Below are 72,089 nucleotides of genomic sequence, written 5' to 3'. Positions count from 1 at the left end.
GGAGCTGAAGTGGCCCCTCCAATTTCGCGTCGTCGTCGACGAGTCGAGATAAGCAGGTGGCCCAACTGCCACCTACGTCGCGCACGTGACCGTGTGAATTCATCATTGCGAATTCATCAAACTACACCCCGCGGCATGCGGCAGTTAACGATTGGTCGTAAGTGGTTTCTCGGTCGAGAAGAGCAGCCTGGGTCTCCCAAGTCCCACCGGTGGCTGTATTTGAAACAGCCACCTGCCAGCCGGGGCAGTGACACTCCGTTTGACCGCTGCAACATTGATCCAGGAGTGGTATGGGGAGTCCCAGGCATCTATGAATGTGAGGTAGATTATTACCAACTTCGCATATATGGGCTTGTAGACAGAACCGAAAGGACAGGGATTTCTTTTGTAAAAATTCAGGCCCCAAAGCGACTCATGCGGTGAGGGACGCCGTAGTGAAAAGCTCCGGAAATTTCGACCACGGATTGCTAACGTGCACTGACATCACGCAGTACACCGACCTCTATAGAATTCCGCCTCCATCCGAATTCGACTAGAGCGGCTGGGATCGAACCCGCGTCTTTCGGGTCAGCACGAGAGGACAGAGTATACTTACGCGAGCGGGATCTCTAATCCTATCGCATTGTACTCTCAAGGGTGGTTTAAGCGTTACGCGATGGTGAAAGAAAGAAGAGCGTCATTGTCTGCGAAGTAATACGCAAAGAGAACACCAGGCCGCTGAATGGACCCATGAACGCTCTCGCGTCATACCCTTAAGAGCTTAAAGGGGCTCTGAAACACCTCCCGAGCATGCCTTGTAAACTATACTCCGTCTCACAAGATGTTTGCAGCACTACGAAAGGTACAGCTCTCTCGTCCAATTAGGATGGCGCGCACTACATTAGTGTGTTCCTACGCGCCTGTGGCTCGATCCACCTGATGTCCAGGTGGCTTCTTTCTACATCTATTTATAGTAGCACCGAGCCACTGGTGTTCCACCGCGCAGCGCCGCGCCTTTCCTCAAAATCCAACTTTCAATTTTCAGTTTTCTCTCGCTTCTTTCCCTCCTTTATCTCTTCCTTTACGATGCGGTTCGGGTGTCCACCGATATATTGTCTTTCTTCTTTCCGTCCCTCCTTTATCCCTTCCTTTACTGCGCGGTTCGGGTGTCCACCGATATATGTGAGACAACCAGGGTACTGTTCTCACCAGTTCCTCTGTTGTCGCGTCGCAGTAAATTTCAGTAATCGTGTCATGTGCATATAAATTTATTTACTCCAGCGTGCCGAGGCAGCCGAGTGTCGATGGTGGCGAAATGCAAAACAAGCCCATGTGCAGCGCGAGAGGCAACGCACGTTAAACGGGTTCGATCATCTCATCGTCCTCATAACAACTGAATTCAGCACTGCTGGTTGTGTCGTCCTCCAGGTTGACAACAATGGCCGGTCCCTGGTCAACAACATCGTCGATGATGTGGTCCAGTTTTCTCATCACATCTTCCTCACTGATAATATGCTGCACGTAATTCTTCCATTTCTCAACAGTCACTTGCGTGATGCCTTGCCAAACCAGAGGCTCGACGTCTTGGAGCTTAAACGTCTTGTTTTGGCTGGCCACGAAACCCTTGACGTCGCTCCAGACAAGCTCTATCGGGTTCAGTTGGCAGTGGTACGGTGGCAGGCGCACAACGAGATGGCCAGCAGCTTTAGCAATGCAGTCGACACGGTATTGCTCCCCACCTATGTTCACATTGCTGACAAGCTGCATGAGCTCGGCCTTCACCATGCCGCTGCTCCACGCGACACCTTTTCCGGACAGCCAAGCCTGTATGTCCTTTTTGAGGCTACTCATCCGCGGCACTTTATCCTGCTTCACAGAATGATATGGCGCGTTGTCCATCACTATAACGCTGCCGGGTGGTAGTAGTGGGAGAAGTCTCCTGGAGAACCAGTTTTCGTAGTGTTCCCCGTTCATTTCCTCGTGGTAATCGCCCGAGTTTTTCTTCGCTCGGAAAACTTCCGCTGCGCCTTCGACAAAACCTTGCTCACTACCGCAATGCGTCACAATAAGCCTGCCACCTTTGCCACTGGGGTTTTGTAGACCAGTCGACAGTACGGATCGATGCGCTTGGTGTGCAGATTGGATGGTGCAGTCAGTCCACACTCGACTTCGCGTGTGGCCGGCGTTAACCCACGTTTCGTCGGTGAAGAAAATAGGCCTACCCTGGCGTCGCAGCTCCGCTATCTGGCGCAGGTACCGGCGGCGACACTGCACAATGTGCGTCGCTTCGATTAACATCGCATTCCGAGAGCGCTTCTTATATCGGAAGCCAAGTTTCTTCAACATCCTCTGCATTGTCGCTGCGGACACGGTCGGTAGCGTTTCGTCCTCTTCGAAATGCGCAACCACCTTCGCGATAGTTGGAATTTCCCCTCTCTGGAAAAAGGTGTGTACCACCCTTCGCAACACGCTCAGGTCAAAATCGTCCAGCTTCTTCGTCCGCTCGCGGCCTCTTCCGCCAGCACGCTTCTTCGGTGACAACACTCGGCCCGCGTTCAACGTCTCCGTTGTCCACTTGTAAAGCGTTCGCTCGCTCACCTGCGTGAGTTTTGCCGTCCTCTTGATGAGCGCATTTGTACTCCAACTGCCCCCGCACTCGACGCGAAGCGCTTCAAGAACATTTAAAGCCACCTGCTTCGCCTGCTTGGGGAAACAGCGCACTGTCGGTGTAGAGCACACAGGAGACACAACAGACTCGTCCGACGCCATGTTGGAAAGTGGCGACGCATCACTACCTCGCAGCAGGCCTCCGCAGAGCTGTGTCCGTACGGGCTTTGTCTGGTAATTTCACCAGTGATTGAAACACTCCCTACCATTTAAATATACCTGTCCAAATCATGTTTTTAGTTGTAATGCTTATTGTTTTGATTAATAGTCATACACTCCTCAAATATTCGAGGGACTATTTTCTGCGTTTCTGCAGTCCTGATTGGACGAGAGAGCTCTACCTTCCGTAGTGCTGCAAACATCTTGTGAGACGAAGTATAGCTAACTTGCTAGATGTTGTTGCGATGAACATTCGAGAAATAACATACATCTACGCGCAGTAGAGAGCCAATAATTACATTCTAAAGTTGGCGGGCTCTTTGCTGCGACTTTTTCAGGCTCGCTCCTTCTTTTGTGCACCATATCTACGTAAATACGGTTTCGAATGGCTATTGAACAGTTGCTTCTAGACGTCACGGAGCCGCTACTGGACACTTATTTCGAATTACATGTAATATTATTAGCTTATAGTGATTACAGCTGAAAATTATGGATTTTCAGTGCGTGATAATGTTTTCTACAAGATTTTCGTTTTGCACTCCCGGTCTGGTGCGGGCGGTCCTCGCAGCCGTGGTTGTCGCAGTCCCAGCGCAAGCTGTGTATCATGTGTTTTTGTTTCTTGCGTTTCCCACACGACATGTGTTTCGAAGTTCGCTTGCCGGTCCACAGGATTAAGACTGGTGCCTCTGTAACCGTATGCCGACGTGTCGTACGTGCAGAAATTTTCGGTTTGCACCGTCGTCACTAACCAAGTCACGCCGACAACTTGCGCTGGTAAGTAATATATCCTCGAGGCTCGACACAGTGCCGGCTAAAATAAGGTTTCAAGTGTGTATTGTGTTTAATTCATATGCGAGCATACACCCCTGTTATGCATCATGAACGTACACGGTTTTTAAAATCTGCCCGCGTCTACCACTGGCTAGTTTGCGGTGAAACTGCGCACGGAGCTAGCATATTGCGGTAACTTTAGGCTGGTAGTAAGCTTGGCAACGGTACATATCTGGTCCGGGCGCGCATCGCAAATGAGCCGGCGGTTGAGGCGGGAAGATTTCTAAAAGTCGCTACAGTAAAGATGCATAGCACATGAAATCTAACGTGCAGCGACAGCGAAACTGAAGATTTAGGGCCTCTCTCTCAACTGCATGCGTCATGGTATTGCATATGCTCTTTTCCCCCTTGCAACGTTTCACATGATATGCAGTGATAACGAAACATCGAAGGAAAGAAAGAAGGAAAAGAACTTTATTTGAGGCCAGTACAAGGGCTTTTCTCTTCTCGGCGGCTGGCCGTGCTTCCAAAGTTCTGCATGAGCTATAGAAAATGTGTGTTGGCAAGAATAAAGCAAGGGATTCCAAGTGCAATAAATACTCCATTAGTTGGTGCATAATCTTGTGGTCTGCTTTATGCTGTTGTCTTGTCAGTGCAGAGTAATTGATGGGTAACAGCGTTCTTGTGAACAGAAAGACTCATTAGTCATGTGCAGAGTTTGCTCATTTTACTATCATAGTGGTGCTTGTATATGCAGTTTCCAGGAGGCACTGCTTTTTGCCAAAAGATGATTCATCCTATGGAGCAGCAGCATAGGTTTGTGGGAATATCTGCAGCCAATTTTTATCCACGGGCAACGTGTAATTCTATCCTTTGGCACTAAGAGCTGCAGGTAATAAAATACCTTACATGGCCGTAAATATTACCTGCAGGCAAGTGGTTACTTGTGTCTGTAGGAAGGCCATACTGACCTTTGAGTTGAGGCCAGCTGCACTTGTCACCAATGAAAACATACCATTCTGAACCATTGTTCACAATCGCACATCGCTCTGCCTTTTGCTATTTGTCCCTAACCTGCTTTAATCTCTCTCCCCCACAATGCTTTTTTTCCAACAAACTTTTTTCCTGACGTTAAGAAGCGCTGTCTAGAAATTAATCGGTTTTTAAACACAGATTCCAGGAACATTTAGGCCTCACCGACTTGGAATCTAAACATTTGCCACTGCCGTGCTTCCAACGCAGCGATCTCCGAGCCATCTTTTACTGCGTGTAAACCAGATGCGTTCACCTTACCTTCCACCTCAATGGCAGCAGCGACAGTGACGTCAATGGCAGAAAGAGAGAATAAACATTTATTTGTAAAAAGAAGACCGGAGCGGATTGGGGGTGGGCTCCTCAGCTCAAGACTCCAGTGGCTTCCACCGACGCTTGGGCGATGACGACTAGCGCCTCCTGGTCTCCCAGGGTGCCGCTGGCCAGCTTCACCTCCCACTGCTCCAGAGCCGCGTTGTGCGGCTTCAAGTGGTTCGGTTTAGCTGAGCAGATCCATGTAACGTCCGTGAACGGGGGAATATCGCCACACCAGGGACATGTATCTGCGCATAATGTTCGGTGAATGCGGTATAGGTGGTGGAGATTGGGGAAAGTAAGTGTTTCGATGCGGCTTAGGTGGTAGGAATCCTCAAGGGAGATTCTTATCTGGCGGGGCGTAGAGACGCCTATTTAGGAGGAGGGTCTCTAGGCAGGTTGAAAAATGGGCTGAGAGGGGGTAAAGAGTAGACTCAAGGTGCCCTGCTCGGTCGGTGTAATCTCGAGCTATACACGGTATCTGCCCTAATATTGACATCGAGACCTGCATGTCGCCAGGTGATGACGTGATCATACTGAAGAGTGCCGCCCAATATGCGGAGAGCCGTGCCCGGGACTGGTCCACTCGTTTAGGCTTTGCAGGCTGCTGGGATAAAAAAGTGAGTGCCGTGGTTTTGGGTGTCGCACATTTCGATGCAGATGGCTATTGCAATGGCTTCTGCGGCTGCAGCATCCTGTGCCGTGAAGGACGCTCCAAGAAAAGGGGTGTTGGCGTGATTGACAGCAGCGCAAGCATATCTGTGGGGCTGCGCATAGGAATTAACATCCACATATATAGCAGAGCTGTCTTCGCCGTATGGCCTGCAGAGGCTGCGAAGGCGGGCCTGACAGCGCGGGGCCTGTGACTCGTGCTTCATATGGCGACGGATAGGGTCTATGTAAAGGCGTGAGCGGACAGCATTTGGAAGAACTCCGGTCAGGGCCATGGGTCGCCTATCCTTGAAAGGATGGCCCTACCCGCCGAGGTGGTGAGGAGGCGAGTCTGTTGGGAGTTCAGAACAGCCTACTGGATTTCCGCAAACATGTTGTGAATCCAAAGTGCAACCAGTCTAGTGGTGGATGTACACATGGGAAGGCCCAGAGCTGTTTTAAAGAGGGCATAACGGATAAGGATATCGATCTTACTCTCGGCGGTGCGATCAATATTGTGGTATATGGGAGACCATACTGGATTCGACTCATGGCTAGGGTTGGATAGGGCATGGATAGGGCGGTTGTGAATTTGATTATGATTGGGCCAGGGGAACGATAGCGGGGACCATGAAGACGGATGATTTCCGATTTCTCCTGTGCACACTGCATACCGCTGCTCTGAACAAAATGCTCGACCACACTGATGGCTGTTTGTAAGGCTTGCTCTTTGGCGGCGAGGAATCCTCAGGTTGACCAGATGGTGTTTTCATCCGCATAGATGGTATATCCGATGTCTCAGAGAGTGTAGAGAGCTTGTGGGCGAGAGGGGCCATGCGTTTATTGAATAGCAGTGGTGATAGGACAGCTCCTTGTGGAGTGCCCTTCTCAGGTGCTTGGAAGGAAGACTATCTAGTAGATCCGATACCTATCGTGGCTGTGCGGGCAGTGAGGAAGGTGGCGATATATTGGAAGATGCGAGAGTCACAGTGTATATGATTAAGACCTTCCAGAATTGCAGAATTGGAAATGTCGAAGGCGCCCATAATTTCAAGTGTTAGAAGAAGGTGCTCTCCGCCAGGAGGTATCCCCGTGAGGACTTCGTGTTTGATAAGAAGAAATGCGTCGTGTGCAGAAAGACCTGATCGAAAGCCGAGCCTAAAAGGGGAAAAGAGATTATTATCTTCAATATAGCTGCGAAGACCTCTCCATAAGTGCTTGGCGAACGGCGTAGCAGTTTGAGGCTGCCTTTCTGCAATGCCATTGGCCACAGCCCTGGAAACACACAAACCACACTTGCCATATTCTTTGGAGATGAAGTTTCAGACTCGAAAACTCTCTTCATCAGTTGTGTTTGCATGAATCAAGCAGTCATTGCACTGTGATGATATAATGAAAAGGAGGCCTGATATGCGGGTGGAGTCAAATAGAAAGGCGCAGTGAACGGTCTCGATCAAGGTGGGAACCGGAACCACGCAGTCAGGAATAGAATGAAAAAGGCGGTGAAAGGAGGCAGAGAGAATTGCCATATTTGAGAACTGCAATAGGACGAAGGCACGCTTTGATGCTACGCACCACTATCTCCGTTCGGCAAGTTCGCTGTCGTATTTTTCACCGGATCACTATGTGCCGGCCGAAACGAGGTAGATGCGAACGCGGTCTGAAGGCAGCTTTTCAAATTCGTCAAGCTCGCGTGCTTGCACTCACCTCTGCGTCCTTGACATGAGTCAGTGTTCCGTGTTTGGGGCAGTCGCCGGGATGGTCGACACCGCAGTCATCGCAAACTGGAAGCAGATTACCCGCACCGTGGTTTAGGAAAAAAAAAAGGTGTGCGGATGCCGACATCAGAATGGGCACTGAATCTTCCTTGGACGTTCTGCAGACGCCCTGCAGACATCCTGAACGTCTACACGACGTCCAAGGGAGTTTCAACGCCCATTGGGATATTTTATATATGCACTGCTCGCCGATTGCAGCGGAAACAATTTGCGAGTGAAATATCCGTGTCTGGGTGTCCTAGGCTCATTCAGGCCATGATAAAAATGAATTCATCAGAACACTCCTTTTGTGCGACATACATTAACCGTATAACAAGCTGCCCAACTGGCCGCTCCAGAAAGTGAAGCATGTAAGTAGCTAAGAAGGTTTGTGCTAAGAGCTCTTGACGCTGTAGACAAGCCGCTCTGCATTTCATGTGTTCACCCCTTACGAGCTACACCAAAAGACTCTTTTACAATAAGGTGTGCATTTCCCATTCTCGTGTTGGAAGCCAGGAACCGGCTTTAGCAGACAACTCACATAGGTATTCTTCGTCCGAGTTCTCGCATTCCATGTAGTTGATGTCTTTTCGCTGGCGTCTCGGGTAGCGGGACCCGCTGGAAGACGTCTCGGGCGAGGCTGCATTTCACCCCACGATATTTGTAAGACTGGCTTGTAGAATCGTGCGCATCAAGCAGTTTTAACGGAATGCTCCTATTTTGCGCAGAAAAACAAACATGCTCCAGACCAATCAAGCGTCACTTACTACACTCTATTAGGAGAACAAAACCAAACAGCAGTCCCCAACCCAGTAAAACATCAAACCATATATAATCTCTAGTAATTGAGTGATGTTTCAAAACTGTTTCAAAGGAAAGTTTGTGAGAAAGGTCGGAGGATAGTTTGTGAGTTTCGATCGGAATTCGTGGCGTCTATGATTGACCATGACACATTTCTTGATAGCCTGAAGCGTTTCCTGATCCTGTGAATGGACTTGCAGCTGCCCAATTTTTATTGAAAAAGGTGTGTTTACTTGATGTACGAAATCTCTGAATGGCTGTTTGTTACTGTGTACGTTCTGTACGTTTCAGAGCCCCTTTGATTGTAAATTCTGCCACTAATTTATGCATCGTGTAGTTAAAACAGCTCTGTGCCGGGCGCATAATCATACCGAGAATCACCGAATTTGGTTACTAGAGCAGCGACTTCTACTGACGGAGAAGGAACCGTATCGCGTGCATTTAAACGAAACTTTTGCAAAAGAGTGCGCGCATTTTTCTCTGGAACAATTTCCTAGGAAGAGTAGTCCACCCGTACAAAGGAGCTCATTCAGTCAAGAGACCAATGAACGTATGGCATATGGTTTTCCCTTTCCGGTGGCTCTGTATTTGTAATTGTGTATGTGTGGTGGGTGCGCGCGAGGGTAACGGATGTGCGTGCGTGTGTGTGTGTGTGTGTGTGTGCGCACGTACGTGTGTGCCATTTATGAATGCCAAATTAAGTCGTCGTCTTGCGAAAACCACCGGGCTTCTCCGTAACGAAATTCAATGATTGGTCAAGAGGGGCGCGACGCCATCAGCACCATCAAATGTGTAAATCTGAGGAATTTTCTAGTACCTTCCACTGAATTATCATAGCGACACAATCTTCAACCTCAATCCACTCACTAATCCCCACCAATCCACCTATCCGAATTAATAGAGACCCATTAATCCGCACTAATCCACTTTAATACTTTTTATGGGATGGGCTTACTCGCAAAATTTGGGGGTCCTTTGGAATAACTTAGAAGGACTTTGGTGTAGGCCAGTTGGTATGACATCATAAAGAGCAAAACCGCAAAACAGGACGGGACTGAGGCAGGCGACAACACAGGCGACAACAATATTTTGGTGTGGGCGATATTCCAAATGCTATCTCGTTTTATTCTCTGAATGTGGTTAAGAAGGCCCGAGGTTTTTTTAGACTACCATTATTGTAGGTGAGGTGGGACCACCATACTCGGCATGTATATGGGCCGGCCGTGGGTTCGAATCCTATCGCAGCCGCGCGATTGTCTTTTCTACTATATTTTACCCACTGGGGGCCCTCAGTGAATGGTAATTGGTTGTTGAGCCCCAATAAAGGACGCGAGATGGAATCCCGACCGAAGTAGAAGCACATTTTGATGGAGGCAAAATGCATATACGCACACATGTTCTGTCGATATATCACCGCATGCACGTTAAATACCCTATAGCTAGGTAGGTGGTCTATATTATTCCAGAGCCCTCCACTACGGCGTCTCTCATACATAGGTAGCTGTGTAACATGATGCAGACTGTCGCTCAATTAAACGCGTGCCGTAGAATGCTTTTCTCAGCTAAACTGATGAGCTGTTCGAGCTCAAATTTCGGAGAGAAATGGTGGATATTCAACAAAGAATTCCACTAAATTCGGCAAAGAAATTCCGGCAAAGAATATTCGATATTCGAATATTCGGCAATGTAATTCCAATGAATTCCGTCTTTTTTTTTACAAAAGACTTGAAATTTAGTGGAATTTTGGCCAAATTAAGTTTTTGTCATCATTACCAAAGCAGTTGAAAAAAAAAAAAAACGTGTTCAAATCTCCCGCAAACCATCCCCACCCGCCTCCTTTGCCGAATCTCCACATCTGCCAAACGAGATGGCGCTACCAGTACATTTACTGAGATAACGGCTAGTTTCGTTTCCTCGTCGCCACAGACGATGCTAATATCCGACTTCTTTTTTTTTTACCGATTCAGGCAATTACATCACACAAATGTATCATGAAACAATTGTACCGAGCTGCTGCCGTTTATGTGCGGAATTTGAGCTCGAACAAGTCACCAGTTTAGCTGAGAAAAGCATTCTACGGCGCGCAATTAACTGCGTCGTACGCTGTATTTATTATCATTTGCCTATCGAAACGAGCAGCTCGCACTAACAACTTGTCACGACCGTCTAATCTGAAAAGGTGTTTTCTCAACTGCAACAAAATATTGGTTGAACATATTATCCAACATCTGTTCTAGGTCGAACAAAACTCATTCTAAGCGTATACAGGGTCACGGACCTCTGCGATATCGCTCCGAGATGCAACTGAGGCAGAGACGTGCATCTTTCCATCAGCATATGAAGCAAGAAAGTGGCCGTAAAAATAAAAGAAAGAATTATCTCAGCACCTGACACTGTGACAGCTCTTTGTATACTTACGGGAATTGGGCTTTGTTGCAGGTTTAGCAGGTTTAGCTGGGGCCGGCTTTGGTTTCATAAATTCAGGAAGCACTGGCTTCAGTCCTGTAAATATGCAGGTAAGAGTCATATCTTTTATGCGCAAGACTTTTTCTGTTTGTATCTCCTTTTATGCTAGCAATCATTGATGTCTGTCGTGGTGTGCGACTGAGCCGTCGATTCTGGCCCCACAAATTTTCTAATATGCACAGTTGCTGCGTTTTTTGAAAATTGCGTCATTCTGGTAGCCTTAAACAATATTAATCGCAGAGAACTTTTAAAGCAATTCGCACTTTCAAAGACACAGCTCCGAAGGAAGGCAGTACAAAAGAGTTCACTCACCCAGATTCAGCATCAGCTCGTACTTCTTTTTGAGGTTCGAGTCCGCCGTCTTCATGCATTCCGAAAGGCCCTTCCATTCTTCGTCCGTGAAATAGTGACGAAATTTTGCAAAGTCGTCTTCGCTCGCCATTCCAGTCAACGCACGAAAGTCTCAGCAAAGATCTCTCTCCACTTCTGCGCGTTAACCGCCACTCGGAAAGGCTGTCGTCTGCGTGAGCGCTTAGCGGTTCATGTAACAATAATACAGCTTAGACACGCATAATCAGTTTAAGTTGACTATCACGGAGTTAGTAGATCTTTTCATAACGTTTTGCGATGAATATTAGTTCACATTCGTCCAGTAATTACAAACAAGTGATTACAAATGATCACACAGACAGTGCAGAGTTTAGCAGGATCCGAACACTCATCTGGCCACATTGTAGTATTCTCTTTTTTTTTTTTTGACGGAAGTTTGTTGGTGGTCTGTATGGTCGCGTTGTTGTGTGGAAGTATGTTGAGTCTCCCCAAACGCGCGAATATAGTGCTGAGACTTCGCAGGTCTCGATCTAAATTGAAGGCCGTGAAACATAGCGCGAGCGCTATTCATAATTTGCTGCGACGAACCGCCCCGTAGCCGCTTGTTTGAAAAGCGCGCTCAATTTAATGCGCGTACTTTGCTTTCGAGTGGCGAAGCTGGCCTTCAATATCGACGCACATAATTTTGCGCTGATCGTTGCAACGCTGTCAGCCTAATGGATACAGTCCAATGTAGGCGTGAGATTTGTTTTTTTTCTCCTCAGGTCTGTGCCTCAGTGCCTGAGGCTTTGCACAGCGGCTACAACGTGTTGATTGAGCTGGTGGGGTTAGCGGTTCTGTACATGTGCATTTTTTTTCTCCACTGTTGATGAACTTGATGATGACCCCACTGTTGACGAACTTATCAGCTTACGGGCAATAGCGCCTAGGGCAGCTCTGAAAGGTAGAACAGCTGTAGTTTCATGTGTGCATGTGTGGTGTGCATGTGTGCATGTGTGGTGTGGTGTCAGGAAGGTGTCGCGAATTGCCAGGTCTCAGAAGGAAGCAGTTGTGAGCGGTCAGGTGGTAACAGGCCTGAATTCACTTGTGAATTTTGCAGATACACATTTCCGTGTTTTGACTGGAGCCCTACTATGAACAACTATGAAAAAAAAAAAATCACGTTTGGCCCAAACTACTAGGTGCACTTCTCCAATTAAGCTAATCATTGCGTGTGGCATTTATAGTGAAAGGAGGATGTTTGAAATTTCTCTACTGTTGACATATTCTTTAAATACGGTGTTACAACTTTCTCAACAGTGTGTACATAAATTCTCTCCCTGAATGCGATCCATAGAGATGTGTTGGCATGTAGTTAGGGATTTAGGCAGCTGCGAATCTTGCTATCAACTAATGCATTATTGTCTGTTCACTGCCTCTCGAGTTGCTTCTCCTGGTCCAGTTTCATGTAAATCTCTTTTCCCGTCTCCTACACTTTCTCTCTCACGGTGGAGAGGATGGGAGAGTAACCCATCAGTTGGCACAATGGTAGCACCAGAGTGCTGGCCCATCTTCTTGGCACAGTACAGAAGTATGTGTTTATGAACCTCATGTTGTTGAAGAAGCATTCACAATTGAGTTCTATATTACTGAAGATTGTAAAAGCTGCTGGATGCATAAAGATAAAGCAGGCCAGAAGACTAGAATGGCAACAGCAATGCAGTGTAGAAACACCAACACATTGCAAATTAAACAAAATCCAGTTTTTATTCAGCTTACTGATGCCATCATGCTTGCTTGCAAAGAACAGATTTTGTTTGAAGAGGCGCCACATAACGATTAGGACGGCCATAGCAGTCTCATGCTGAAAGTCTATCTTGGTGCGACTAGGGGTAGAGCATTCTGGCGGTTGGTCACAGGCATTATTTTGAATTCTCGCTTCCTATGCTACACAGCAAATTGGCAGAAAAAAAAAACTGTCTCATTAATTACTGTGCATTCGTCAATGTGGTTGGTTGCATTGAGGCATAATTCTGGAATAAATTCTCACCTTTTGGAAATGGACCAAAGACAAAAGAAACACACACTATGCAGATGACTGATTTGTCATTGCTGATCCTATCTTCACTCTTATTCTTTGTGCCCATTGTTTACTCCTTATTCTTAATTATTTATGTGTTATTTTTATTGATTGTTATTCTATGCTTAATCTTATTCTTTGCTCCAGGCCTGTGTCCTGAAGGTAGGGTGAATGCAATTCAAATATTAAACAGCCAGCTCACTAACTGTGATGATGGCACTGATGAACTGTGTGCATGTCATTTGTAATGTTACTGTAATGTCATAACTGGCCCAGCTATGCCTACTTCAGAACAAGGGCCTCTCCCAGATCCCTCCATTTAACCCTGTTCTGAGCCACCTGCAGCGACCTTAGCCCCGTAGACTCCCCAATATAGTCTGCTGCTTACCTGACTGTTGGTGCCCTCTTGTATGTCTGCATTCGCCTGTGTTACCCAAGGATCTCTTGGGTAATGTCACTGCATGACAGATTGTAATTAGAGCTTGCTCCTCTGTGAATTTTTTGGTGTGAATAACGCGCTACACACTAACAAAATGACAAATGGAAGAACAGGAGACACAGGACAAGCGCGCACTAACAACTGAAGTTTATTCTGGTACGAGGGTACAGAAATACATTCCGTCACATGCTGAAGCAATCAATTCATTGTCAACAGCTGTGTGTTCTTCCAGTTGTCGTTTTGTTAGTTTGTAGCGCGTTATTCGCACCAAATGTATAACCAACTAGCCCACATTGCTGTCTTGCCTCTGTGAATATTGAACATATCTGGCCGCTCATGCTTTGCTATGCCGTGCTGCGAGTGAGTTGGTACAGTGCAGTAAGTATGCCTTGCAAACATGGGTGCAAAATTATATTAACAGTGAAATATGCAATGGAACCATCTTTTCTAGGTTTTCGCTTTGGACCAAAGTCATCTTTTGTGTTCCTAAAATGGTTTTGCCTTTCTATCATTGACTCAAGGCTGATCTTACAAATTATATTCTGAATAAGGAATAAGTGGGCATCATTTGTAGTGTACGGTGATCGCTGTTTTTTGTTTGCCCTGTACATCGTGTGTTTTCAGAATTAGAATTCCATTACTCTTTCTGCTAATGTATGGCACCATTCAGTTCGAGCTGAAACTCTTCTCCTTCCTATATCACCGTGTATGTATTGTTCTTTTGTTTTCTGATTCCAACTTGAATTTACTCTTAGCAAGATGAAAAATGGACGCATTTTTAAGCCGGCTCTCTCTATCATCCATGGCTTTTTTCCTTCCTCCCTGTCTTTGCACTGCTTTTCCGTTTTTCAGTCATGCTGAACCAACTAGCCCAATGCTCAATGTTTGTGAGCAAGGCAAGGGATTTGCCACTGCTCCTGTAGTGTGCAGGTAGGTTGAGAGACCATGGTCCTGAGCACAAATGGGTTGCATCCACCCACCCATGCTCTAACCTGTGTATGGTATGCATTATGTGCCCTTCTTTGTCTCTTTCCGCTCTTCACCTCCGTCGTCCCTTCCTCCTCCTGGTGTAGTTCAGGCTTGTACACAGTGTGAAGCAATCTACATTGCCTTCACTCTCTCCATAGCTTTCTCCCCACTACAAAGAGGACTGTGTTTCATTAAAAATGTCTGCACTGAGCTGAGGGGTCTCCATCACTCTCATATTCCTAATTCCTGTTTATCTCCACATTCCTGATGTGATACCTGCGATCTTGTGATCAAGCCCAAAGCACTACAGCATTCTGGCAGATGGAACAGGCTAAGTTGTGAGATTTGCAGGTTGTGTTAGTGCCTGAAAGATGATGACTTCTTTGGCTTTCAGCTATGGGTTCTCCCTGTTGATTCAAATTCCTTGTCCTCTGTTTCTCTTGAATAGCTTCTTCACCTTCTGTTGTTCTGTGTGTGACATGCATGCTGCCTTCGAGACCATCAAATGGTGCCTGAAGTGGTTTCTGAAATATTTCCACAGTCATGGGGAGTTGAATAATAACAATAATAATTGGTTTTTTGGGAAAAGGAAATGGCGCAGTATCTGTCTCACATATCGTTGGACACCTGAACCTGTAAGGGAAGGGATAATGGAAGGAGTGAAAGAAGAAAGGAAGAAGAGGTGCCGTAGTGGAGGGCTCCGGAATAATTTGGACCACCTGGGGATCTTTAACGTGCACTGACATCGCACAGCACACGGGCGCCTTAGCGTTTTTCCTCCATAAAAATGCAGCCGCCGCGGTCGGGTATGCAGTCAGCTTACTTTGCTGCTCCAGGACACGACGCTATTATGGATCCATTCATCAGATTAAGTTTGGAGATGGCGTCCAGCACTAGTGGTGAGTGCTTCTCTCACCACAGTGTTTTGTTATGACTCATACTCTGAGCTGATAAGGCTTCTCTCTTATATCTTGTTTTGGTCATGTTCCTTCACCCGGCTCTCCGTGCACTTTCTAGAGCTTTTCCTTTATATCTTTCAGGTGCAGCTTGCTAATTTTGTTTCAGAATGATAATGTTTATTTATTTTATTAAGCTTTCAAGACAGTCGCAGATCTAGAGCAAGTAACATTTTTCTTCTTTGTGAAAAATCTTGAAACAGTCAAGCGTGTGAAGTTCACAGTGGCACCGGCTGCACTCCTGACAGCTTACGCTGTTTTAATGCTGTAGCATTGAAAGTCCCGTGCCGCAGAAAAGCTGGCATCAGTGTCATTGGCCATGGGCGATGGGCCACAGGAAAAATGCCTACCGTGGCAGCTGCAGATCAATTAATAATTGTTTGCAAGAGGCTGCTTGGGAAGAGCAACGTGGGCTCACCGCCTTGGGGTCGGTGAGCTGGGGTACCTTGTCAACTTGGCTGGTGCCGGAGATCGATTCCTTCTGGTCTTCCCGAGTAGCTACCACGAGCTGGGTGTTACCCGGTGCCTGGACATTGCCGGGCCTGCGGGTGGTGTCAGCTCGGGGCTGACGGTCCCCGAATTCTGTCGTGCTGCGGGAGTTATTTTTTTTGATGGTCCATTGGGTTCTTCGGAAGGGCGCAGACCCTTCCAAACGTTGTTGTTCGGCGGTGATGAAGGGAGATGTGCAGCTGAAGGTCAAAGAGGGAATATATTTACACGATGTACAAGGGAAAACTGCGTTACAAGTTGAGTCACACAGACAGTGAAGCTTCAACTTAGAAAGACAATTCTCACACAGAGAGACACTCGCTACAAGCCCTTACTCATCGACCCGAGGTTAGAGTCTAGGGTTGTCGAATTACGTGCCACTGCACGGAGCCTCTAGCTCAACTAGACAGGAGTGCTCTCCAATGATTTTACATGCAATTTTAAAGCTTTTGCAAACAAAGAAGTTAGGGCGGTCATATTTCGAGGCCCGCCCTAAGCTTCGATAACCAATGCAGGTAGCCATGGCCCCTGAAGGTTGGACCCAACTTCGAGCCCGGGGCGTGGCTAAAAAGGAAAAGGAACACATACCGAAAACATTCTGAAAACCCTCTCACCTGCGCGTCACCTCTTGAAGGATGAAAAGTTGTTTTTTTTTCAGCTAATTGGCGGGACCACTAATCTACTAGCTCGCCGCAGGAATGTCAGATGGCGGAGACCCGCGACGCTTCGGTGCCATCGAGAATGCCAAAAAAATGGGGGCCCATCACGGAATGCGACGCGGTTTGCATATTTCCGTAGACGCGCAGTATGGCGATCTGCCGCCGTGGGAGTGCTGCCTAAGACCAAGCGGCACCACGTGCTTGTTGTGTGCGCCTTGCATGCTTTCTTGGGGCGCTTAACAAAGCTAGGAGTCTTCGACCCTCACAGCGGTGCTGTCAAGCGGCAAATGATTCCTGTGCCTTTGCTGCTGTTTGCGGGAGAGGGGCACGCAGGTAGGGGGGAGCTCGGAGCTTCACTGAGAGCTCTCCACGCAGACCGGAGGCTCACAGTGACCGCAAGCTAAGGGGGAAAAAAAATGTATGCGTTGATGAAGCGCGGCGTTACAATAGCCTTAAGGTTTTGTAATATGCACGTGTTGGGTGCCAAGGTTTTTTTCGTGTTTGCTTTCTAGCTCTTTTTGTTTTTACACTTGAAGGCACGGATCTAGGGCTACTGTACATCTTGTTGCACATGGTTGACATTATGGTCTATTTTTATGCTCATGTCTCTTCCGAAAAATAAACAGTTGCTGGTAGCACTTCGTCGTGTGTGTGTGTGTTTCGTGCCAGTTAGCGCGTTCCAAAACCTTACGATGAAATATCAACCAGCCTCCCTAGTAGGTCTTCAAGTTGGGAGACAGCCACTTTCCCCTCTCTAGGCCTGTGTACTGTGCACAATTTTTATTCTATTTATTTCATTACCCTTAGGACTCAAGGGCATTACAGAAAGGAGTGGGTTACATACGAAAGTGAAACAAAAATACAGCAGTATATAAACATATAAATCAAAATAAATGAGTGTCACAAGAAATGAAGAAAGGTTACATCAAAACAGTAAATAAGAGAGACTAGACAAATAAGATAAGCATAGAAGGCATAACAACAACTTTTGTAAACATTAAAAAAAAATGGTACCACTCTAAAAAAGCATCAACATGCACATATACAGAACAAGAACAGGAACTGTTTTTTAAAAAAATTGGCTGGATCAGGAAATTAACTATAAGAAAGCAAAAATGGCAGTGCTGCAGTTTATTTATTTATTACAAATACCTCAAGGGCCCTTGGGTGAGGGCTTTACATGAGGGGTAAAGCTAAAGGTGCTCCTTTGAGGATGTAACATAGGGGGGGAAGGGTCACTGTAAAAAACTTGTATAAAGAGCATAATTAACAAGCAAAGGAGCAAAAAACAGGTAAGGTATAACATGAGAATATAATTAAGCACCAGAGAGTAAATAAAGAAACAGGCAATAGGAAACAATACAATACAAATTATAGGTTTAAAGAAAATGATAAGGCATAACAGAAATTAAGAATAATACAGTGTACGTATAAGGCACGAAAAGAACAGAAGTAATCGCAAAAGTACAGCAAATAGAAAACATGGAAACTGGAAACATTTCAAATGCCAACGTCTCTGCGGATGAGATCAAAAAATGCGGAGGCGTTAGATTCAATGGCTCTATGTGCTGGTAAATTGTTCCGCTCCATGATAGTGCGTGGCATGATTGACTTGGCAAATGCAGATGAACGACACTTGATGCGTTTAACTTTGTGAGGATGGTTGAGCCGCGGAAAGAAGGCTGATGGCGATTGGAAAGAATCGTGGTGAGGAGATGGATGGTGATGCAGTTAATAGAAAAGAGGTAGTCGTGATAGTTTATGGCAGTGAGACAAGCCTTCTAATTCACCGCGATTTTTTAAAGCAGTGACGCTGGTAGCATGTGAGTAGTGTGAAAAAACAAAACGCGCAGCATGGTTCTGCAAGGACTCAATGTTAGCTATGGGGTAGGCTTGGTCAGGATCCCAGATGGCTGATGCATATTCATCTTCGGACAAATGACTGTTATGAACTTAACTTTCTTCAGGTGCGAGGGAGCCAGTCTGAGGTTATGCTTTAGCGGGCCGAGTCAGAGGTTGGCGGACGCTAAATTCAGATTAATGTGGTTAAGCCATGTTAAGTCTGAATGCATGTGACTTCCGAGGTACTTGTAAATAGTTCCAAATTCGAAAGAATCGTTATTTAAGAAATAAGTTGTGGGAATGCAAGAACTGCAAGTGATAGACATAAGATTAGTTTTAGAAGTATTGAGCGGCATAAGCCAAGATGTGCACCATGAGGTTACTGCATCAAGGTCAGTTTGCAAACATTGTTGATCAGTGATAGAAACAATATTACGGTATATCACATAGTCATCAGCAAAGAGCTGAACTTGAGAAGACACAGAGTTAGGTAAATCATTAACATATATTAAAAAGAGGAGTGGACCAAGAACGCTCCCCTGTGGTACCCCAGAGCCGACTAGAGTAAGTGGAGTTGTAGCTGTTGATGGAGGTAAAATGAAGTCTAGCGTTCCTTGGGTTTATGACAGCAGCAGGTTAGAGTGAATGCAGACTTGGATGCAGAAATATCAGAAATTTCGACGATAGATCCGGGGGCATCATCATCAGCCTGACTACACCCACTGCAGGGCAAAGGCCTCTCGTATGTGTCTCCTATTAACCCTGTCCTTTGCGAGCTGCGCCCACCCTATTCCTGCAGACTTCTTAATCTCATCTGCCCACCTAACCTTCTCCGCCCCCGCTACGCTTGCCTTCTCTTGGAATCCACTCTGTCACCCTTAACGACCAGCGGTTATCTTGCCTTTGCATTATATGCCCTGCCCAAGCCCATTTCTTCCTCTTGATTTCAACTAGGATGTCATTAACACACGCTTGTTCCCTTATCCACTCTGCCCGCTTAGAGTCTCTTAACGTTACACCTATAATTTTTCTTTACCTGGCTTGCCGTGTTGTCCTTAACTTAAGCTGAACCCTTCTCGTTAGATCCGGGGGCAATTCCAAATAATGTCCGGACCCCGTAGAGTATCTGTTACGGGTTCAGTTGGACTTATTTTTGGAAATGTGGCGGAGAGTTTGAAGGATCCTTCACTCCCGCCATCGGTTGGCCTGGTATTGCACTACCTCAGGGATCGGCCTCGTCTTTAGCGCCTCTTTACTATCCTGTCTTTCTATCCCATCTTTCAACTCTCCTACTATCTGCATGTGGTAGCGATTGTGGCTCGGCTAGAGCCAGTGAGCAGGCCTGTGCACTTTCCTTTTCTTCCTTCCTGGCAACAACAGACAGACCGACGCACTTGGGATGAATGAATTGTTTCATCAACTTCTTTCTTCCTGTACTGCAGTTTTACACCACGCTTGCATATGTGCAGTACCTGAAAATGATGCATTCTAAATCCACTTCTGACGAGTTACTGTATCCTACAAGTTACTACACTACAGTGGCTATTTTAGCACGGCGCAAATTGTAGTGCACTATTTTTATGCACCGTGCAAAGGCAATAAGTGTTATTATTCTTTGTAAACCAGCGCAATGGCACGAAGCCAAAAAGGAGAAGAGGGGACAAGACACAGTACTGATGTGTTCCCTCACAGCTGAGACCCGCAGGACAGTGGCGTAGCCAGAAATTTTGTTAAGGGGAGGGGGGCTCATGTTGCAGCACGGCCTTCTCATAGAATTTGTGGAAGGCTCAAACGCAACAATAATAACTGCATTTCCATTGCAATGCCATTGTGTATTAGATAACGCTACATACTGTCTAGACAAGTGAAATATGTATTTTTTAAAATAAAAGAATGTATTCGTATGTCTTAAAATCATGGCAGACATGATTACAAAACATAAGACTGAGCAGGGGACAAGACAGCAGGGAAGGAAACAGGACGAGCTCGTCCTGTTTGCTTCTCTTCTGTGTCTTGTCCCCTGCTCAGTTTTATTTCTTGTAAGCAAGTCATACCAACTATATATCCCCTTATTGTTCACTCGTGGCAGACATAACTGATACCAATGCTTCCATGTTTTTGCGTATTTATTAAGTAAAGAAAATATCGCACGAAGTATAGAACTATATCAGTCTGAAACCAGCACAGCAGTGCATGCCGCTGATATGAAAAACGTAAAGGCATGAAATTAGCAAGTAGAGGACAAATATTTTAATGAATGTTTGTCGTTCAGGAACCTTTACATGTTTGTACATATGCAACGGCCAGGGAAAAATCTCTACGACGCTGTCCTTCGTGCCATTGTACTGCGCAGCAGCAGCTGTCGCCGGTCATGTATTGCCAGTACTAATTGCACCGAAATTTTAGTCGCAACAGCGAGCCATCGGTAGGCCCTTGAAAGTTTGTGCTAGGATGGGGCCCCTTGCGTTACATGACCCCAGGTGCATGGGAGTTTCCACAAAATCAAACCAGAGTTAGCAACGTTCGTGCCAAAATGACTTCTCTAGTCTGAAAAAGACACTGTAGGTGGCAAAATCCAGAATGACTTCCAGAACCGGTCAAAGTTAACAAATTGTCTTAAGACGTGAATATACTATTTGGGTGGAAAAATATTTAATTTTGATGGAAACAAAAAGTGGAGTGAACGGATTAAGAAAATCCTTTGAAAGGATAAGAAATTTTGGTTCCTTGGGTGATGCCGAACAACTACTGCAGTGTAAAAACCTTCGACCACAGGTTGATTAGAGCCCTTCAAGGAGATTCCAAGGTGCAACAACGGCAACCAGGAGCCAGATGCAGGAAGAAACAGCCCTTCTAGCTGCATGGCTTGATACAGCTCATCTGTGAACACACAGCTAGACCATCACCTTGAGCATCAAACTTTAGCCGGAAGGTCAGAAATAAAAGCATTTATTAAAAAAGCACAGCTCTGTTGGGGCTGTCAGATAAAATATGCTGCACACACAGCATGTACAGTATTTATGTGCAGGTGGGCTCCCGGCGTATTCTTTCTTCACAGTATCTTGCACTCTACAGTGGTGTCTGCATTTGTGGTCACCCAGGGGTGACTCAGTACCACATCAAGGGAAATTCGGTCGGCAGGCCGTGTCTTCAACAACTGTTGAAAAAAAGAAAAAGGAAGACTATGCTGAGTGCAAGCACTCCCACGTGATCAAATGAATAAGACCCGTTTCATTCATGGGAAGTGCTTGCAGATCATAGAATCCCCAGAATAATTTAGAGTCCACATTTTTTTAAAAATGTGCTCTAAATTATTCTGGGGATTCCATGATCTGCAAGCACTTCCCATGAATGAATGAAAATGTGGTTCCCTCTAGGAAGCATACCAAAATTTGTCCGCTACACAACAAGCACTTCCCATGAATGAATGAAAATGTGGTTCCCTCTAGGAAGCATACCAAAATTTGTCTGCTACACAACAAGCACTTCCCATGAATGAATGAAAATGTGGTCCCCTCTAGGAAGCATACCAAAATTTGTCCGCTACACAACAAGCACTTCCCATGAATGAATGAAAATGTGGTTCCCTCTAGGAAGCATACCAAAATTTGTCCGCTACACAACAAGCACTTCCCATGAATGAATGAAAATGTGGTTCCCTCTAGGAAGCATACCAAAATTTGTCCGCTACACAACAAGCACTTCCCATGAATGAATGAAAATGTGGTTCCCTCTAGGAAGCATACCAAAATTTGTCCGCTACACAACTGGTGGGAAACAAATGCATGTGGCCACTGCTGTTCCCACTACTGGCACAATCCGCTTCAGCAAGGCACCAACTGCTCATGTGATGCAGCAGGTGTGCACATTTAGCTGTTGACTGCTTTTGTGGCTAATACGAATTGCACATGCGTGGCGTAAGCTGGCAATTTGTTTTCAGCCAGTGGGTTGCAGGCATCTCTAAGAGACTTGGACATTCCGAGTTCATAATCGCATCATATTCTTTGAAGTCCCGTTTCTCCAGCACAGCAAACCATTTTCCAGTATATCGAGTGGAACTATTTTAAAACAGCAAACCAAAACCGATACTATACGGCCAAACACTGCACTCTCCTTGACTCCGTGACGACGTCACAAACATTCCTGAAAAAAAAATTGTGCACAGGTTAAATGGCTGAAACAGTGATTGAACGGTACCCCATGCAAAAAATGCCTCAGATGATCTGACACAAAGTATATAGTCAAGGGTTCGACGAAAGCTCGTCTGGTCAGGCATTAGTAGAAGCAAAAGATTACAGTCACTGACCAAGTCAAAGTAATAACAAATTGACGTTTCGGAACCCGTACGGGTTCCTTGTTCACAATGAGGCTAAAATGGCAATGGTCGAAGCTTAAATACCCAGAATATGACGTAATGACTGTATGTACACGGGTGGCATCGTCCCTTCCTTCCGGTTCATAGTATCAGGTGTCGTCTGGATGAATGATGACTCAAGCAAAAGCCGTGCCGTCAGGTTTCGCTCTTTGGAAAGAATTGCGGCGTTGTCCCAGGCGATATCATGCGTTTTTTCGTGCGCGTGCTCGGCAATCGCATTGGAAGCCACTTTGTGGTTATCAACATCGCGCTGATGCTCTTTCAATATTCTGGGGAACTTTCCCGTTTCGCCTATGTAAACGTGGTTACAATCACCGCATGGGATTCGGTAGACAACGCCGGGAAAGCGGTTATCTGGCAGGGGGTCCTTGACATTCACCAGCATACTTCGAAGTTTGCTGGAAGGCACGTGTCCGATGCGCAAGTTATATTTGGCGAAAATACGGGATAAAGCTTCGCTTATACCCCGTACATACGGAATTCCAGCAGTGGCGGTGAAAACCTTAGGACTGGAAGAGCTCGGTTGCAAAATATTTTTCTCGATCCTTTTCACAAAATGGTTGGGATAGCCGTTGGACGAAAGTTCTTGGCATATCATTTAGAGTTCAGCTTGCAAATCTTCTTTTCTTTGCAAATTCGTGTCGCACGCCTCACCAAAGATGACACAACGGATCTTTTGTGAGCAATCGGGTGATTCGAATTAAAGTCTAAGTACTTTCCTGTGTGCGTAGGTTTCCGGTATACTTTGAAGGAGAGTCCATCGCCCTTGCGTTGTACGAATACGTCGAGGAACGGGAGAATGCCTTGTTGCTCATATTCGACCGTGAACTGTAGTCTCTGCTCGAAAGAATTTAATTGTTGCAATAACTGGGAGACGTCCTGTTTGCGTAGGATGCAAAAACAATCATCTACGTAGCGGTAAAAAAGCTTGGGTTGAGGTGTGAATTTACTGAGGACTTCCGTTTCTAATGCCTCCATTACAATATTTGCGGTCGTTACGGAAATGGAGGCGCCCATGGCAGTGCCATGTGTCTGCGAGTAAAACTTTGAGCAATATGTAAAATACGTATTGCTGAGGCAGAACCGTAGTAAATTAGAAAGGTGTGGGACTTCAAACGGAGTGCGTTCAGCGAGAGTGGTGTCCCTCTGCAAAAGCTCTTCGCACTTAGAGACGGCCATGCTGACCGGCACGCTGGTGAACAGTGACGCGACGTCGAAGGACATCATTATATCTTCTTGGTCCAGTTGTACGTTGCGCACCTTTTCAACAAAGTCGCAGGAATTGGCCACATGTGTTGCGGTTCTACCGGCCAAGGGGCCTATTACACTGTGCAGGTAATTGGAAAGGCTGTAAAGTAGTATTAGGCTGTAGTAGTAGTAGTAGTAGGCTGCAACCGTAGTATTGTTGTTCTACCTGCCGACAAAGGCAACGCCACTGTGCTGCTAGACAAGACAGACTACGAGGAAAAAATGTATGGCCTGCTTGAGGACCGAACAACATATACCGCCCTGGCACGCGACCCTACTGGAGTGCTTCAAAGGAAGCTACAAGAGCTGCTGGCAGATACCTTCAAGTTCGTGCCCCCGGACAGGAAGAGGTTATACTACCAACTACTGTGCACAAACGGCTCGCGCCTGCGATTTATGGGCTACCCAAGATCACAAACCAGGCGTTCCGTTGTGGCCCATCGTAGATTTCAGCAGGTCACCACTTTACAGCCTTTCCAATTACCTGCACAGTGTAATAGGCCCCTTGGCCGGTAGAACCGCAACACATCTGGCGAATTCCTGCGACTTTGTTGAAAAGGTGCGCAACGTACAACTGGACGAAGAAGATATAATGGTGTCCTTCGACGTCACGTCACTGTTCACCAGCGTGCCGGTCAGCATGGCCGTCTCTAAGTGCGAAGAGCTTTTGCAGAGGGACACCACTCTCGCTGAACGCACTCCGTTTGAAGTCCCACACCTTTCTAATTTACTACGGTTCTGCCTCAGCAATACGTATTTTACATATTGCTCAAAGTTTTACTCGCAGACACATGGCACTGCCATGGGCGCCTCCATTTCCGTAACGACCGCAAATATTGTAATGGAGGCATTAGAAACGGAAGTCCTCAGTAAATTCACACCTCAACCCAAGCTTTTTTACCGCTACGTAGATGATTGTTTTTGCATCCTACGCAAACAGGACGTCTCCCGGTTATTGCAACAATTAAATTCTTTCGAGCAGAGACTACAGTTCACGGTCGAATATGAGCAACAAGGCATTCTCCCGTTCCTCGACGTATTAGTACAACGCAAGGGCGATGGACTCTCCTTCAAAGTATACCGGAAACCTACGCACACAGGAAAGTACTTAGACTTTAATTCGAATCACCCGATTGCTCACAAAAGATCCATTGTGTCATCTTTGGTGAGGCGTGCGACACGAATTTGCAAAGAAAAGGAAGATTTGCAAGCTGAATTCCAAACGATACGCCAAGAACTTTCGTCACACGGCTATCCCAACCATTTTGTGAAAAGGATCGAGTAAAATATTTTGCAACCGAGCTCTTCCAGTCCTAAGGTTTTCACCGCCACTGCTGGAATTCTGTATGTACGGGGTATAAGCGAAGCTTTATCCCGTATTTTCGCCAAATATAACTTGCGCATCGGACACGTGCCTTCCAGCAAACTTCGAAGTATGCTGGTGAATGTCAAGGACCCCCTGCCAGATAACCGCTTTCCCGGCGTTGTCTACCGAATCCCATGCGGTGATTGTAACCACGTTTACATAGGCGAAACGGGAAAGTTCCCCAGAAGATTGAAAGAGCATCAGCGCGATGTTGATAACCACAAAGTGGCTTCCAATGCCATTGCCGAGCACCCGCATGAAAAAACGCATGATATCGCCTGGGACAACGCCGCAATTCTTTCCAAAGAGCGAAACCTGACGGCACGGCTTTTGCTTAAATCATCATTCATCCAGACGACACCTGATACTATGAACCGGAAGGAAGGGACGATGCCACCCGTGTACATACAGTCATTACGTCATATTCTGAGTATTTAAGTTTCGACCATTGCCATTTTAGCCTCATTGTGAACAAGGAACCCGTACGGGTTCCGAAACGTCAATTTGTTATTACTTTGACTTGGTCAGTGACTGTAATCTTTTGACACAAAGTGCGAAAATTTTGTGCAGCGAGTATAAGTCAATGTGTTGGCAATGTCTGCGACATCCCAAATATAGTGTTGCCCGTGGAAATCACACGAAATGACACATTGCTGCTAAACTTTGTGGAAATGACCCATGTGCAAGGGGAACCTACAGCAATTGTTTTATGTGAATATAGGAATCTTGAGAAGCCCTCGGAGTTGCTCTTTGAGAGGTCCAGTCGGTGCTTGTGCAAGTGACCACCACAATCTTCTTCCAATTCCAGCTTTCAATGCTGTCCAAGAACAAGTCAAGTAACAAAATTTTTTTTGCGTGTGTGTGGCTCTAGTGGTCATTAATATTTCGTCCCCAATAACGCACGGCTGCGCAGTCCAACAAAACGTGTACATGGCTCACTCTTGACATCACAGGTTCAACTTAGACGCCTGCGCACGAGGTACAAGAATATGCATCACAGGATGGCAAGAAAGGGCTGCACTTATGGTTCCAAAAATAAAGAGAAGGCCTGGTGTAGCACTGCACGCATCTGAGTGCAGCGCAATGCTATTTTTCTCCTGCAGTACTTTTCCTCATTCAATGTCTTCAAATGCAAAGCTTTGTGCTGTCACAACTTGCAGCTTGTCATAAAAGCTAATAAAATTGCCATCGCCCAGATGAATGAGCCAGGAACATGTAGTCCAAAAAACAAAAAACAAAAACTTCCTTCTGGATTTCTGCTGCTACTGTGCGAATTTTAAATGTTTAAAGGAGACTAAGCTGAGACATTAGGCGTACGGAAAAAGGCGATCTCACACACACACAGCCACCCACATTTGCGCGCGCGCGCACAATTAGAAAGCACATGGGTATTAAATTACCAGACAGAAGAAATGCAAAAGGGCATAGTTCCATCAGTTAAAGCTGAGGCGGCCGTGACTGGCAAAACTTTTCTAGCTTGTTTTGTGAGCAAGCACCATGACAATTTCTAAGCCTTGCTTACCTGTAGTGCTATATGCAAAAAATACGCTTCTATTTTTGTCACTTGCCAGTTGTACAACAGCCTTCATCGTCGATGTCACTGGTCTCAGATTCTCTACAATGCGCATATTAGCCGTCTGCCGAGCCACTTTCAAGCTGCCTGTTTACAAATGCAAGATGGCGATTTTATCATTATCTCTCATTTACTATGTTAACAGTTGAAAAAAGAAACGGGTATGTTTGGCTCCCATGATGCTGGCAGCATGGGCAAACAAGCACGAATTTACAGACAAATTTTAAAACAAGCGCGATTTTAGGTAGGCAAGCTATAAGCGAACGTCCCCAATGCCGCAACATTAGATAAACTGAGGCGCCCCTTCTAGGTTGTAGAAATCTGCAAAAGACACCAAATTCTGGTTGAGGGTATTCTTTGAAAGGATACATAACACAACAGCATACGTGGCTATTCTCTGTAACATGTGGTATTCTTTTATGACTGTGACTGCTACACAATAACTGAATTTCGTCACATCATGCTTCGGTTTCAACAGTGGAACTATGGCTGCGATGTCAAAGGTCAGTACAGGTCACATGAGGGATAAAAGCATTGATATAATATCTGCTCCATCTTTCTTTGCGATTCCCGCTCTGGAGACAGGCTGGCTTTAACGTTGCAGTGAATTAAAATGAGAGAGCGGAAATTATATCGCAGTTTTTTCATGCCTCAGGTGACCTATATTGAACTCCTTCATGACAGCCATAGTTCGGCTGTTAAAACTGAAACCAAAACAAAATAAGAAAAGAAACTCAACTGTAAATTATTTTGCGGTTGTTGCCGAATGCACTGGGATGATCCATGCATACCAATGTCTTATGTGTTCTTAAAAAGAAGAAGATAGGCAACCAAAAATTTTATGTCTACACTCCTTACACACATTAACCTTCCAACTACTTACCGAGACAGCAGAGTCGATTTCGGCACTGCATTAGCCTATAAACTTCAAGTGTCCAAGTGCAGCATGTCACCAGCATGTCACCAGGACGTACTTCCCAGCTAGGTATCGTTATGTGCCAGTTCAGTTTCCCCAAGCACATAGCGCTGCCATCACGGGAGTGCACTAGATGTCCCCTGTGCAAGTCATCACTTGGCTCAGAGGCAACCTTGCTCACCTTTCCAATGATGTCGCGGGCATCAGCGCTGACGTATGGTGGAAACTGGACCCTTGCGTTACGAATGCGCTGGTACGTCTCCTGCGTGGTCTCCGATTCGAAAGGCGGCTTGCCGACCAGGAATTCGTAGATGAGTATGCCCAGGGCCCAGTGGTCAACCTTCTCATTGTACACAGTGCCCTCGATCATCTCTGGTGGCAGGTAGTCCAGTGTGCCGCACATGGTCGCTCGCCTGCAGACCGGGTTGCAAGAACCACAATTAAAGGCCTATGAACCGCAATTAAATGCATGACAGGATGCTAAAGCAGTCTCTTTGCTTCTGCTGCCAGAGGATAAGTCTTACTGGCCGATTGGCCAGACCACACAAACAGAAGGGCATTCGGAACAGAACAAGAAAAGAGGATGGCATTGCAATTCTGTGGCAATGACAGAAGGCTATTTGCGAAATGTAGATAGAAAAACAAGGGGGTTCTGCACTGTTACTTCCTATGCTCAATATTAACGAAAATGGTGGAAAAACATGTCGACCATCTGAAATGAGGGCAAGCATTGAAATACAAAACTGTGACATGAGCACACCATGCATATTTCCCTGCGGGAAACTTCTGTGCAGACAATGCGGTTTAGCACATTTTAAAACATTAGGAACAGTCAACTGAATTCCCTCTTCAATTCTGGGTTAAGCAGTGCACCTTCAGAACTATTTGAAACCTTGGAGACCTAATGAATAAATCTTGCACCGTGGAAAAATGCTACCAACATGGCCCGAAGCTATGGTTCAATACAACAGTCGATAATGATCAAGACACTATGCTGCCTTACACAATGGCCAACACAAAAATACTTTGAGGACACTTGCGCTCACCTTACGACTATGACTTGATAGCATTAAAATGTCCCTATGATTGCTTCACAGACATCGACACATTTGCTGCTATAACAAATTGCTTTATTACACATTATTGTCCATATTAACTGGTAATGCTAATTCGTGACCCTAATTACCAATTCCGCTTGACCACCTGTTTTCAGCAAAACTACTTTTCTGTGTCACTACCCTCTTTACCAGGTCAGGATGATCCAGTCACACTGACACAGACACCGGGGTTTTTGTCGAACGGGGCCTTTGAACCTTACGAGTTAAAAGCTGGCCATAGGAATAGATGCCACCTGTAGCTACTGGTGGCATCAAAGATTGATAATAGCCAGCAAACAAAAAAAAAAATGCTGAAGAAATATATGGCTAAAGCCTCCAATTTCTTGTAGCAGAAAGATTAAAATTCCAAGAATGAAAAATAAGGAATCTGCAACATGCTGCGGTAAGCCTCCCGCATGTTAATGAACGTGACCTTTCACGCGGCAGACGTTTCCTCTGCTTCGTTTCTTCGTGCTCTGCACTCCCCAGTTCTTTGCCCATCAGTCCTTTTTCCCTTTCTTACCCCACACGGCTTCTTTCAATGACTTCTCTTTATCAACAACCTGCACCACGTTCTTTCCACATTTGCAGCAACTCTCTTGACAATGTGTGCTGGGTGCTTCACCTCAATGACTCCTGTTGACAAGATTGCTTTTCCTAACACCTCTCAAATTTGGTGGGAGCTTCTGTGGTTATGAGCAGAGTTGTGCAACTGTTTTCCCCAAACCACTGTTAATGCTGCTTGTGGAGCGCCAATCACATGATCCTGCAGACGTCGAACAAGTCCAAAATTCTAGGACATCAATTTTAATTTTGAGGCAACTGTGAAATATTGTAAGGTACTGTTAAGGAAATGTTGACAAAATGGTCCATTCTTTTCATGCATAGTAAAATTATCTTTTAAGATTGTCCATCGCTTGCATAGAGTAGTTCAGACTGCCACAGAAAACAAATAGGGATGTTTTTTGACGATAGCCAAAACGTTAATATGTAGCAAAAAATACAAGCTTGTAGAGGGGAGATCTACTGATATACGGCCAGCAGCGCTTCCAGGGAGGATTGGCAGCTGATAGAAAAGGCAACACCGCTGTTTGTTTGGCTGATGCGACTGCCGGCTACGCTTTTCTTGGTGGCTCTGACGGCTTGTGCTTGGGTGTTCGGTCGTGTCTTGCGATGGGATATCACAACTATACGGCAAGTTTCAAACTGCTTGTCAGCGCGGAGCGGCGAAGCCAGCGAGAATAACCGCGTGCGCACAAGTTTGCCCATAGACGACAATCGTTGTGTCGGAAAACTTGTGCGCACGTGGCTATTCTCGCTGGCTTCTCAGCTCCGCGCCGTGATAAGGCGCCGACAAGCGGTTTGGTCGACGCTCGTGCGGTACTGTTAAAGAGTTGTGTGGTGTGGTAATTGATCCGCGGTTGCTTTCCCGGACGAAGTTGCGAAAGCAAACTTATGGAATCCGGAACTAACGAACAATTCGCTGGGCCGCAAGTGATGACGCTGTTTTAGCGTCTTACTCAGCTTCGTGCGTGCACCTTCATGCCGTCCTGCAAGGGGGTGGGGGAGGGAGGGGGGTGCGCGTGGCCTTTCATTTAGAGTGAACTTTTTTCGGGGGCCGACCAGCGTAGGGTGCGGGTCCGGGTGGTGACATATACGCAGCAACATACACTATACCTATATTGCGAGTTATGACCTTTGTGGAGTTTTTTAAGTCGCGCTAGCGAAATCAATGCCTAATTTGCGCACCCCCTTCTTAGAGCCCTAATTTCTGAATAAAGAGTGTGCAAATTATGCACGTAAATACGGTATTGATTATTAGAGTGGAATACTACTATATGAAAAAACTGAGTTCACGATCTTCCCATTGAAAAATGCACTAGTCCAGAATTTCTCGGCATGTGTTCCATTTCACTGTAACACAGATGACTTCACAGCTGCAGTCCTGGCTCTTCACATGCACAGATTGCCAGCACGTGGCACAGTCGCTGCTGGCAAGTGGTCGCTATATACGCCATGCGAAAATTCAATTTAGCATAGAGTTTCCTGTGCTACAACTGTGCATGAGAGATTTACTGGAGGCGACGACGGCAGTGAGACATTTTTTTCTGCAATACCCTAATAGCCAGCACCTTGTTACTACCCGAACATAATTTTGAAAAGCAACTCAGGTGGGTCTTCACAAACATTTTAAGTTGGTAGCCACATCACATTCCTTCGAGTGCTCTCAAAGGCCACCACAAACCATTTTTGAAACTACACAGTGCAATATTTTTAAAACAGCGGAAACAGCAAATCGAAATTGAAACACAGCCCGCGGCCAGAGACGAGAAAAACACTCGTACGCGTGCTGAATAACTGCAGTTGTGACTGGAAATGACGAGTCTTTTGATAAAATGCTTAAGACGACCTAGTACAGGCCTCAGAATTTTGTCAAATAAGAGAGGAGCACGTATGAATGTGCTGAAAATGTTTGAGACGTCGAAAAAGCAGTGTTTCCCACAGATAACAACTGAACCGAGGCTATGGAAATGACAAACTTTAAAAATCGATTTGCCACGAAATGAAATGCCGCATGGCTGCCAAACTTAACGGAATCAGGAACAAGAGAAAAACCTACAGTACAAGCTTCATTAGAATAGGGTAACCTTCGAAAACCCACGAAACCCAACTGTTTCAACACATAGCGTCTGAACTACGGTTCGAAGCTGCTACATGTCTAGGTATGGCCACACGTGTTGCATGAACAAGGCGACTACTCCGAGCTTAGCATGGCAGGTTGTCAAAGGGGTGGACAAAAAAAGTCTCTTAGGCCCGTTTGTGAGATGACAAGCAACTTGAACTTAACGCTTAAGGAGGTTTAACGTCCCAAAACGACTAAGGCTATAAGGGACGCTATAGTGAAGGGCTCCAGGAATTTCGATCACCTGGGGTTCTTTAACGTTCACTAACATCGCACAGTACATGGGCCTCTAGAATTTCGCCTAAATCGAAATTCGACCGCTGTGGCCAGGATCGAACCCGCGTCTTTTGGGTCAGCAGCCGAGCGCCATAACCACTGAGCCACCACGGCGGCCAGCAACTTGAACTGTAGTTTGCCTTCTAACAACTTTCGTGAGTTTAAGTTGTTGCTATAAATACTCATTTCAGAGTGAATAAATGCGTTCAGATAACCAGAATTGACTATCAATTCACAGGGCACGATCATAAAAAGTTATGGCTTTGTAATTTACCTAATGAGAGTTCCTGTAATAAGGCCAACAAGCAAGCTTTATGCAGAATAAACATGAATTGTGCAGCTGTTGGCTCCTGAAAAGGCCAAAAGAAGAGAAAACATGAATGATGTAGAAACAGCCTCCCATGTCGCAAATATTTACATGCACTGCATGCATAGTTTTGGTCGAGTGGTCGAGACGCCTTGGGCTGCCGTGCCAAGGATTTCAGGTTTGATGCCTGCACTTGGGCAGATATCCACTTTTTCCTTTTCTGGGCTACTCTTTGTATCAAAGCGAAAGAAACACCTGATAGTAAATGGCTTACTAAAGCCTCCAGCAGCATTGGCCTGCAACAATGGTTGAATTTATTAAAGACCTGCAAAAACAATAAGTGATTGCTCATTTATGGTTTTTCTGGCAGAACCACTGATAAAGCTTTTCCTTAGACCCCTTAGAGCAAATGTAGCTGCCAATGAAATGACTATCATCTGCTTATTTTACTGCCCCGAATGCGTGCCCGAGACGAAGAAGGCGGATTCGCAAACATTCAGTGATGCAAACATTTTAAAATATAATGTTTGCAGAAATATATTTTTTTCTTACCAGTGCTTAGAGAATAAACAGACATAGTTCTTCAGCATGACATGTATATCAGTGAAGTCAATGAAGTTTAAGCCGGCCTCTTGTAAAATCTTACCAGGATTAAAATCTTAATTACTCACCATAACAACGGCGGCCACTATCTGGATGTGGTGCCACATCACAGCACCATGAATAATTGCGACTTCCCAGCAGAGCATTAAGAGTAAAATTTGAGCTCTGCATGAACTAATAATCAATTAATTCTTGAAATTATCAATACCTCTGTGCACATTTTCACCTGGTTCTACGCAAGAGATATATCAGGCGAGTGTGACGTCAACTCTGGTGAGCCCCGCTATCCAGGTTACCCAAGCGATGCTGCCAATAATTCCGAATAATTATGATGTCTAGTTTTTCTAGAAGAGAGACACTGACATAGGAAACAAGTGTGTTGTCTCACTAGTGCAGCACTGCAAACAGAGTGAAATCTTTAGGTTCACAAACTGCAGTCCGCTCCCAGAGCTGGTCATATCATTGCAAGTTTTCCGGCCCTCAATGAGTCAACCTTGCTGTATAGGGGGCTCCAATGCCTTCCCACTTGCCGACTAACCTGGTTAAGCCTGGTTAACGGCTGCTCGCATGGAGCGAAGGGTTGCAATACCATGCATAACACTGAATGGCTGGAAGCCCGTCTTTGCATTAATATGGCACAGCTGCACTTCAGGCTGTGGGTTCATGGCAGGGTGCCAGTGAGTGCTGTCCCAATAGAATCAAGTTGCTTGGCGGGCTTGGTCACAGAGGTGGTGAGCATGAGTTGCATCGCCGACTGGCTAGTAGCTGACTGTTCATCCTCACTTGGCTTGAAGTTTACGATTTAGTACAATGTCCATAGACCCTGGCACCATCAGGCATACCATTAAGGCTATACAGACCATCTGGCTAAAACCGAGTTGACCTTTGGGCGACCTCATACACTTTTATGTCCTTTGTATAGCAGCTGATTCACTGGACCAGCATTACCCAGCATGCCAGCTGCACCAAATTTATGTCATTGCATGTTGAACATGGAGTGCATTAGGCCACGTAGCAAATGGTTACAGCCCAGCAACCAGCACTGCTAAACTACTACTGTTAAACTACAGCCTGTGTTGTAACAAAACATGGCAAACTGCTGTAGTTCAACAGAGCTGTACAGTCTGTAAATTAGCTACAGTTCATGCAGCAGAGAGGCCTCCATGTCACCAACTGACCAGTGCAACTGTCATGCCACAGCAAAAGATGTGAAAGGCCCGTGAGCAGCAACTCACCTTTACCTTCAATTTAGCATCGAATCCCAATATCTTCTGGGCCACTATGGCATATATCTGCCGGAGAGACTGTGCTAAATGGATGTTGTTGCCTACCAAGCACTGCACATGTACAGCACCAAGAATGTGCATGCACATACCACATGTTCCTATTTTCGAGTGTGTAAGTCGTGCTTTTTTTCTGAATTTTCCATCCGTGAGTCATATACCTTGAAAAATCATGCACTGCCACACGCCATCTTTTGGCATGACCAGCAACTAACATGAAGAGGAAACCAGTGCCTCTCAGCCCACTACACCTCTGCCCTCGACATCTAGACATAGACACGATGGCCTCCAGTGACGGCACCAAGCGCAAGGTCAGTGCCTTGCTGGACATTGTTTCAGAGTCTGGCGTCCTAACCCTTTCGTCATCAAATTGCTCACTGATTCACTCACTGTTCTTTCTTACTGAATGTGATGGCACCTTGCGGTGGCCCACGGGTTAGGGCGTTCAGCTACCGAGCCGGAGTACCTGTGTTTGAACCCAACTGCGGTGGCCACGTTTCGATGGAGGCGAAACACAAATGGTGCCCGTGTGCTGTGCGATGTCAGAGGGCACACTAAAGATTCCCAGCTGGCCGAAATTATTCTGAAGTACTCCACTGCAGCACCCATTTCCCTTCTTTCACTCCAACCCTCCTTCCCTCATGGCGCAACTGAGGTATCCAACTTGAAGCAGGACAGTTACTGCACCATTTCCTTTTCACGCCGCCTGAGAGGAGAAGGAGTTACGATGCAAAATTCAAGTTCTCTGCCATTGAATGTGTGCTGGAGAATGGGATCAGGGAAGCAGGGAGACTGTTTGACGAGAGCAATATTACCCAGGACTGGCGTAATTCAAACCTTGCAGGTGCAAACCTGCAAGAGCACCCCAGCTGACAAAGCTAAAAAAAAGAAAAAGCACTCCATAGGAAGAAAGCACCCTGGCCAGTGCTCGAAGATCGTCTGCACATGGCAGCTGCCGCAAGAGTAGTTATCTTCATCACACTTCCCGACGAAGGGATCCTCAGTATGTTTATAGCACTCACAGAATGAGCAGGTGTGTATTATACACTAGTGAGACTTGATGATTATGGATTATTATGGTGCAAGGGCATCTATGGCAAAAAGCGCCATGGCACAGGGTATTTTCGATTACTCAATGTGGGGTCAAAGACCCATTTTTCAAGCATTTCACCACTTACTAACTGAGCACCAGGCCAAGGGAAAGCTTGTATTCACTGCAGCACCGGTGGGTATAGGGCGGCACGGGAGATCTAACCTCGCACCTCCCAGATGTGAGCAGGATGCTCAACCACTCAGCCACTGCTGTGGTGCTAGTGAGACTTGTGTGAGGCTTTTTGAGAAAAACTGCCATTTGCAGGGGGCGCAACATATGCACAGGTGCAACTTGCAGACTGAAAAATACGGCAAGCCCGGTACCGTTGCCCCTCTTTCAGGTCTAATTTTGTTGTAGCATCTTTCAGGCAGAGATGTTGTGAATGCTCACATCACAGGCTCACACAATGTTCTCTTAGCAGAGCACAGCCTCGGCTGGCATCTGTGCATGCACCAAGAAGGGAAGCCATTACATGCAAGGGTAATTCTTGAACTCCTACCGCTCGCCTAATACAGCACACACAGGAGGATACTCCATGACAATATGACTGTCATTCGTCACAATCAAATCAGCTAAGATTTAATCCCCAAAAAACAAAAGCCATGCTTTTTTGAGCTTGAAATAAAGAATTCACTACAGAGTGCCCAATTAAAGGCGGCAGATAGGACATCAAAGTTGTTGAGCAGCACACCATTCTTGGAGTTACGTTCTCTTATTTAATCTAGGATTTACTTGCCGAGAATATAGGTATACCCGAAGCTTTTTCGTAACTGGAGCAATATCGCTAACCCGCACTCTTCTTCCACAAAATAAACAAATATATCCCACATTGTTTGCCTAGAAGTTATTACAGTCTTGTGTGGCTGACCATTAATTTAAACAAAAATCTAGTTTTAGAGAAAGAGGCTAGCCATCACATATTGAAACGAAAGCTGCACTTTCCAGCCAGACTTCACATGCCTGATGTCATACCATGTGACTGGCCACAGCTGAAGCCGAGCTTCGCCCGCGCCGAGCCTCCACCGTACCACATGACATTAATACGTGATTAGCCGTATATAGCGAGCGCCTCGCCGCGCTCGCTTCAGTCGGAGCTGTTGGGGGCTTGACTTTGCGGAGGGATGGAGGCCTGTCTTTTGCTCGTCTCATTAGGTAGAATCAAATTAAACCCGAGCCATTTTCTGATGGGTAAACCCCGATCAAGATCTAGCTATGTTCGTAGGTAGGTGCCAAGAGCATAGAATAATAAATAAATTATAAAGTGAACATTGCCACGACTAGGATTCGAACACATGGCGCCACGAACAGATCAGCTTCGCTGACCAGTGCATGATAGCATTATGCTATCATCGCAGCCTATCACGCCTCCTGTTAAACTGCACCACACTCGCACGCTGTGCATCACACATCCTCGTCTTCATCAACTTCCATCTGCGGCGCGAACAGATCAGATCAGCTTAACCTCGATCAGAGATTTACCCGGTTCTAATTTTGTTGCCAGACGTGCCAACGACCCAGCAAAGGAAAACCATGAGCCAGTCAGGCGAAACACATGCTTTCGCATTTTAGCTGCGTTAAAACCCTGAAATTTTTCTGTTTTGCTGCTGATCTCCTACCGTACTTTCTTCAGATGTATAAAATTCTTCAAATAAATCATATTTATAACAACAGAATTTTGCACCCAATCATTCATCTGCTTTAAACAAGCCTTACGGTTTTATGGGGTTTAACAGCCCGAAGAGACTCTGGCTGCGAGCTACCGTAGTGGAGGGTAGTACACGAGCATGTAGCATTACGTCTCTATTGAAATGTGACTGCTGCTGTCAGGATCGAATCCGTGTCTCTTTGGTCAGTAGCCGAGCGCCATAACCACTGTGCCATGCCAAATTTTCACATTTGTACCAGCAAAGAATGCGTAGGATCCTTCCGAGACAACGTTGCTCTTGATGGAAATGCAATGCATGATATTGTCATGTAGTGGTGAAGGCAGTCCAGGCAGTGAGGAAGTCAGAAAAAGAAAGCTTCCAAAAGAAACTGTTATTGGGCTGACCTGTGCCCACAATGAACCGAATGACTCGGCGGTGGCGAAAGCAGCAAATATGCTCAGTGGTCGTTGGTGTGCCCGCAGCTCTTGGTCGTGCTGTATTTAAATCTGATAGCGCATTCGGAGATATGACGCGCAAAGTTACCACAACAGTTTGGAACAACGCAGAATTGGCTCTGCCTGGATGCGATCAATCGAGATGAATCTGGTCACGTCTTGCATCACAAAGTGATAAAGCCATGTGCTGCCAGATTTGAAGAACAAACAAATAACGAGTAAAAAGATTAGTGGCAATATAGGCATGCGTGGCTGTCAGCAAAGTAGAGTATCACCATACACCCTGAACCCAGCTTTAAAAACCTATTCCATAATCAGCCTCATTTATTTTCCATCTTGTAATTAAGATGTTCAACTGGGTTATCATAATACACTGAAATTTAGAGACATCACTTGAGTAGCTCACTGATGAAGCATGGCGTGAAAGTAGATTAATGTGTTTTAACTTTTACGTGCCAAAAAACTGCCATTTGCTATGACATAGTAGAGCAAAAGGCCCCAGATTGATTTCAAATACTGGGATTTCTTTAGAGAGCACCACAACTCAGTACAAAGGTGGTTTTGCACTTTGCATCTGTTGAAATGGAGCAGCAATGGTTGGAGATGAACCAAGAGCTTGTGTGCTCAGAAGCCAAATGCTATGGCCACTGCGCTGCTGTGCCAGGTGCACAACAGGAGAAGCAATGATTCACACAAAACAAGGCTGGAATAGAGTCTCCTTCACCGTTACCGACCCCCTAGGTACAATGAAAAGAGACTGCAAGTAGAAAAAAAATTGGTTGATACACTTACTTAGAAGAGGGCGCGTGTACGGACCAGCCAAAGTCTGCAATCTTGACATCGCCATTGATTCCCAGGAGCAGGTTTTCGGGCTTGATGTCCCGGTGGATGACATTTTGGCTGTGGCAGACCTTGAGAGCGTTGCACAGTTGGTAGATGAACTGCACAAGAGGAACGGGCCCATAAGAACCACAAGAGCAAGGCAACCTTGCGCTGTTTTGCACAGCACCGCCAAGTATGTCGTGGTGGCTTTTGCCTCATACTGCACAGCATGGACTAGTCTATCAGGGTCATGATGAGTACCTAAAAAAGTCCCTACACACTACAGTGCAAGGAAAACAATGCACAAAGAGCTGTCTAAACCATGCTCCCTGTTAACATTTAGCAAAAGCACTGTTTGCGAAGTTGCTGCCAAAACACTGGAAGAGAAACAGGCAGCATGTGCACATTATTCAAGTGATTCTTTTCCACAGAAAGTGGCCACAAAGCCAAGGTATGCCTGTGCTCATCAGATAGGTGCCTGGTGGCAGTGCAGTTGAAACAGAATCTCCCACAGATGAGGCAGGGTGTTGCATGTGCTTGCATGAGGAGGCAAATACGCACCGCACCCTGCCAATTTTCATTTCTGGCTGGCCTTTGCCCTGGTCCTACGTATTGTATTCGCTCCCTGATCTCACGCCCTTCCTACGTTTGACATCCGTCAGTGTTGAAGTTGGGGCTCATTTGCCCTCATAGTTATGACTGTTGTCCACAACAATAAGGCTATGGAAACTAATTATGGCGCACAGTTCACAAGCTCAGATAATATACACAAGCTATGCAACAGGAGGCTATAAAGGGCTCAAGAACAATTCGAACCACAGTCGCCTCCAATGTATACCAAAATCTCTGCGTACAGCTGTTTCCACGTCAAGCCTCAACCACCGTCGGAAAGATAATTTCTATTTATATTTTTAGAACTGATAACACTCTGTGGCGATGCAAGCCAGTGCAAGTGGTTAACACAAAGCAGAGCCTCGTTCGTTGTGGGTGCAGCATACAGCTCCAAACAGAGAGGGCACCATACAAACGACCAAGCGAGGCTGAGCTCTGGCAAGCCCGAAACCGTCGAATCTGAAACAAGAGGCAAATGAAACAACAGACAGTGAACAACAATACTGAGCCTGTATGGAAGTATGTATTCCAAGTAAACCAGTTCAGTGTAACAGCACTTTGTCTCACTGGGATCACCTAGAAGGCATCACAGTGGCGCAGAAACAGGCAGGGTGCTTACTGTCGCAGCTCTCTGGTCGGTGAATCTCCTTGCTCTGGTGAGGTGGTGGTACAGCTCCCCCTGGGGTGCATACTCCAGGATGAGGTAGACACGTGTCTCATCGTGGAACCAGTTGTACAAGCACAGGATGTTTGGGTGCCTGCATCAGGGACGCCATTTTCCACCAGTTCTTTACCTCTGCAGCTAGCATACAGTTACAGCTAAGGAACCTGGGTGTAGCCATTCCAAGCGCTAAATTCAGTTTGGCAGCAGAAATGAACCAATTTTGCAGAAAAACTCCAATTTGCAGCAACATGCAGCAGGTTTAATACAATGGTGCAGTTTGGTGCGAACAGCATGGCATTCCCATGACTGGCCTAATGAGTAATACTAATGAGGAAATTTCAGATACCTTTCAAGAACAAAGCACCACACTTACCAAATCAATTAAAAGGCCAAACGCATTCATCGAAAAATAGCAAATCCCCAAGGGCATACAATACAAGAATCTTTGTGTACTCAAAGCACAAGTGCACTCTCAACACGAATACTCCTGTATGGGAGTAAAAAAGAAGTAAGCTGTCCTCTAGCATGCTCCCTTTTTACTCCTTTCTGTTTAGAGTGTGGTGACCATACCACTAAGCAATGCACTCGCAAAACAACTCATGACACCAAATTCAAACGCTTCTTTGAACACAAAAGCAGCAAGCATGTATGCCCCCGTGTGTGTGGGAGTCAATGCCAAAATAGCTCAGGAAACAAGTGTGGCGTGACGTCAGAAGGAAGACTCCGGCTTCACAGGGTTTAATGTGGCAAAAAGACTCCGGCAACGGGGGATGTTGTGATGAAGGGCTCCAGTATTTTTAACCACTTGGCGTCCTTTAACATGCACTGACATCGCACAGTACTCAGGCCTCTAGCATTTCGCCTCCATTGAAAGGTGACTGCCATGGCCGGGATCGAAAGCGTGCATTTCATGTCAGCAGCCGAGCACCGTAACCACTTAGCTACTGCGGCGGCTTCTGAAGGAAGACTCAGAACTAAACCTCACTCAAGAATGCCGTTAGGAATAAGCTAGTGACATACTATTGTTCACCTTGCTTTACTTTGACAGCTTTCACAAACCTTGAATGCGTTACACATACTACTAGAACAGCAATGTTCTGTAGCCCCGAGCTACCGTTCTAAAAAAATGATTTATTCTCAACAGCAGTGAAAGGAAATAAAAATTGGCGGTGGTTTAACTCTGGTTAAACCTGGAGTGACGCGATACCTACAGCTGGCCGAGTGGAACTTGGTCATGTGACCAACCCTGTGACGAACCATGTGATCAGCCATGTGATGAACCATGTGGTCAGCCACGGCGCCACTCCGCCGACACCTGCTCTGCACCACCTGACCAACCACGTGACAGTGTGGCGGTGCCGCCACGTTGAAGGCTCGAAATGCTACCATAATGTAGCTATCGCTACAAAACTCTGTAGCAACAAACCCACTTAACACCAGCAAGATCTAATGCTTCAATACCTATTCATGCTTCTCAATTCTGTGAAATATGATCGGTCCTGACTCCCGCCATTCCAAGCTGTTGATGCCTGTGTCGGCTGTCTTGCTTGTGTTCAGTTTCAGTTATTGTTCTGAATGCAGCAAGCGGTGCAACAACCTTCATGCATCAAGTGCCATGCAGTGCAATATGAAACAGCAGCCTCACCTGAGGTGAGACTGAATCTCGATCTCCCTCCGCAGCTGGTGCTCCACGTTGTTCTTCTGCAGCTATGACTTAAACATCACCTGCGTGGACATTTTTCGCAGTTCTTTCACGGGGACTCTTTGTGGGCTATGTGTGTTTTCAGAGCAAGTCATAACAAAGAGGTTGCGGTCTCTGCCAGCTACCAGCAGCTCTTGCTTTGCATTGCATTGGTGGTGAATACTCTAATGTAGTGACACCAGAACACCCATTCTCCTGCTAGCTAAAGGAGCTACCCGGTAGGCCAGAGTCGTAACAAACGCGCATGCCAGAGAGGGTGCTCTTGAGAACCTGCTACTTGTCATGCGATGTAGGTGGAACCTGGAAAAGGCGTGCTTATGCGAGTGGAGTGGGAGCACAAGAGCACACAGCTATCACTGCCCCTTCTTTGTTGTCTGGGAGTTGGCCATTGCCCTTGAGCACACAATGGAATGAACTGAACGAACTAAGTAGCAAGTAAGATAACTTCCCCTCTGGTTGTAAATTTGGTCCGTCGTGACATGAACCGTTGAGGCCGTCTGGCATTTTGGATGGTGCAGGGCAAGTGGCAACTACTACACCAGCTTGTAATTACATAAGAATGAAATAGACACATGTGCCAGCAGTTTGTCCTGGCTAGATAAGGAGTAGCACCGTAGTAGCCAGTTCAGAGACTTAAATGAGTTGTAACAAACCAACAGGAATGCCGCAATAGGTACGTTCAGTTGCCGAGTAAATGCTGGCCTACAACTCCATCACAGACCCTACAAGCAGCAATCAACAATGTGGAGAGGTCATGTAAATGGTAGAACAGGGACTACTGTAACCTCAGGAAGGCACAAGCCACAGCTCTTGCAAATGGATACCAAACAGGAAAGTGAAGCTTAAAATTAACTTAATAAAGACAGCTGTTGCTCAAACTCTTTAGGTGCCACTGGGCACTTCTACTACAGATGAAGCCTTCCATAAATTATCTATGTGGACCAAAAAAAAAAAAAGCAAACTGTTTGTGTACATGCCTGCAACAGAGCAGCACACAGTTGTGTACAAAGCGTCCCGGTGGTCGCAACATCACAAGGTGCTTCAGGTAAGGTAGGACCACAGACGCTGCCAACTTTCGACCTGCCAGCAGGCGAAGCTCCGAGAACCACCAAACTTGCTCTAGTGAATTTAAAATTTGTGATCAGTAGCTTACACTCTCATGGCATATGTTAGCGTCAGGCTGGGGCAGATGCGGCTTCTTTTCTACTAGGAGATTGTCCTAGTCATGCAGCATTATCGTCCTTTCAAGATACAGCCAGCTGAAAATGCTCATTCCTTTCTTACAGTGTTCACCGTTGTAGTTAGCACATGCTCTGTACTGTGCCTTACAGGTTGTAGTTAGCACATGCTCTATACTGTGCCCTACAGCCTAGCACCTTGGATATATTTCCTTTGCAGTTAAACGTAGCCAGGAAGTATGCCAAAAATAAAGCGAGAAAAAAAAAATTTTTTAATTGGTTTTGAGAGAAGGAAAGGGCGCACTGACTTTTCAGTGGGCATCAAAACCATACCAAGAGGGAAGGTATGAAAGATGGAGTAAAATAAGAGAAAGAGATGGTGTAGAGAAGTCCAAATAAATTTCGACCACATGGCGATCTAATGTGCACAGAGCTCCTTGCCAGCGCCCACGGCCTTGGGTGTCCGGCATGTATACGTTGCTGTAACGCATGAAGGCCACCGGGTTCTGCGCCTGCGGACTGGCCGCGCAGTTCACGTATCGCATCAAGATGGATCTGTCCAGCGGACGACCGCCTACCAGGAACACCTCCCCATCCTTGCGAACCTGCGGACAAGCCGGGAAGAACATCGCCTTGGCGTTCTGTCCCCACCTTTAGCTTAGGGACGCCATGAAACTATCTGACATATTTGTGAAGCTTTCTTTCTTTCGTCTCCCCTGGCCATCGCAAGCCTGCTGGAAGCTACTATAAAAAGGGGTCGTATATTTACTACATTTCGTTTAGAAGATTTCTTTTAGTCCCTTGTCATTGGTAATGACTTCCCAATGACCTATGCCTTTGTGGACGACCCCAATGAGAGAACCAAAAGATATCAGAACGAAACAAAGATCGCGAAATGTGGTTCGAGTCTTTGTAACCTCCAGTCAATAATATTACCTGCTTTGCAAGTTAAAGTTCGTGTGAGGATTGTCAGTGCATAGCTACAAAGCGAATGAGGTTCATTCCTTAAGGGCTGTGCTCCTGAGCACCACATTCTGTTCCTCGAGTGCAAAGAAACTGACCAGTCTTGCGAACATTTCATTTCTATGACGTACGCAATAAGAGTCATTTTGCGCCAACAAATGTCATGAAGAATGCTGAAAGAGTGAAAAATCGAAGGAATTTTCCAAAAGAATGCTGTAAGCATGGTTTTGGCCAATCTTAGCCTAAAGCTATAATGTAGAAGACAGCAACAATGTTCACAGTGATGACTTGCGAAGCTGAATTCAACCAAAGTGCGCTGCACACAACACCGTTAAAAAAACTGTTTGCCGTGCTTTTTCAGTAAGGCAGATATTTCGCTAACACAAAGACTGTGGACGTACATTAAAACCTCGTTAATTCGAACTCGAGGGGGACCGGAAAATTGTTCGAATTAAGCGGAGTTTGAATTAACGAGCGGGCGCTAAAAAAAGCGGCCATCACGCCCGGCAGCACGGGCCGAAGCTAAAACAGGCATATCTGAGATCGTTATCTCTTACTACGCACTACTACACATTTGCGGCGGGCGATTGCGCGAATTAAAATCATAGAGCCCGAATGTCGAAGGAAATAAAGTTAATTTGTTTATGCGGTTGGAGCTAACATCAAAATGCATTTGCGTAAGCAGCAAGCTTAATGATTAAATATGACACTATGCTTCAAAAACATGTTTATTAACAGCAGATTGGCAAAGCATATCAAAGAGAAAAATAATCGGTGATGCGCATTTGTTTTCGTTTCCTTTGCCGTGACTCGACAAGCATCGTCTGCAACTTGCCCAACAGCTCCAACGCAGCGTCCGAATTATCATCGGCGGAGAAGTAGCGCGCAGCCAGATCGAGTGCTGACGCTGTTTCACATGCACTCGGGGGTGGCAATGGATCGTCGCCTCCGTCGGACTCGTCGTCGCTGTCAGCTGTGCTCCCCGCGCCCGAGTTGTGCGGCATCTGGTCACCGCAGGCCGCTTCAATAATCTCGGCATCGCTTAACTTCGCTGCTTTGCCAAAAGCAAGCGGCACCGTTCCGTGCCAGTCGCGTTTGCGCACACCAACACCGTCACTCTTCCCTTGCTTCTCTTCCCGCCTGAACACGTGTCGCCTTTGTAACTGACAGTCTTGTTCGGCAGCAACTTAAAATAAAGCGCGGTTTCATCTGCATTGAACACATCGCTGAGCGAGTAATCGGCAAGGTAGTCCTTTAGTTGACCTGCTGCAACGGCTTGCGCCGGAGCCACCGTGGCCGGAGCATAGGCGGCGCCCGCGGTAGGGTGGCGGTTTGGGGACGCCGTTCATGCGTTAAAAGGGGAATGGGAAGCTGGGTTTAATGCACTTAATGCGGACTGGCAGGTCGAACGAGAGGCACGGATTAAGCTGGAAGCCCAGGTCGCCGATTTGATTAAAAAGGAGAAGAATAATGCCGCCCTGTTGAAGCGAATGGTGGGCGAGATTAAAGAAGAGCGGGAAAAGCGGATCCAACTAGAAAAACAGGTTGAAGCGCTCAGGTCGCGGCCGGCTGGGCACCCCAGTTCGGAGAAGTGTCAGGCGGGGGACGAGGCTCGTCAATCGTACAGTGCTGTAGTGCAGCGAGCATCGAGTGAGAAAAATGAGAACGCAATGAAAAAGGTTAAAGCGGGCATGGAAACTCGCGACAATAGCGTACAGCGGCAGGAGAGGCAGCTAGAGTGATCCGGAGGCCAACAGATGGAATTAGGAAGCGAACGTTTGGGGCGCAGGAGAGTTCTTGTGGTCGGGGACTCGAATATAGCGAGGGTTGAGGGAGGCGTTCTGACGGCAGTGAGGGCAGACAGGCGGGTGCAGGTGGAGGCTCAGTCGGGAAAGTGCATGGTGGATGCAATGGCCAGAGCCCGGGAGGTGGTGGTGGGCAGCATGGATGGCGAACACCTTGTGGTCATCCATGCTGGTCTCAATGATGTACTGCAGGGGAGGAGCCAGAATCTTGAGACGCAGTTGGAGGTGGGGATGCGTAGGCTTAGAGAGGCCTCTGGGAGTGTGCATGTGACCATATGCACAATCCCAGAGGTCCAGAGACAGGCTCGCGAAACGGAAAGGAGGGTCGTGGAGACTAATCGGGTAATTAGGCTATTGAGTCGACGACTAAGATACGAGGTGATGGAGGTGAACAGGGAAGTGTATGAGGTTAGGCCCCACCCTTTTGCACAGGATGGCATCCACTACGGTGGTGCCACTGGCAAGAAGGTGGGTAGTAGGATAGGTCGCCAGGCAACAGCTTTTTTGGGGGGACCCAGAGCTCTGATGGAACCAGTGTAGAGAAGGAAGAATTAAGATCAAACGGACAATGGAACCATAGGGGAAGAAAGAGACGCAAGCGCCAGGGCCAAGTTAATTCAGATATAGGTTTCATTAACATGCAAGGTGGCAGGAATAGACTGAAATGGGAGGAAATAGAAGAACAGTTAAGACAGGAGGAATTAATGGTATATGGTTTAGCGGAAACACATCTTAGAGACATAGAGCAACCACCCTGTAACCCAGACTACGCATGGGAATATTGCAATAGAACAGAGGGCAGCAGAAAGGGAGGTGGAATTGGGGCATTCATTCATAAAAGTATGAATTTTCAAAGGGTTAGACTGGGATGCAGGGAACATTTATGGCTAAAAGGAACAGTGGCAGGCAAGCTAACACTCCTTGGCTTTGTATACCTGTGGACAGGGGTCAATGCCAGAGAGGAAAACAGGAAAATGTTAGAATGTATTGCAAGCGACATTGATGAGCTAGGAGGACAGGGCGAGATAATTATATTAGGTGACATGAATGCACACATAGAAGACCTGGATGGGTACACGGATTCGACAGGAAGCATGCTGCAGGACATGTGTGACAGGCATGATTTAGTTGTATGCAACAGCACCGAGAAGTGTGAAGGGCTCATAACATGGGAGGCGGGGAGTCTGCACTCGACGATAGATTATGCACTAATGTCACAGAGGATGTATAACAGATTAGGGGTAATGAGCATAGATGAAGATGGTTCCAGAAGTCTAGGTAGTGACCACAAGCGTATCAAGTTGAGCTTCAGAGGAAAAAGCAATGTAGGACTGAAGCGAGATGAACAATCAGGGGGAAATTTTTACTCAGAAAAGCAATTGGAAGTAGCAGCCAAAAGAATCGAGAAAGTAATTTTTGAGGATAGTGAAACAGAATGGACTTATACCAAATTAACTCGATTACTGGAGCTAGAGCTAGCTAAGGTGCGAGTAAAGTTAAAAGGGAAAAGACGCAAACCCAAGAGTTGGTGGGATGAGGAGGTCAAGAGGGCAATAGAAAAGCGCAAGGAAGCATCCAGAGAACACAGATATTCCAAGAAGAGGGGGGAACCAAAACCCGAAGTAGACAGAAAATGGGATACCTTCATAAAGTGTAGAAGGGACGCATCCTATTTGATTAATGAGAAAATTAGAAGAAAGGGTGCCCAATGGATGTCAAAAGTAAATAAAAAGGATAGAAAAGCAGCCCAAAAATTCTGGAAACATCTAAATGCAATGAGTAATAAAACTAGGCTAGAACAAAGGTTTATTGTTACAGATGAGGGTATTCGACTAGAAGGGGATGAAGCAATAAAACACATAGGAACAAGGATGACGGAAAAATTTTCAGCAAAGCACGTGGTACATAGTTTATCGAAGGAGGATAGACCGGTTACAGCAATAGCTTCACTTGAGCAAGGAGAGTGGGAAAGGGCAGAGAAGAAGGTTCCTAGTGGCACATCAACCGGACCAGATGGGATCCCGATTATGTTGATAAAGAAGTTAGGACCAAAATCCAAGCAAACATTAATACAGGTAGTGAACAAAATGATAGTGGATGAGAAAGTCCCCGATGAATGGCGATTAAGTAGAATGAACATGATATATAAGGGAAAGGGGGACAAAGCAGACGTAAGTAACTATCGCCCCATAACAGTGACATCTGTGGTTTACAGGGTGGTGATGCAAATTATAAAGGATAGACTGCAGGCTTGGGTGGAGAACGAGGGGGTGTTAGGGGAACTACAGAATGGGTTCCGGAAACAAAGGAGGTTGGAGGACAATCTATTTTCATTGACACAGTGTATAGAAATTGCGGAAAAGGAACATAGGCCCTTATTGCTAGCATTTCTGGATATTAGGGGAGCCTATGACAACGTTACTCAGGAGCATTTGTGGGACATATTGGGCACATTGGATGTGGAAAATGGAGTAATTAATCTTTTAAAAGATATATATAGAGGTAACAGAGTGCTCATAAAATGGGAAAAAAATGTATCAGGGCCTGTAGAGATACAGCGGGGGCTTAGACAAGGATGTCCTCTGTCCCCTTTGTTGTTCATATTGTACCTGCAAGGTTTGGAAGCCAAGCTAGAGGGGAGTGGACTAGGCTTCAACCTATCTTTTTTCAAGCAAGGGGAATTGATTAAACAGACATTACCGGGACTAATATACGCGGACGATATAGTGATAATGGCTGACAACAAGGAAGACCTGCAGAAGCTGTTAGACATATGCAGTACAGAGGGAGATAGATTAGGCTTCAAGTATAGTAAGGAAAAATCTGCTGTCATGATATTTAATGAAGAGGGCGGCGAGCATAGAATACAGGAGTTCGTGCTAAAAGTAGTGAATGAGTACAAGTATCTTGGGGTGTGGATAAATAACAGTGCTGAGTATCTGACAGAGCATGAAAAATATGTAATGAATAAAGCTAGTAGGAATGCAGCTGTCATGAAAAATAGGGCACTGTGGAATTACAATAGGTATGAGGTGGTAAGAGGGATCTGGAAAGGGGTGACGGTCCCTAGCCTGACCTTCGGGAATGCGGTCCTGTGTATGAGGCCAGATGTTCAAGCAAGGCTGGAAATTAGGCAACGGGGAGTAGGGAGGTTAGCTTTGGGAGCACATGGCAATACACCAAATCAGGGGGTACAGGGGGATATGGGATGGGCGTCTTTCGAGAGCAGAGAGGCTAGCAGTAAGATAGCATTTGAGGTTCGATTGAGAAGGATGGAGGAAAAGCGGTGGGCTAGGAAAGTTTTCAGATACCTGTATATAAAGAATGTTGACACGAAATGGAGAAAGCGAACTAGAAAATTGACAAGCAAATATCTGGACAGAAGTAAGGGGGCAAATCAGCAATTATCGGTTAAGAAAAAGGTTAAAGGAACAGAGAGAGCGTTGTGGAAAACAGGGATGCTGACGAAATCGGCACTGGAAACATACCGGACCTTTAAACAGGAAATTGTCAAGGAAAATATCTATGATAATTGTAGGGGAAGTTCTTTGCTGTTTGAGGCCAGGACTGGAGTTTTGCGGACTAAGACGTATAGAGTCAGGTACCAGGAGATAGACACTTTGTGCATTGCGTGCGGAGAGGAGGAGGAAACGGCTGAACACTTGATACTTTTCTGTAAAGGGCTTCACCCTACAGTGGAAGGCAGCGGGGCTGACTTACCCAAGGCATTGGGGTTTAGGGATAGTGAGGGGAAAGTGGATTTTAAGAGGTTAGAAGTAACCAAGCGAAGGTTATCTGATTGGTGGCTAAAAGCAAGACAGGAGTAAAATTTCACAAGACATGGCTAGGTGGCTTGAGCCACCGCCCGATGTAAAGGGTTCAGCCGTATCCATCCATCCATCCATCCATCCTACCCGCGTGACCGCGCGTCAGCCAAAAATAGACAAGCCAATGCTTCGACGCTCCGGCAGCGAAAACCTGCTACGGCATGCACCGGAGGGTTGGTTCGGGCAACGAAATTCACGTCTCACCTCGTGCGTGCTGACATTCGTGCTGGCTTATTTTTTTTCTCATCATTCTGCATTTTTTTTTTATTTTCAGCGCATTGTATTTGCTACGAGGTGACTTCTATATGCGAGGAGCAATGCCAGCCATCGGCGCCTAGTTCGAATTAACCGACGTGGATACCGGCATATTCGAATTATCGGGAGTTTTGACCCATTGAAATACACAGGGCTTTGCCGGGACCCGGCCGTCAGTTCGAATTAACCGGCAGTTCGAATTAAGCGATTTCGAATTAACGAGGTTTTACTGTACTTCCTTCCGTAAATGAAAGATCATGCCGAGAGAGATTCGTATCGAGCATTTCAAACGTACATCAGGCGATACATCACGCCTTGTACCTGTAAGGTACAAGGCGTGAACAGTTCCTTTGCATGCATCTGACGGAAGTAGGCCAATGAGTGAATATATATATATATTGTAACTATCTAACAGCTGTCGCTAAGTACAAAGACAAGTTCTGTAACCACTGCCTCAATGGTTCTTAAGAGGTCCTGTGTCCGATGCACCTGCCAGGTGTAGCCGTTGTCCTCTGCGTTGTCCTCCACGTTGAAACCCTCGTATGGACCAAAGTAGACCCTCCTGGGATGTGGTTTCAGGGCGAGCACTCCGTACTGGGCCCCTTTAATAGTATAGCGGCAGATGGACATGCCCTCGGGGAGAATTTTGTTGGCAACAAGCGGGTCCCCGGCCTCCACCTGCAAACAGCGTTTCAGTTTGAGGCTCCCTGCAATGCCAGTGGCTAATGTTTTTTATAGCACTGGAAATGCACAGATTACACTTTTCATATTCTCTGGACCTGAAGTTCTTGACTCTACAATTGTTTTCATTTGCGTTCGCTTGACTGTGGTAGTCTTTGAAACGAGCTGAAATCATAAAAAGGCGTGCACGTGGTGTATGCTGGTGAGGTCAAAAAGGAAAGGCGCAGTTAACAGTGTCGCTCAAGGCCGGAACCCGAACCACGCTGTCAGGGCAAGAATGCAACAAGCGGTAAAAGGAGGGAGAGGGAATTGCCATAGTCAAGAGCTCCATTAAGATGAACGCATGGTCTTTAAGCACCACTGTCTCCGCTGGGCAAGTTCGCTGTAGAAGTTTTCATCGGCGCGAACGCAGTTTGAAGACAGTGTTGTATGATCACCATCCAAAGTACAAGTGCCTGGCACTCACCTCCACGTCCTTGACGTGGGTCAATGGTCCGTGTTCGGGGCAGTCGCCAGGGTGTAGTCCATTCCGCAGTCATCGCAAACTACAGAGTATCCAGGCTGTGGTTTCAGAAAGGGTGCGAGGATGCTGATATTTTGTATGCAATGCTCGCCGACTGAAGGGCCCTCAAACTGCGCCTGAAATATGCGCGTCTGGGTGTCCAAGGCTCATTATGCCATGATAAAATGAAACCTTAACAGGACGCCTTCTGTACGCTAGACATTAGCATTGTAAGACGTTGTCTAACTGGCCGCTCCTAGTGTGGAGCATGTAAGTAGCCAAGAGCACCTGACGTTGTAGACAAACCATACTGCATTTCTAATGTTCATTACTTACTATATAGCTCTGCTTAAAGGCTCATTTACAACGAAGCACGCATTTCCCATCATCGTTCTGCAAGCCAGGAACCGGTTTTTGAAGACAACTCACACAGGTATTCCTCGTTTGAGTTTTCCTCACATTCCATGTACTTGATCGCTTTTCGCTGCCGTCTCAGGTAGCGGGACCCACTGGAAGACGTCTCGGGTGAGGCTGCATTTCATAACAAGATAGTTGCTGCAAGCGTGGCTTGTTGCATAGAATCGAATACAGCGGTTCTGACAGAACTTTACAATTCCGTGCCAAAGAAAAAAAAACATTTAAGCTGTAGCCTAATCAAGTGTCTCCTACAACATTCTATTACAGAAAACAAAACAGCAATCCCATCATCTAAAACGTCAAACCGTTCATAATCCCTAGTTATTAATATTTGAGAACTTACAGCCATGCAACTGCCCAAAGCTCTGCTGATTCTTAGCTGGGTAGCAAGACATCTTTATTATTTTTGCTTTATTAGCATATGTCTGCTAACGGACTGTTTCAGGGAAAGTCTCTGCAGAACATTGGCTGAAAGCAGTAATATAGCTTCTGTCGGAAGCAAGAAGTTGGTCCTTTGTAGCACTCTCATGTAAAGCCCCCTCCCAAGGGCCCTTTAGGTATCTTGTAATAAATAAATGATTGAACATCAAATCATGCCTTTCAGCTGGAAATGTCCAATTCCAGCTAGAACTACATGTTTGTAGCTATATTATTAAACCGGAAATCGTGTCCAGCTAGAACATTTCTTGCTTTCAGCTGGAAAATTTCCAATTGCAATCCAGCACCTCCAGTTTGAGTCTCGTCCACATACGGCGAGAAAGTGTCACTCCAGCGACAAATTCAGCTCAAGAAGTTCTTTTACAGAGTGAATACCCCTGAGGAAAGTTTGCTTAGTCTTCAGTTTCATCTCGCAATGCCTTACTGTGCCATTATAGGCTCACCTTTAGGTAACAGCCAAAGAGCACAGGCATACATGGACATGCACCTCAACACTTAATGCTTTTATTTTTCCATTCACACCTTTAGTTCCAAAAGATCCCGCAATAATTTGTCGTTTATGCTCCCGATTGGTTTAGACCTCGCTTTTAATGTACTGCCGCCCAGCTCTTTATGGCTATGGGTCCGTCACGTGCTTTCTGGTCTCACTGAATACCCCTCTCTTGATATCGCTTTTACGGATATTTGAGGTGCACAGGGAATAACTAAATAAGCGGGCTTCCCCCGGGAACCCGCCCACTCACCAGGGCTGGCCGGATGACCCCTGGCGGCTGTCTTCGGCGTCCTCCGCGAAGCTGACTTCCTTGACGGCACGCTTGGGGTAGCGTCTGTCGTCAGCTCCGACTGCACCGGCAACTGAATCAAAGAAGGTGGGAAACGTTAGGTCCCAAACGACATGCAAGTATACGTGTTCGTTGCAAAGGCCGGGAATGGACCACGTTTCATTTTTTTGTTTGTGAAAAGAAAGTTACTCCAAAAGCGTTCCTTATCATTCCTTCAGTTAAGCGTCGAGAATTAAAAGCTGCACATGTAAGCTGGTGTAATCATTCATTCACCACAATACATATGTTTTTAATGACCACACTGTGCCAACCAAAGGCGTTCAACCCAAACGATGAAATGATAATGGAAACCAAAACAGGATAGTGCAATTCAAAGTGAGGCAGAGGTAGGCAAATTAACCTTGTGGGTCCACTTACCTTCATAGCGAGCTAATGAAAAGACAGTTATTAAACCTTAGCTTATGACCCAGCTAATCTATAGAATTTCCTAGTGAACTGACATCCGCCGCGGCTGAGGGTGTGTTCCTCAAAAGATTTTCTATTTCGAGCACACGTTTAGGAAGTTTTGAAAGTGGTCGCTATAGAACACCGGTGATCACAGCAAATAAACAGATGAAATGTTATATAATTTGTCTAGTAATCCTACCTTGTAAGGGTAAGGAGATTGGTAACTTACGTGTCTTTAAACTGTAATTATCTTTCGAACGTCCTCTCTTCTCTTTCGGCACGATGTCCTTTGACGGCAGGAGGCCACAGCTAACGGCGCCAAGCACCAGGCTTCTTTATCTGGCTTGAGCTCGCGTTCTTTGTCTGAGGAGACTGATAATGACATGCACAAATAACTCTCGATAAACAACAAGAAATACTTATCCCGCGGTCCAATGTGTGAAGCGGGAGACAATGATGAGGCTTAAAAGGTAAACAACCACTTTGTCTAAATTGTAGGAATAGTGTATCCGGGACACTCGTCCACGAGGGTAGGTTGAGCTCAGAAAGCATCACAATGTGCGGTTTGCGGCCGAAGGCCTTGCACAATTTAAAAAAAATAGCCTTTTCGAGTTACTTAGAAGGATTTGGTGTTAGGCCAGTTGGCAGGACATCGTGAAGAGCAAAACCGCAAGACAGGACAGGACTGAGGCCCGCCCTTTGTTGTCGCCTGTCTCAGTCCAGTCCTCTTTTGCGGTTTTGCTCCTCACAAGGTTTTCGAGTTAGAACAGCGCTTTTTTTCGGAATAGCATGGCCAGCAGTGAAGTGTATCAGAATATAGCTAAGGTGTGATAACTAGCAGCTAGTTGGTTAACTAATATTGAATAGTTAAATGTTTAACCATTACTATTGCGCTGCTTAATTATTGAGAGGCGTGTAGCCCACCGTAAGTAATAGCCATACCGGTTTGCATAATTTCGAAAGCACGATTACCTTTGGCGCTGTGGCCGAACAAACTTTGGCTATTTCGGCGGGCTACGTGCACTGCAAAGGTTGCTTTGCCTGCAAGTTTCTCGAAAGCGCATCTGTATTGGCATGATAACGGCCAACTTTGTTGGGATTTGCCTGCAAGGTTTTGAAAGCATATCTATTGGCGTGATATCGGCGAAATTTTTTCGGCGACCGCCGAGGGCCACCGCATTTTCGAAATTCTAAACACTAATTTTACAATGTCACTTTTTTATTATTTACCGAAAATCACTGTGAAACTTCTTTAAAGTTCCATTTTCTGTTTCGAAGTAAGTCTGTGATTTTCATACTTTTCTTCATCATTATTTACTGAAAGCTTGCAAAAGGTCTGTGAAATTCACTTTCTGTTTTCAGCGATTCTGTTATTTTACAGTGTTTCTTTTCTATCATGTACAGAAAATCAGTGAATAAAAATAGTTCAGTTTTCTGTTTTTGGCTTGCTGTTAATTTACACACATCTTTCTTTTTTGTTTGCAGAATATATGTTTCAAAGTAATGGAAAGTTCTGTTGCCTGGTTGTTCTTTTCTTTCAATATTTTTTTCCCCACAAAATGCGGCTTTTCTGCAAGCATTTAAAGAAGTGCACATTAAATTACAAATGCGCTCTTTACGTCGCTTACACAATTGAAAGCGTGAGGTTCGATAATTCACTGCTCGAGGGAAGTTGCCTGCAGCCAATTTAACAATGTCTAAATATGAAACGTTTGCACAACACACTGATTTTCTATGGTGTAGCATTGCCTGCGAACCGAAAACAAAATAGCTTGTATGAAGGAGCACTTCATTAAAATGAAAGTGAAAACATGGGGCCTTAAGTTTTAAGCAGTCTCCCTGTGTTACATCGTTACGACACACGTGGCGTGTCTTACTGTATACGACAGTACGCCGTTCGAAGGTTGCAACATGAATCTTTATTGCTTCCGGCTCGGGGCTTATATATACGAAACAGAGAGGAGGGAAAGGGGAAAGGGAGAACAAGGGAAGGATATCAAACGATAAACGCACGTGCCGTCAGCGCTTGCAAGGCAGTCTGATTGCGGCTGACGTCACTTTACAACATCTCTTCTTCCTTAATAGTGAAGTCGCTGTACTGGTTTCCTTTGACGTGTAGAGCGCCGCAAGGCTTGGGGTGATCTGACGGGTTCAGCGTTGCTCCCTGCGAGTTCCGGCTGAAGTTCATGCTCAGGTTCTGTTATGCCCCCTTGTTCGGCTGGCGTTCTCGGCAACAGTGGGTAGTCGCTAGGAGTACCTGTTCTCGAGTCTCGTTTTGCCGCTTCTTGGTCTTGCGTCGCATCTTCCCGGTCCCGCACCTGGTCAACATGTCGTCTTACTGATCCGGCTGGTGTTCGAATGCTCACCATCCGAGAGCCTGTTGTAGACTCTACAATTCCTGGAGTCCATTTCTCACCCCTTCCGAAGTTGCGGGCGTACACGGTAGCTTCAGGCAATGGCAGCGGCCACTCGTCTGCTTCGTTCACTGGCCCTGCGTGTACAGGAGGGAAACATGTATCTAAACGGGATCGAATTTTATATCCGAAGAGCAGCTCTGACGGCGATTTTCCAGAGCGGTTAGGTGTCCTTCTGTAATTGAAAAGGAGCTTGTTTATTTTATCTTCCAGCCGCCCCTCACCAATCTTCTTGAGGCCGTCCTTAATTGTCCTGACAGCCCTTTCTGCTAGGCCGTTCAATTGAGGGTGATATACAGCTGTGCGCAGATGCGTTATGTTGTTCCTCTTGACAAAAGTAGCGAACTCGTCAGCGGTAAACTGCGTTCCATTATCGGATACGATGGTTCGTGGCACGCCAAATCTGCAGAAGATACCGCGCAGGCAGTTGATTGTGCATGAAGCGTTTGCTTGTCGGAGTGGCACAGCTTCAATCCACTTACTGTATGCGTCCACGACCACGAGTATCATGTTCCCTGCAATAGGTCCCGCAAAATCGATATGTGCCCTTGCCCATTTTTCAACAGTAGCGGGCCAGCCTTTTGGCGTTGCTGTAGCTGGCATGGGCAGGTTTTGGACACAACTCTGACATGACGCTGTCACTGCCTCTATTTCGCGATCTAACCCTGGCCACCAGAATGACGATCTAGCAACCACCTTCATAGCGGACGATCCCTGGTGCGTCTCATGCAAAAGGTATAAGATGCGACGTCGCGCCTCCATCGGAACGACTACTCGCCGGCCCCAGTATAACAACAAAGCTCCAATTTCTTGTCAAAAAAAAGGTGCGACACTCGTGTTCAAGCCTTTCGCGCAGGGCGGCCAACCGTTCTTGGTGAATCGCATAACTTGACTCAGAGCAGGGTCGCCCGCACTCAACTGCCTTAGCTCCTCAACTGACACAGTTCCCTCATCGAACACACTCAATGCCAGCAGATAGTCTGGTGGGTCCGCTTCTGGTGGCTTCGGCTCAGATGTCCGTTGTGGCAGTCTACTAAGGGCATCAGCGTTGAGGAGTTGTTTACTAGGAGAGTATTGAAGCTGATAGCGGAATCCACCTAAGTACAGCGCCCAGCGCTGTATTCTGGCGGCTGCCAATGCTGGAGTTGGTCGATCCGCCTTCAGCAGGCCCAGGAGCGGCTGGTGGTCGGTGACCAATACAAATTCTCGGCCTACAAGATAATCACGGAATTTGGACACTCCAAACACAAGAGCAAGGGCTTCCCTCTCAAGCTGGGAATAATTTTTCTCAGCCCTTGTTAGCGTCCTAGAACAGAACCCGACAGGTTTGTTTACCTTTCCGAATGTATGGAAAAGCACGGCACCTATTCCGTTCTGTGAAGCGTCACACTCTAGCTTGAGGGGTCTCTCGGGATCATAGTGAGCCAGCACAGCCGCTTCCCGAAGGCATTTTTTTGCTGCACGAAAAGCTGCTTCTTGCGCATGTCCCCAGAACCAACGTGTGCTGTTCTCCAATAACTTGTACAGCGGTGCAAGTACGGAAGACATGTTGGGCACGAACTTCGAATAAAATGTAATCATGCCCAGAAACGACCTCAACTGCTGAACATTTTGTGGGTTGGGGGCTTGCGCGATTGCTTCAACATGCTTCTCTATCGGATGCAGACCTTCACGATCAATTTTATGACCCAGATACGTCACTGCCTCTTAATAATAATAATAATAATTGGTTTTTGGGGAAAGGAAATGGCGCAGTATCTGTCTCATATATCATTGGACACCTGAACCCCGCCCTAAGGGAAGGGAGAAAGGAGGGAGTGAAAGAAGAAAGGAAGGAAGAAGTGCCGTAGTGGAGGGCTCCGGAATAATTTCGACCACCTGGGGATCTTTAACGTGCACTGACATCGCACAGCACACGGGCGCCTTGGCGAAAGCTGCATTTCTCAAGTCTGAGCTTCCCTCCATGCTCACGAAAACGCTGCAGTACTTGTCGTAATACGTCAGTGCTACCAAGTTTTTCTGATACCAAAACGTCGTCAAGGAAAGCCTGAACACCTGTCAGGCCCTGCAGAACTGTTTCTATTTTCCGCTGGAAGATGGCAGGCGCGGAAGCTATGCCAAACGGCAGTCGGTTCTAGCAAAACAACCCACGGTGTGTATTGATTACGCACATCTTCCTTGAGTCCTCATCGAGGGGGACTTGGTTATACGCGTCTCTTAAATCCAGCGTGCTGAAGCAGTCCCCACCGTTCAGGCATGCAAAGATGTCATCAATAGCTGGCAACGGGTACTGCTCCAGTTCACAGACGAGATTCAAGGTCACCTTAAAATCAACGCAGATTCTAACCTCGCCGTTCTTCTTCATTACAGGCACAATGGGAGTAGCCCATTCGGCGTGCGTTACAGGTGACAGTACTCCAAGCGTTACGAGCCTATCAATCTCTTTCGAAACTTTGTCGCGTAAAGCAAATGGAAGGGAACGGGCCTTACAAAATTTCGGCATGGCGCCTTCCTTGAGCTTCAGATGAACAGGGTGTCCGTCAATTAGGCCCAGCTCGGGGCTGAAGACGTCTTTGAACTCTAACAGGACGGCATGCGTGGCGGGGGTATGGCTGCTTCCTGGACCAGGGTTTTGTTGCACTGATACGTTCAACACCGAGGTTCCTGCGTCATTGAACTTGGAAATCAACTCCCGTCCACAAAGGCTCGGACCTGAACAGTTCAGGACCATCAAGGAACTCTTGACCTCCTTGTCGTTGTAGGACACTGACATACTCAGTTTCCCTAATACTGGAAGTTGTCCAAGATAACAGGACAGTTTAATGAATGCGGGTCCTAATTGCGGCAAATGTTCACGGTTTTTCTCAACGATCTCTTTGGACACAACACAGACGGGTGAGCCGGTGTCCACAATCATAGGTACGTCAATGCCACACCATGTGAAAGTACGAAGAATAGGCAGTGGTAGCCGACCATTGAAGGGCGCGGTTATTGTCCAAATGTGCGCATCGTCTCCATTTTCCTCAGTAACATCCGCTGTTACTGCAAACGCTTCTCCTTGCCTGCATTGTGAACGTGCCTTTGGGCGTCCTTTCCGCACGTCGCTTTGGCACATCTTCGCCAGATGGCCGTACACACCACAGCGGTAACACCTCGCTTTCGCCCAGCCGCAGGCGTTTCTGTTGTGTTTCTTACTTCCGCAACGCCCACATACTGACACCAGTTCATCAGCTTGTCGTGCATTGACCTTGAGTACGGGTTCAATGTCAGAAGACATCTTCTTTGTATCGTTTTCCGCTGCTTCTGCTGATATGACAATTGTATCAGCCTCCTTCAACGTCAAATCTGTTTTCGCTAATAGCTGCTTCTGAATAGCGCTTGACCTCACGCCACAGACGATTCTGTCGCGAAGCATCCGGTCTAGCATGTCACCGAAATTACAGCCATCCGTAATCCGGCTAACTTCAACGATGAACTGTTGAATGGGCTCACCTTCCAACTGGCAGCGATTGAAGAACCGATAGCTCTCCGTTATTTCATGACGCTTGGGGTCGAAGTAGGCATCCAAAACTTTGACAGCTTCCTCGTACGTCAGCGAGTTTGGCTTCCTCGGTGCAGCCTGTCCTGAGAGCACTTGCACGGTGCGCGTACTCAATGCTGCTACCAGCAACATCCTATTCTTTCCCGAGTCGCTGACGCCAGTTGCCTCAAAATAGGCTTCTACCTCCGTGATGTAGGCCTTCCAGTTGTCGGACTGGTCATCGTATTCCGGTAGTTGATGATGAGCCATGGTCGGTATTTCCGCGGCCGCTGTTTCCTGCTTAACTGCCTGGCTTACATCATTTTTCACCTCAAGGGTTCTTTCCGGCCTCGTCGCCACTGTTACATCGTTACGACACACGTGGCGTGTCTTACTGTATACGACAGTACGCCGTTCGAAGGTTGCAACATCAAATCTTTATTGCTTCCGGCTCGGAGCGTATATATACGAAACAGAGAGGGGGGAAAGGGGGAAGGGAGAACAAGGGAAGGATATCAAACTATAAACGCACGTGCCGTCAGCGCTTGCAAGGCAGTCTGATTGCGGCTGACGTCACTTTACAACACCCTGCTACAAAACTATTTGTGAGTACAACATTTATAATGCCAATAATAAAAGGCTTATTACTCCCGAAAAGAAACGTGCAGTCCTAGAAAGAGCAACACAAGCCAAAAATATAAAAGTCGTAGTCTTTGAGTGCTGTTATGACTGCAGCAACTCTCGGTGCCAGGCAGTGTTGCTTTCTGCCTGTCTTCTCAACCTTCGTTTCTGTTGCAAGATTAATAGCTGCAATAGCCCTGAAACAAAGAGCCACAAGCTGCGACTAACGACCAGGCACAAAAACTAAATATTTAATTTTTACAGTTGAAAGACAAAAATATATATGTTGTACACTTGCACAACTACTCCGACAAGGGCAAAAGGAACTATGATGTGTTAAAAAAAAAATCAGGTCCCATGAATGATCCGCTACGTTCTGAGTAGTATAAGTTAAGCAAAAAAAAAAAACACTAATCTTACCTGTTTCCATCCAGAAATAAAACTCTAGCTTTGTGAGGTGTCACATTCCTGCTCAAACCTTCTTGGCAAGCTCCTCATCATGATAAAGCAGCAAGATTCGTTTTATCGAAAACTGTACATCAGCTGGAGTCGCAGGTACTGCTAGGTGGAAAGAGCATATGGTGCTTCTACATTCTCATTGTTTATGAGGCGCATGTGTTGGCAGAGTTTCCGGTCATACAGGTACCATTGGAAACAGAAGTCTCTAGGACGCTAGTAAAGCCAATTATGCGCCATGTTTCTGAGTGATCACATCATTTTACGGCCACATATTAAAGAACTTGAGATAGACTTTCATCTCCACAAGTGAGGTTTAGATCCAGTGGGTAGTAATAAAGCTGTCGGCTTCGTTCGTAGCTCATGCGTCATAGAAGCTCATAGCCTCGACAGCACATGTGGCCATATGAATAAGGAGAATTTAATGATAAAACAAGGTGAAACATGTTTTATCAAAACGTTATGGTCTTTTCCGCCTTACCTCTTGCTACTATAGATTCCCAAGGCAGAACATACCCCTCTCCAATCAAAAAACAAAAGCCTGAATGCCATACCCAGATTCCATACCTTAAGTGTGTGTGTGTGAAATGTGGCGGACAAAGAGTGGTACAGATACATTTTTTTCCTACACAGTGGTATTATATACACAGGGTGATTTTTGTCACTTTTTCAGATTTTTATTTCAAGTACTTAGTTACATCGGTGTGGTCTTCTGAGCTGGATTGTACAGCAAGGCAGACAATACGTATACCTCAAATGCATCAGTAGTTAAATGATTAACTTTGATAGACTTTTCTGTCTTTGATCTTAGAGGCAAGGTTGTATTGCAAAGTAATAGCCGTCAACTTCGAATGCCAGCTGTTTTTTAAATATTGTTAATCGACAGTATCGTTCGAAATATCGGCTCAAAAATATGCACCTGAAAGTTCGTTGATTCGGATTTCCAGCATTACATATTCATAAAAAATCGCTTCTCGCACTTCTAATGCATGCATCAAATACAGTCGCAGTTAGTGCATTGGATGACGTATAAGTTAACTAGATTTCAGTGGCAATACCATGCACAGCGATGGCATTGTTTAGTTAGGTAATGTGGGCAAGTCAACTGAAAAAGCTTCGATACTACGTACTACATTGCCAAAAAAAAAAATTAAAAACAACGCTAGCTCTCTATGTTGACGAATAAATTTTGCAATATAACCTTGCCACTTTAAGCAGAAATAACGAAGTTTACTAGCTAATTTAAGCTGATTAATCGTCTAATTACTGACCGATATGAGAGACACACCCTGCCTAAAATGAGAGGCACACCCTGCTAAGCCTCAACGACTGTTTCACATTTGGGCTACAGCGTGTAGCAGCGTGGCTGCTCCTTAAAGATTTCGCTCCTTTGGTGAGCCTCGTTGGTGAGCCTTTGGTGAGCCTCTAAAGCCTCGTTCAAAGTATGCCCTCCATGCTACTTGCTACGCGCTCTTCAATAAGTAGGCTACATACGCAGTTAAATTACACGGTCTATTTGCTGCTTTCGAGATGCTACAGATGCACACCTACCAACATAGTACACATGATCGACGTCTGCACGCCTGGTTGCGCGGCAAGCACCGCTGACTCGTATCAGGTTGCATGCAAGCGTCGGCGACAGGCGACGCGACGGACTATGTCAGCAGAAATGCGCATTCGCTCGAAGCCTAAACTTAGCCCTTAGTAAGCAGTCAAGTAACCTGCGCCCTCAATCTGCTTGTAATTGCAGCATGCTGTCAAGCATCTACGGCGCGTGCAAATCAGCGCCAGCCTTCGATGAGAACGGACACGTGCAGGTGATCGACGGCCCGTGCCTAACATAACATGCATCTCACCGTCATAACAGTCCGTATTACGTGATATAATCCAATATGGTTGTTCTCGTTACCCGGCAAACAGGATATCCGACAATACAATTTTTAGATTATATTTCACAGCCATAGCAAAAGCCGTGTGGAACCTTTTTGACGCTTAAGCCGATACAGCGGTGGCGACCAGGCCACCGAGCCTACTGAGGCGAAGACATGCTCCACCGCAATACACGGGGAAGCGCAGCCGCGCAGCAACGGCAAAGCGGGAAACGAACGATCCGCCTCCGGGTCGACGTTGCTTGTCGACAGCTAGGCAAGGACCCAGACCGCAGCCTTTTCTTCTCGAGAAAAAGCTGCGGTCTGCGCCAGCCGAACAGCCTCCGCTCAGCCGTAGCCCCACATGAGCAAGATGCGATGCCGCTGCATTCGGAACGACACGCTGACGCAGGTGCCGGAAACCTGCGATACTGGTTTCAGCTCGAGCGACCGGCCGGTGCGCACGGCTGCATGACGACTGCCCGCGCGGCGGCCAATCCCGCGAGCCGCAGCCCAAGCGAGAACCTGGCCCCTGGCAAATCTCAACTTCAACGCCCACACCACGCTAAAACACAGTGGAAATATTTAAAATAGCCCCTAGAGACAGTCACGAAAGCGAGGAAAATTAAGGCTTCGTGGTTGCTGTAGCGAGGCCGCCGCACGAGAAGCTAGCACGATGGAACCACACGACGCTTGCCGCAACGGCGGCGTCCGCGGCGGGAAGGCATTCGCGCGTCAGCGCTCGTCCTGTTAGTTTCAACTGCGTGTCAGAGCTGCACCTTCCACCATGAGCAGTTTACGGAGCATAGACAGCTTGAAACCACAAGGTGGAGGAGGAAAGTTACACACGGCTCGGGCTTTCCTGCCATTTTGTGAGATGCGCCCATGCCTTAACATTTCGCTACAGCAATCCACCTCCATCGCACGTATCATCTACAATACAGTTTAGAGACCACCTCAGGTGACAAAAAGCAAAACATACTATCTGTATCAAGCGGCAGAGATTGTTTTTTTTTTCACTCACCGGTCCAAAAAAAAAAAACGAATCAATCGACGCAGCAAGAAATCCACCGCTCTTCATTCGGGAGCCATCTTGCGAAGTGCCGCTAGTAGTTGTGCGGAAAAGTTAGCGCTGCGCTTTAGTTTATTACATTCCAGGCTTTAAAAAATAAACGACAGTTTTTAAGGTTTTCAGGAGCGTTTTTCGTTGCTTCTTTCTTACTAGAAACGCACGTGACTAGGCCACGGCGGTCAAAAACCATAGAGTTCCTTAGTATTAACTAGAGGGAAAGCTGGCGGCACTGCAGCTGAACTTCTATGGGCGCGCAAAGCATCATGGGACGATGACCTACTTCGTGCGGGACAGTAGGTTTGTTTTTTCCAGGAACGCAGAGTGGCCTTACAGAGATATTTCATTCCGTATCCACGGCGCAGACGATTTCGGCGTAAAAGTAGTGCGCAAAAGCCACAGTAGCGAAAACGCAAAAGCCCATGACGCCAATCAAAGGTTCTTGTTTTCCAAAAGGCTGTGGAAAAAAGTTTTAAAATGTTGAAGCGACAACAATTTTTTCAAAAGCATATCTCTTTCTAAAAGTGCGCCTGTTAAGTACGAAATATTGGCTTTTGTGGTCTGCAACGCTTGGCCAATAGGAGAGCAAGCCATCGCTTATTTTGAGCAAACTTTGCATTTACATGCTTTTCTGCTCGTTTGTTGCAATTTATAAATAGAATATTGAATGATAGGACATTCTTGATTATCGAACAATGTTTGTTTTTTCATTATTTTTTGGCCAAAAGCTGTAGTTCTGCAGTCGGTAGCTCTCCGCCCCATGATGCTTAGAGCGCCAATGGTGGTACAGGTGGTCTCGATGAGGCTCCATGCAAACTCCCATAGGCGGGGCGCCAGCATTCCCTCTAGTTAATAGTAAGAAACTATGTCAAAAACATAAAATGTCTGTTTTTTTGCTTGATCACGTTTCTGTATTTCCAGTAACAGTAAAAAATTTTTTCCGAGGGGAAACAAAAAAATTCCGCAAAAACGCCTGTAATTTCACACACTTTTTTACAGTGTAGAAGAGAGACGGACAACACGAAAGCTGAATCTAAAGTTCACCAACTAGCCTGCAGCTTTCCGTTTTAAAAACTCTTAGGTGAAACATCCTGTATATGGGGGGTATCTAATTTGACCACGTCTGAACGTAATGTTCTCGTTCAAATAGATTCACTGCAGTGTAAAATAACACGGTCAGTTCCCACCAGATGAAAGAATGAGACGGATCCCAGTGACCACTCCTGGTCGAAGCATCCAACAACGCATGAGTAATGTGTTATCTGCGCATGCGTGTTGACGGCTGGTGGCAGCACTGCACACTGCTAAAACACTGAGTTCACACAATGGTTCTGTTCCCTGTCCCGTTTCCGTCAAGGCCCAATTTGGCGTCATTGATGACAGTTTTCCTTTGTATTTTTTCCTCGAATATCAGCTGCCAGGAGGGTAAAAGCAAGCACCAAAACGATCGGAAAGGTGCGCAGATATTTAGCGAGCCCCTAGTAGCAAAGTTGACAGCCATTCAGAGCGGTATCAATAATAATAAAAATTGGTTTTTTTGGGGAAAGGAAATGGCGCAGTATCTGTCTCATATATCGTTGGACACCTGAACCGCGCCATAAGGAAAGGGATAAAGGAGGGAGTGAAAGAAGAAAGGAAGTAATAGGCGCCGTAGTGGAGGGCTCCGGAATAATTTCGACCACCTGGGGATCTTTAACGTGCACTGACATCGCACAGCACACGGGCGCCTTGGCGTTTTTCCTCCATAAAAACGCAGCCGCCAAGTTTCACATTTATTTAAAATGCAGCAGCAGCTTTTTTGTAGGCTGCGTTGGCTGTTAGGAATCCAAAGGCGCATGATGAGGTTGCGTTTTCAGTGACGGACCAAGTCTTATGTTTAGAGCACAAATAATTACTGTGGTGCAGTGTGTATACAGTCCTGCATAGCACCCGTACAGTACTGCACATTATTACAGTATACCTGTGCATTCAACACACACCGGTCACACTGGTCTCAAGGTTTCAGATGTTCTTACTGCTCCTTAAAGAGTCCATCTAATGTTGGAGGTGCATAAAATAAACTATTGGCCCAAAACTATTGGCGCAGTATGATCGGTCTTGCTCTATATGGTGGTAAGGCGAGCCAAAAATTGGCAAATTGATCAGTAATTGACGATTTAAGTTAACAGAGAAAGTGAGGCTAAACTCGATAGGGGCGACGTACGTGCAGTGCTCAGACGTCGTCCCCTTGCTGGCAGGCGGCCTACTGTTGCCTGCAGTGACTACACTACATCTGATGAAGGCTGAGTGCAATTTAAACATTACTATTCGAAGGAACTTCAGGCGCTGCGAACAGATTTTTTTTCATGCAGTTAGGGACAATGTACTGTGCTAAGGCAAGGCTGTACTGTGCCAGTACTGTGCGGTTTAACATATTTTTAACGTGCCTTAATTTGCTTAACAATACTTCCCGCCAGAGGAGTATTCAAGGCTAAACTCACTTCATCTTCTAAAGACAAAGACAGAGGGATGAGGCCCAATATAGGTTACAAACAGAGCGCCGAATAACGGACCGCTTGCGCAAAACTAAACCCGTACCTGCGTGTCCTTGATTTTCTTGCCATAGTTTCGGACCTGCGTTGCAGAAACGAATCAGTGGAGTGGGTAAGTCTCTTTAAAAACAGGGATGCATATATTTTCTTCTTGTTGTTCTTGAAGAATGGGGACTGCGGGAGGAATTTCAGGCGCGTGTTCAAGTTCAAATATTGCGATAATGTTTCAGTAAGTACGCAATAAAGCCATAAAAAGAAAGTGTAACAAGCTCTAAAAAGTATGCGTGTGAAAAACCTAAAACCAACAAAAACGCGATCGTCAAACATGCTCGAAGAAAAGTTTGTGAGATTTGATTGCTGTTTAATAATGTTGCTCTCGCCAGACATTTAAATGAGAAAAGAATGCTGCATTATGAACTTCTCAAAAAGTATGGAGATCCGTAGCACGCCTCTCGTTTAATATTTTACCACAGAGGTGAAGATGAGTTGTAAATTTTTTTCTGTCATATACACGTGACAATTCCAGGACACCCGAGACAATGATGAAGGATGATTGTTTTCTGCAGATCGGTTCAATACCGCCAGCGGATTTGCTTTGAGAATATTGAATCTTACCACGAAACGCTCAATATTTTTTTCCCTTGAAATACACGATACAACGTAAGCCTTCAAAATGTTGAACGTTAGCATCAGTGCTGTGTTTGACATATAAGCTCGAGTGCCACCGCAAGCGAAAAGAAATCCTGATTACCATCATACGTGTAGGCGTACGGAACATCATGGCCACTCGTACAACGCTTGTCGGAGTATTGGATGTAGCCATGCGCCTGCAGGAGTGCCTCGCCCAACATCAGGCACCTTATTCTGCGTAATAAAATGAAGTTAGGTGAAAAAGCAACCGGAGAAATGAGACACTGTAGCTGAAGGTCCTAACAGCTTTCTTCCGCAGGCTACAGTTGCACCGCACCGTCGTATACCGCTTATCTGCATTGTTCATCAGGTAAGATATCAAAATGTTGAAGAAACTGACGTCTTTTGAGGAAACGAGAATGATGCAGCATTTCTAGGTGTTCCTGGGAAAAGGAAGAACGTCGTTTGCAGCGAGAGCTTCAAAACAAAGTTCCTATTTTGGTTACAGAGAGAGAGAGGGAATAAATATTTAATTGTAAAAAAAAGATCGGTGCGGATTGTGGGTGGGGTCCTCAGTTCAAGACTCCAGTGGCTTCCGCCGACGCTTTGGTGATGACGGCTAGCGCCTCCTGGTCTTCCAGGGTGCCTCTGGCCAGCGTCACCTCCCACTGCTCCAGAGCCGCGTTGTGCGGCTTTAAGTGGTTCGGTTCGGCTTCTCTGAGCATTGTTAAGAACGGCGACAGCACTTCTATTAATTAGCAACGGTGACAGCAAGTCTCGCCTGTTGGCATCCGTTTCTACTGGGTGGCTTCGAGCAACTCGGTGGCGATAGCTCCCAGGCCGGCCGTCAAGCACCACACGGGACCCGGGTGTCAGCTGGTTCTAATTTCCGAGCTTTGCCCGATCGGAGTGTGAGACCCGAAAGAGCGGATGGCTGAAGTTTTGAGCTGTTACAGACGGAGAACGCCAACATGCCAAGAATGTTCGACTGGGAGTCGTAAATCGACATATCCCCCCCCCACCTCCCAAACCTGTTGTTTACGGGAATGAAATGGCCATCCGCTGCGTGGGAACATTTCTCGGGACCGTAGTTATCATTAGTTCACGGTGCCGGACCCACCCGGGACGCAGCGACATGGTGTCGGTGGAGGCGGCGGCATCGGTTAATCACGGCAGACGCGGCTGTGTAAGTTTAAGGCGAGCAAGGACGCCGGAATGCTCGCGCTTCGGAAGAGACCTCGTCTTCCCCTAAGTGCCTTCCTATAAGTGGAACCATCTGCGCAAGTGCAGCGGCGGCCTTTTGTTCCCACGAGCTGTGCAGTGCAGGTGTCTGACCTTCGACGCCGATTGGGCCTCCATTCTGGCTTTTCATCACTGCTGCAGGGACAGCACGGACCATAACTTGCCATTGTTGCGAGAGTGTGTTGTTGGGGACGTCCTGGAAGGCGGATCCTAAAGACTGGACACGTGATCGACATCACAGTAATTGGACGCATTTTAAATGAACTAAATTCCCCAACAAGGGACCCGGGGAAAGGAAACCCTATTTAAGGAGAAGCTGGTATGTGATAAACCAGCTCCCGATTCGCTTTTTTGAACTCTGCAAAAATGTAAATGAACCCACTCGTAACCTTCCTCCCATCACCCAGCTCCTATAACTCGTCGGCAGTCCTGTCCTGGTGGTGGCGGCGGTGGAATCGGCGTCGTCCTGAACGCGTGGTTCCATCAGAGTGCGACTCCGAGCCCCACCATCCAACAGCATGTCCATTTAATGTGCGTGAATGTGGGAATTACGCCACACCAAGGACATGCATCAGTGTATAATGTTGGGTAAATGCGGTGTAGGTGGTGGAGATTGGGTAGAGAGAGGGCTTGAATGCGTCTTAAGTGGTAGGAGTTCTCCGGGGAAAGTTTCTTATGTGGCGGGAGGTAGAGACGCCTATTACGGCGGAGGGTCTCTAGGTGGGTTGAAAAATGGGATGAGAGGCGGTAGAGAGTAGAGCCAGTGTGCCCCGCTCGTTTGGTATAATCTCGAGCTAGGGCAACTGCCCTAATATTGCCATCGAGACCTGCATGTCCTGGGACCCAGGTGATGACATGGTCATACTGGAGAAGGCCGCCCAGATTGCGGAGAGCTGTGCGTGAGACACGTCCACTCGTATAGGCACCGCAGGCGGCTTGGGTGTCTGTAAAATGGGGCTGCCGTGGTTTTGAGTGTCGCCCATTTTGATGATAATGGCTATTGCTATGGCTTCTGCACCCGCCGGACATGAGGAAACGGAATACACAGGAAACTCAACATTGGCATAGTCTTTCGTAACCGAACTCCTCCTCCTTATGTGGCCGAATTGGGGCGCTGCTTAGTTAAGAGTCGAAGAGTGGACATCCCCTAAAAAGCGCCCTTCTTGTAAACACAACTCGAATTTCCTTGGGAGACTGGGCATTCATGGAAAAAGGATTTACATGGACAGTTCAGCACTGCCGTAGTTTTTCGTAACCGAAGGCTCCCTTCTCCTTTTGGCTGTATGGCGGCCACGGAGCAAGACTATCCAGGAGGTGAAACTCCCGTCAGCGCGAGCGAGCGCAGGCGACCAGATAAAGTCACAATTGTATGCGCCGACGGGGGCGCATGCAGTGGCGGCGCCTTACGGCGCCTCGTAGAAGCAGCAGAAAAAAAAATGCAGCGCCCGGGCAGGCGGCTCCAGTACAGAGGCTAGAACCTTGTAGCCTCTATAGCTCCAGCGCGCTCTCCGGCGGCGCGCGCTCAAAGCAGATGACAAGCACACAAAACGGGTGCTTGCTTCAGCGGGCACGCCGTGACGTTGTATTTCAGTACTTTCCAGGCCGCCAGGCGCCGCCAGCAGGATAGTGGCGCCCCGGGCTTGTGACCCTTTTTGGTCGCCGCAGACGGCGGAGTTTCCAATCCTTATAGTCTTCCTGCGCGATGGCGGCGCTACCTCGGTTAGGTTCGAAGAGTGGGTGTTGCCTAGAAAGCTCCCTTTGTGTTAATGCGACCAATGTTGCCTTGGGAGACGGGGAATTCATGGGGAAAGGTAGTTCACTGGAAGTTCACTACTGCGCCAGTCTTTCGTGACCCAAGTCAACCGCCTTATTCTGGCCGAATGGAGGCTCTGCCTAGGTTTGGGCAGGAGAGTGGACTTTCCCCAAAAAGCACTGTTTTTGTTAATGCGACCCATGTTGGAAAGGGAAAGGGGTCATTCTTGGAGAAATGTTGGGACGAAAAATGCAGTCGAGGTAGCACTCGTAGGGCGAAGGCCTTCTCCATGGAGAGGGCAAGGAGCCTGAGAGGCCTTTTCTTTTCCTTGTGGTTTCCCGAAACGTGCCTTGTATATATGCTACCTGAAGCCGAGGTGTCATCACCATGTCCGTGGACGAGAGCAGCGATGCTCCGGTTACCAGGGAGATGGGAGGCGGCTAGGGATGTCTTCCTGGTGGGAATCCTGTTCCAATGGGAGGTTACGCTCTGAGGACGGGTACCCATCGCCGCCGGAAGGACGCGCGGTGGCCCAGCTGGTCTGGGCGCCTCTCGCGGAATGTGCACGGGTGGAGGCAGAGCCATCTCAGCCACGGTTCCTGGTTGGGACCGCCTTGCGGACGGACCTCAGTCGTGTGCCGAATGCCTTGGGCAACCGGCCCAGTGGTCGTTTGACCCGAAGGAACGTTGGGGGTACCGGTAGTTATCCTCGGTCATCCGACGCCCGGCGGAGGGCTGGCGCTGACTTCCCTATTCCACAGCTGCATCGCACGTGTGGCTGTAAAACGGGAGCTGCGGTCCTTTTGCAGATTTTACAGCAAGGAAGCCACGGCAAGCGGAAACGAAAGGATTTTAACGTGATAGCGTTAAAGGCCACATTCACCAGAAAATTCGGCGTCGCGTTGTCGGCATCGTGAGTGAAGAATCACGGGCGTGCCAGGCGTGGCTCTGGCAAGCGGTCCACAGAGTGCAACCTAGGAGGCAGTTGGGCCACCCCGGTGACGTGCCCTTGCGGCGTCATCACAACCTACCCATCGGAATGTGAGAAAACTACCCACCGTGGCAGGTGGCCCAGTGTTGCCGATTGGTCACTAGGGAATAGCAACCTGGGTCGCACAAGGAGGACTGGTGGCAGCAGCTGCCATTCTGGGCAGTGACTTATCGCTTAACCGCTACGCCACTGCGCCAGAAGTGGTAGTAGGGCTCCCAGGGAACTATGAATTTGAAGTAGAGAATGACCAATTCCGCACATATGGGCATTAACTCATTAACTTTATTACGTCATACCCTTAAGGCGGAGCTGAAGTGGCCCCTCCAATTTCGCGTCGTCGTCGACGAGTCGAGATAAGCAGGTGGCCCAACTGCCACTTACGTCGCGCACGTGACCGTGTGAATTCATCATTGCGAATTCATCAAACTACACCCCGCGGCATGCGGCAGTTAACGATTGGTCGTAAGTGGTTTCTCGGTCGAGAAGAGCAGCCTGGGTCTCCCAAGTCCCACCGGTGGCTGTATTTGAAACAGCCACCTGCCAGCCGGGGCAGTGACACTCCGTTTGACCGCTGCAACATTGATCCAGGAGTGGTATGGGGAGTCCCAGGCATCTATGAATGTGAGGTAGATAATTACCAACTTCGCATATATGGGCTTGTAGACAGAACCGAAAGGACAGGGATTTCTTTTGTTAAAATTCAGGCCCCAAAGCGACTCATGCGATGAGGGACGCCGTAGAGAAAAGCTCCGGAAATTTCGACCACGGATTGCTAACGTGCACTGACATCACACAGTACACCGACCTCTATAGAATTCCGCCTCCATCCAAATTCGACAAGAGCGGCTGGGATCGAACCCGCGTCTTTCGGGTCAGCACGAGAGGACAGAGTATACTTACGCGAGCGGGATCTCTAATCCTATCGCATTGTACTCTCAAGGGTGGTTTAAGCGTTACGCGATGGTGAAAGAAAGAACAGCGTCATTGTCTGCGAAGTAATACGCAAAGAGAACACCAGGCCGCTGAATGGACCCATTAACGCTCTCGCGTCATACCCTTAAGAGCTTAAAGGGGCTCTGAAACACCTCCCGAGCATGCCTTGTAAACTAGCTAACTTGCTAGATGTTGTTGCGATGAACATTCGAGAAATAACATACATCTACGCGCAGTAGAGAGCCAATAATTGCATTCTAAAGTTGGCGGGCTCTTTCCTGCGACTTATTCAGGCTCGCTCCGTCTTTTGTGCACCATATCTACGTAAATACGGTTTCGAATGGCTATTGAACAGTTGCTTCTATAGACGTCACGGAGCCGCTACTGGACACTTATTTCAAATTACATGTAATATTATTAGCTTATAGTGATTACAACTGAAAATTATGGATTTTCAGTGCGTGATAATGTTTTCTACAAGATTTTCGTTTTGCACTCCCGGTCTGGTGCGGGCGGTCCTCGCAGCCGTCACAGCCGCGGTTGTCGCAGTCCCAGCGCACGCTGTGTATCATGTGTTTTTGTTTCTTGCGTTTCCCACACGACATGTGTTTCGAAGTTCGCTTGCTGGTCCACAGGATTAAGACTGGTGCCTCTGTAACCGTATGCCGACGTGTCGTACGTGCAGAAATTTTCGGTTTGCACCGTCGTCACTAACCAAGTCACGCCGACAACTTGCGCTGGTAAGTAATATATCCTCGAGGCTCAACACAGTGCCGGCTAAAATAAGGTTTCAAGTGTGTATTGTGTCTAATTCATATGCGAGCATACACCCCTGTTATGCATCATGAACGTACACGGTTTTTAAAATCTGCCCACGCCTACCACTGGCTACTTTGCGGTGAAACTGCGCACGGAGCTAGCATATTGCGGTAACTTTAGGCTGGTAGTAAGCTTGGCAACGGTGCATATCTGGTTCGGGCGCGCATCGCAAATGAGCCGGCGGTTGAGGCGGGAAGATTTCTAAAAGTCGCTACAGTAAAGATGCATAGCACATGAAATCTAACGTGCAGCGACAGCGAAACTGAAGATTTAGGGCCTCTCTCTCAACTGCATGCGTCATGGTATTGCATATGCTGTTTTCCCCCTTGCAACGTTTCACATGATATGCAGTGATAACGAAACATCGAAGGAAAGAAAGAAGGAAAAGAACTTTATTTGAGGCCAGTACAAGGGCTTTTCTCTCCTCGGCGGCTGGCCGTGCTTCCAAAGTTCTGCATGAGCTATAGAAAACGTGTGTTGGCAAGAATAAAGCAAGGGTTTCCAAGTGCAATAAATACTCCATTAGTTGGTGCATAATCTTGTGGTCTGCTTTATGCTGTTGTCTTGTCAGTGCAGAGTAATTGATGGGTAGCAGCGTTCTTGTGAACAGAAAGACTCATTAGTCATGTGCAGAGTTTGCTCATTTTACTATCATAGTGGTGCTTGTATATGCAGTTTCCAGGAGGCACTGTTTTTTGCCAAAAGATGATTCATCCTATGGAGCAGCAGCATAGGTTTGTGGGAATATCTGCAGCCAATTTTTATCCACGAGCAACGTGTAATTCTATCCTTTGGCACTAAGAGCTGCAGGTAATAAAATACCTTACATGGCCGTAAATATTACCTGCAGGCAAGTGGTTACTTGTGTCTGTAGGAAGGCCATAC

The 72,089-nt window shown here is 46.7% G+C and overlaps 1 protein-coding gene and 1 pseudogene across 2 annotated transcripts; both read right to left on the bottom strand.

Moving 5' to 3' along the window:
* Positions 1-21,273: 21,273 nt before the first annotated feature.
* Positions 21,274-41,097, bottom strand: LOC144094910 (aurora kinase A-B-like; annotated as a pseudogene). Its single transcript, XR_013306618.1, has 5 exons — positions 41,006-41,097; positions 39,316-39,454; positions 38,055-38,203; positions 28,001-28,232; positions 21,274-21,498 (listed from the first exon to the last, which is right to left on the bottom strand). The product of XR_013306618.1 is annotated as an aurora kinase A-B-like (transcript).
* A 13,232-nt stretch (positions 41,098-54,329) lies between these two features.
* LOC144094909 (uncharacterized) lies at positions 54,330-58,561 on the bottom strand. The gene is made up of 4 exons (XM_077628775.1): positions 58,264-58,561; positions 57,262-57,390; positions 55,836-55,958; positions 54,330-54,848 (listed from the first exon to the last, which is right to left on the bottom strand). Exons 1-4 carry the CDS (start codon positions 58,559-58,561, stop codon positions 54,436-54,438), a joined length of 963 nt encoding a protein of 320 aa, XP_077484901.1. The 3' UTR covers positions 54,330-54,435.
* Positions 58,562-72,089: the final 13,528 nt, after the last annotated feature.

The sequence above is a fragment of the Amblyomma americanum genome, chromosome 6 (assembly GCF_052857255.1).
Source record: "Amblyomma americanum isolate KBUSLIRL-KWMA chromosome 6, ASM5285725v1, whole genome shotgun sequence".
NCBI lineage: Eukaryota > Metazoa > Arthropoda > Arachnida > Ixodida > Ixodidae > Amblyomma > Amblyomma americanum.
This window is presented reverse-complemented; position numbering and strand designations above follow the sequence as displayed.

What these genes read in the sequence shown, in the direction of transcription:
- LOC144094909 (XM_077628775.1), bottom strand. Translation starts at nt 58,561, where the DNA reads ATGGCTCATCATCAACTACCGGAATACGATGACCAGTCCGACAACTGG. An exon ending in CAATCGCTGCCAGTTGGAAG is followed by an intron (nt 57,391 to 58,263) that starts GTGAGCCCATTC and finishes ACCCTGGTCCAG; the next exon opens with GAAGCAGCCATACCCCCGCC. An exon ending in AGGCGCCATGCCGAAATTTT is followed by an intron (nt 55,959 to 57,261) that starts GTAAGGCCCGTT and finishes TATTGGTCACCG; the next exon opens with ACCACCAGCCGCTCCTGGGC.